Raw genomic sequence first — 72,089 nt, forward strand, 5'->3', positions numbered from 1 at the left:
TCCTTATATTCTTCCCACCTCAGGTAGAGGACTCGGACCCCAGCCCACCCTTGTTGGGAAGAATGCTGGGAGGAGTGCTTGGTCAGGTGGGGGACAGGTCCACATTCAGGCAGGAGCAGACTGAAAGCTGCGGCAGTGGTGACTACAACGGGATGGCTCCATGTGCCTCTCCATCACTGAGCATCTACTGATGGGTGGTATAGAAAGGTGAAGCTGCGGTGTTGGTTTTTCTGCAATTCAAAGGGGAAGGGCGTTTTCCAGAAAAGTCTCACAAAATTTATTTCACTCTCTCTATTACGACTGTAGCTGGACACAGATTTTGATGAAGAGAAGAGGTTGCTGCAAGGTAGTCCCTGGAAGTGGAAAGGCTTGGCAAGCTTCTCAGGCTCTCCAAAATAATGCGTTAACTTTTTCATTGATTTGAGAAAAAAATTGAGGGAGTTAAGTGCATTCCCAGAGCAAATTGAACCTATATTTCTTCATAGATACATGAGTCAGAGCATCTGAATGTGTATTGCCCAATATAGTAATTGTGTTCCATCAAAAGATGGATGCTGGAATATAACAGCACGCTTTCCAAAGTTTTATTTTAATAATTTGGTCAGAGCAATTACCAAAAGGAGTCCTTTCCATATATCTGTGAAAGCTGAAAGATGGAGAAATGCTGTTTCAACAGAAATGGCAGTGAGCCTCATGTTATGACTTGCTGAGCTCCTCAGTAACAAAGAACAAAGCCAGGTGGTGGGGAGACCTGTGAAACTTTGGCTATTTTATCCAATCTGTACTCATTAATGTGCATTTTCCAGCCACCCCGAAACTGGGTGGTGGGGTCCATCCCTGGCTCCCGAGCAGAAGTTGTTGCCTCCCTTGATGACTAGTCTCTTTCCTCTTAGGAGAACTGTGGTCTCCTCGAGAAGGGGAGCGCTGCTTCTGTCGCGTGCTTTGTAGAATCACAGAATGTCCTGAGTTGAAAGGGACCCACAAAGATCATTGAGTCCAGCTCCTGTTCCTGCATATGGCAACCCCACAGTTCACACCGTGTGTTTGAGGGCATTGTCCAGTCTCTTCTTGAACACTGTCAGGCTTGGAGCCGTGACATCTCCCTGGGGAGCCTGTTCCAGTGCTCCACCACCCTCTGGGGGAAGAACCTTTTCCTCATGTGCAACCTAAACCTCCCCTGGCACATCTTCCTGACATTCCCTCTGGTTCTGTCACTAAAGAGAAGAAAGCAGCAGTCCCAGTAGTCGCGGGGGTGGGTTGCCGGGTGTGGGGAACGAGGACCCCCGGGGGCCCTGAGAAACCGCTGCCGCGCTGCCGCCTTCGCCACCGCCAGGGGGCGCCGCGCCCTCTTGGATGACGGGAGCCGGGGGGCTCGGCGAGGGCTCGGTCCTCATTGGCTGGCGCGGGCCGGGCTGGGCGCGGGGCGCCGCTTCTTAACGGGCGGCGCGGGGCGACAGGAGCGTTGTGCCGGGCGGGGCTGCTAAGAGCTGGGCTACCGCGAGCCGGGCTGCTGCGCGACATGAGCGAGGTGAGCGGCCATTGGGATCAGGCGGCCCGTGGGATGAGGCGGGTTCTCGGGGAGCGCCAGCGGGGGCTTTGGCGGCGAGGGGGAAGAAGCCGCTGCAGCCCCTCGTAGAGCGGCTGGGGCGTGGGGCAGCACTTGGCTTTGGACGTAACCGTCACCTTCTGATGAGCAGAGTGGGCTGGAGTGGGCTGCGTGCTTTCCTGGCGGGAAAGCGGTGAGGCTCTGCTGTTCCTCCTAGCAGAGCTGATGGACCCGAGAGGTGTCTCTTTGCTGGGTGGTGAGTTTGGAATAGGCAGCTTCTGTTAAACCCTGCCTTCTGCTAAAGAGATCTCTAAAGGTGTGTATGTGCCTTCAAGGCAATATTTTACCGTTTGAAGTACCATGTGCACCAGTGGTGAGTCATTCATTTAAAACCCTAATAATTTAAAGATGTATTTAATGCTTTTGTATGCAGATTTAGTAAGTTGAGTGAAAGTTATCTGCTGGAGCTCATGGAAAAAATTACCCTGTTTGTAGTTGGATGCTGATGTGAACTTTATAAATAGTGTCCTGGGAAGTACTGAAATTAAAGAAAAAAATGTAAACAGTGCCAAACATGTAAAGATCACTTGTACCCTTATAAATAAATAAGCTGAAAATTCTCAGTTGTGGTCTTTTGCAGTGGAAAAGTGTCTGGAGCAGACTAGTGTTTTTGTTATGAGAAGTGTCACCAGGCAGGGTGAGTACTTGGCCATGTAGTCAGTCAAGTGCTGTGCAGGTTCAGCTGGTGTTCTCTAGTGGAACTGTTTCTTTGGGAAGCAGTAGAGATACCTGATAACTATGCCTTACCCAGCATCTGTTTTGGAGGCTGTTTCCTGTTAGAAAAGACACATTGCTTCATTAACAAATGTGCATTCTCTTCTTAGCAGCAAAATTAAGAGCGACACCAAGTAAGATTTTACTAATTTTTCCATAGGTGTTACACTCTGCTGTACCTTTAGATGGATGAGGTGTAAACCTGAGACAGACTAATGTAGTAGCAAGGTCTCTGGCTCAGGGATTTATAAGGAGAAGCTTACATCCTGGCTTGCAGGTCAGGCTAAATGGGGAAAGCAGAGGAAATCCTCATGGTGCTTTTCTGCTCTTTGTGGAGACCAGGCAGTCCAGGTGTAATGTGCCAAACTCTTCCTGACTTTTCCTTGGTTGCTGCCTGTATTTGTATCAACTGGACAGAATTCATGCAGTGTAGGTTTTTTGCAGACACTGTCCCTTTGCCACCCAGGCTAGCTGAAGTGTTCTGTGAGATGCCACAACTATATTCTAATTCTTAAAGATAGCATTTGGGGAAAAATCTTCTGGTGAGGAGGAACAATTGAGTGATACCGCTGTACTTAACTGTAACTCTACAAGGCACTCTGTCTTTATAGCCCTGTGCTTGGTTATATTGGCACAGTAAATCAGCCCTTCATAGTTAGATTGCTTGACTTTTGGATTTTAAAAGTCCTGATAAACATGAAGATCATCCCGCGTACCAGCAGATGGGTTCTCTATTCATAACACGTTTCCTTGTACCTTCACAGAACATTATTTCTAGCAAATCCTCAGAGCTGGAAATTCTCTTTCACTGATGCAGCACTGAGCCCTGTATGTGTGACACTTAGTGCTGCTCTCAATGTCTTCAGCACTATTGTCATTCAACTGACAGCACTGGAGAGTTTATCACTCAGAGCTCTAATGAAGAAAAGTTTCCTTGCTGTTACTTGCCTTTCAGCTATTAATCAATAGATGATTCTTTTTCCAAAAGGCAGATGAAAGCAACTGGACCACTCCAAACCACCTCACTGCAAAAGACTCGTGTTAAAGAATGAGTCAAAAAATATAATAGAATGCAAGCTCCTCAGACATGTGTTTGTATTTGGATTGGGATGGAGTCTTGGTGGATTTCACTTTTAATGCTGTAAATGAAAAAGGCTCATCTAGAGACATTAAAATATTATCCTAAATAGAATGGTGTTAGGAGGGTATGAAGGTTTTTACTTTATTTTAACGATTGTCAGGATTCAAGTGGAGCCTATGTGGTTGCAGAAATTTCTGAAGACAGCTTTCATATCCTTCAAGATATTTGTCGAGACTTTACATGGATTCTTATTTTACTACTTCAGGCAAAGTTAACTTATTCCCTGCTATATGAGAAGTGATTACCAGTCTCCTGGTGAGGAAAGCTGAACAGGAAGCATCCGTTAATCTGACTATAGTTTTTTCTGTTTTCTAGCAGCTAACTTATTTTTCAGGAAGGATAAAGAACTTTTTTACAGAAAAAAGCCTATGATGTTTCCTCTGCAATATTTGTCTGAAAATGTATTTAAGATGCTCTGTCTGCTGGGCAAAGGTCTGGCCCTGTAACTAGTTACAGGGAACTTGAGGTGTAAGAGTTTACCTTGTAACATTGCAAAATGTGGTTAATGCTTCTTGCTACTTGGTTTTAGAGGCAGATAGATCACTTAGCTGTACAGGGAGCTTCTCAGGAACGTTACTGTATACTGAAATACATTTTTAGATGTTGAAGTAGCTTTGAAAGTCTGTCCTCAGATAACCAAGGAGCCTGTTGTTTAGGTCTGTAGGTGTTTTCCTTTCTTTTTAATGAGTCTAGAGAGAAGAACCATGCTGACAGCTGCTGTCAGTGAGCACCCATGAGATACAGCTCTTTCATTAAAGATCTTTGGTCATGTAGAATGAACTGGAGGAAGTAATCCTGTGTAATGAGCTCATAGGCTAATGCCAAATCTCTTTTCACAGCCAGAAGTTTTACCAGTGAGCCTCTAGACCTGCAGCTGGCATAAATGTGATTCACCACAGGGAATCCTGTCATCTTATCTGTTGTCTCACATGTTGCAGATGATGTCTGGTCATGGTGACAGTATTCCTCTGGTACAAAGGTTCACGAGAAGCATTCATCATACAAACATTTTTCCTACAGTCACTGCCACTCTTGCCTCCTGTGTTGAATGATTCTGGCTGTCGTAAGGAATAAGGTCTGGACTTGAGAAGGTGCACACTTAAACATTATGGTGTTACAGACCTGGATGCTGTTCCAGTGGCTCAGGGATGAAGTGCCTGTGTAAGGAGTTGGAGTTTAAAACAGCATTAGCAGGGATTACCTTGTCAGATGCATTTATTTCTGTTTGATGTTAAAGGGTTAGTGGTATTGCTGTGGTAGGGGAGGAGTTCAGCTTTAATGTGCTATTCAGATGTCTAACTTTGGGAAAACCATTCAGGAAAACTGCCTAATCAGCCCACATTCCTGTGGTGCCTGTGACTTAAGGGAAGAACTTGTATTTTAAGAGCCTTATGCAACGTGAGTGAAGTGCCATACTGATTGCCAAGGTGCTGATGTGCACCACTTAAGGCAGGGTTTGAGCTAGCAGCTTTATATATTTGAGGAACAGCCAAGCTATCAGGCAGTAGCGAGAGTATTCTAGATTTCTTTTTGAAACAAGCTTCAGGCAACTAGGCACACAATTCATAAGGTAGATGAAAAGATCTGTTAAGGCTTTGATTCTGTAGGGTGCTTAGGTGTCTTAGTTGGGGTGGTTAAGAGCTAGGGACTTGGTATCTGCACCAATGTGTCGTGTGTGTGTGAGTTTTTTTGTATGTGGCTTTGAATACAAAGAACCCCAGATCTTTTCTTCTTCCTTGAGCTACAGCAGGCTATTTCTCTTTGCCTTATGGTACTTCTGAGCTTTTTGAATCCTGTAGCAACTGTTCTGTAGCGTCTACCTTCAAAAAGATCAGGAAGGGGGCTTGTGTTACCTGTAATAGGGATGTGCAGGACATTGATAGGGGTGAGCTGCAGACAACTCTCCTCTGCAGCCTGAAGTACCGAATCTCTGTTTTGGAGCTCAGATCATCTTCAGTAGGAGGTACTTGGGCAGCCAAGGCAGCAAAGATGGAAAGGTGATATGGCCTAACACTGGGCTAAAAGACTACTTTTTCTGAAATTTGAGATTCACCAGTCATTGGGATGTGTGTGAAACACTAACCACCAAGGCAGACTCTGCCGTTGCTGTTTTCAAAACTGGTAATAACACATGGCCTGGTGGTTTGGGCATACCTGCAAGCTGACAGAAGAACAGAGGGTGTCTGCTTCCCTCCAGGTTAAGGGAGAACCTGGAACATATCTCTATCACTCTGGACAGGTGTGGTCACCAGGAGGTTGTTAGAGATGGACATGATCAAGTGTGACATGTTAGGCATATGTGGAGGCTTCTGCCTTATACTCCAGCTGCTTCAGATAGTTATATGGGAAAACTGGAATTCTTGTGTGTTACTCTCTGAGTTCAGTTGAATCTGTTCCACTGAAGTGGTATTTAGAGTCTTAGAACCAGATATATTTATATATTGAAGTGAGGATTATACACCAATAATCCTGATAACACTAAAACAAAGAGCTGGTGTTTGAAGTGGGGAAAATGTGCTATTTTTGTTTAAGGGAGCTCCTGTTCTCTTGTGTCACACTTACAGTCCTGAGGGTTGTCTAAGCCAGACAGCTGTCTTAGAGGAGCCCTTCTGGGGGTGTTTTTCAGATACTGCCATGACTCCCAGCTGTTAACTATTGGTCTCACTGAGGTTATACCCAGAATGGGTACGAAACTGTATAGATCCAAAAAGTGCAGCAAGAACATGGCAGGGTGGAGGAGGAAATTCTGCAGCTATTATAGGACGGGGGTGGGACTGAGAAGGCACATGAACATGAGCTTTTAATTTTAACTCACATCTATTTATTAGATGAGTGGTAAATTGCTTCTTGAAAGAGGCAGAAGAAAGGAGAACAATAAGTTTTAGATCTGTCACTTTGCCTACTCCTTCCATCAGTGTGGTTTCAGTGGGATCAAGCATCTTTTAAAATAGCACTCAGAAGTCATGTTGGAAATTGATCTCAATTTGGTGAAACTGTCAGACATCCTGTTTAGAAAGAAGTATGCTGGTTTTCTTGGAATGTGTTGAATGCCAACAGATTCAAACAACATAACACTTCAATAAAGGACAGTTAAATTTAATAGTGTGCTTCAGGTACTGTGTTTCCCTATAAAAGAGGGAAAAGCTGCATTTGTAAAACAGTAAACTCCAACCTTCATGCTGCAATACTTGATAACAGAATATCATTTCAGGTTGCAGAGGCCTATTAGTTTCTAGTCCAATATCCCTAAGTTTCTAATGGATCAGCAAGGTTAGAAGAGTCATCTTCCAGCAATTTCTATGTAACTAGATCATGCTCATGATGAAATATGGTGTATAGTAGCAGTTAACTTCAACAGGAACAGTGGTGGTCTTTTCATTGCAGGTTGTTGAGTGCTTGTTTATTGACTTAAATGAAATATTTGATTTCCAGGCCTCTATTTGCTCTTGTCTGTCTTGTGTGCTGCTGTTGTTTGGGGTGTTTGTTTTGTGTTTTTTTTTTTTTTTTTGGGATGACTAGGAAAATGTCAGTGTTTACATGTTTTACCTCTTGTCTGTAACTTTACTTCTAACAGAATGGCTAGACACTGAGTATGTAAATCACGAGACACCTCCTCTTGGCTGAGGAGGACTGGGAGAAGAGGTTTGCGTGCATCAGAAGAAAGCAATGCCTTTCTTCATCCTGTCAGTTGCAAAAGAACCTTAAATTCACTGAACTGTGTAACACTTTCTTCTATGCAAGGCATAGTATCCTCTAATACAGATGAAAAACACACGTTCTCCCTCTAAGAAAAGGTATTCTGTTTCTTTCTTCGGTTCTTTGGACATTGGGTTTCTAAGTAAAAGAAGATAGGGTAGATAAGGAGAAACGAGGTCAAATCATAACTTGCAAATAATGTTTCTCCTTCTTCTACTTTAATTAAGAAAAAATAGTTTTTATTTATCTTATGGAAAGAGATGGAAGAGACAAATCATATAGACTATCTTAGTAGGAAAATCAATGGCAATCTTGATGGGATAAGCTCAGGTCAAGCAACTGCAGAAGAGTTGCAGTTATGAAATTTATTTTGAATGACAGGATTTGAAGTAATTTATCCCCACTCTCCATGTCTGCTTCCTCTGAGACCAGGCTACTCTCCTTATAGGTAAGCTTGGCAAGTGTCACATAGGCCAGGTCTTTGGCTGGTGCTGTCTCATGTGATTAATTCCTACCAAGTGGGATATAGCCTTATTTATGCACTAACATGAAAATTGGAGGAAGAAGCACAATTTTAGCCAGAAAATAAATTAAAATTATCTGCTTACATGCCCTGAATATTAGTTACAGCTGAACTGTCTTTCCTCTTAAATGAAAAAGTATTCTTTTACAAACACTGAATGTTCTTACATTATCACTTTAATATTTAGTGTGTGAAATGTGATGTGAACCAGTGGTGCAGCTGATACTGTGAGTACTGTAACTGTAGACAGAATATTTGAGATCTCCTCTATTTAAACTGAAAGTAAGGGGGGAAGAAGGGGAAAAAAAATGTAAAAGGGGGTGTCCTTCTGCCTGTCTTTGGAGATTGTAAAGATTCCTGGACTGAGACAGCAAGTCGATGAGGAGGCTGGCGGCACTGGGTGTGAGGGCTTCAGGTTTTCTAAGGTGTGGAGAGACAGGGCTCTAACTACAGCAAAATATATGCAAGTGTGCATTTAGTGTTTTTAACACGGTCTTATCGTCAAAATGCCTGGCAGAAAGGTCTGAGCTGTTCTGTCATCAGCACTATTTGCTGCTTTTTGGCCGGCAGGTTTGATTCTAATGGTACTGTGGATAGTGGCTGCTAGATAGTGCCAGCAGGACTAGAAAGCTGCAGTAGTAGAACTAGAGAAACCTGAATCAAATGTTCAGGTTATAATGGCATAAACTTGGAAGGGACATGTACTGCTGTGCTCTTGAGCACAGAAAGATTGTGCTAGGTAACAGTGCAACATGAGTTTCCTAAAAGTGAGGGTGAAGAGCGGAGACTCATAGGGATCCTGGCTAGTTGTACACACTGGTGCAGAGATATTTGGAGGAATTTTAGGTGCATGTTTTCTGGGAATGATGGAGCACAGTTAAGAAATGCCCAAGCTATCACTGACTAGGGCTGTTCCTGGAAAAAGGACAATTCCATGTTATGCTAAAGCTTGTTAATCTTGAGAAGAGTTAGCAGGCTTTTCTTGAGTGAATCAGTGAGACAGCTGGAACAATCCTGTGAAGTCAGCATCTCCACTAGGAACTAGTAGAATTGCATGTGAAGCAGTTTTTCACAGGAAGTGCATTAGTTTTGTAGGGGGTGGAGGACAGCTTTCAAGGAAATTGGGTATCTTCACAGGTTCAAAAAAATCACTGGGTAGGGTGCTGGAAAGCAGACAGTACCATTGCTAATGCTCGGGCATGTTTTGCCATCTCCATGTGTCCTCTGTGACCTACCAAATAAGCCTTCCTATCCAGCAGGTACCACTGGTTTGTACACCTGGCTGTCAATTTGCCTTGTTGGTGACTTATTCTCTATGAATCTAACAGCAGACCGATTACGAGGCATTGGAATAGCAGTTGAAAGCATTCTGACCATAGGAGAAGATAAGTGATCTTGATAACCTTATCCTTGAAATTTAACTCCTAAATTGGTGCAAGTGTGCAGATGAGGCAAACATTAATAGATCTGAGGACATCTTTGATTTCTTGAGGATTTTAGTAATATTGGACCTTTTCCTATTGACACTCAGTACATGAAGGAAGACCAGTTATTTGTGAGGATGTTTTTGTAAGTATCATAACACTTTCCCACAATAAGTTTGGCTTTGGTGGCTGATTGGTGTTTCTGATCCAAACATTCAACTGATCCTTCCCTGATGGGTGCCACTACACACATACTGCTGTACCTTTGTCTCTTCTAAGAAGCTGTGTGTGTTTCAGCAAAGCCCTCAGTGGGCAGTAGGGAGAACTTTGGTTGAACGAATGGAAGAGTGCCCTTTTCTACTATGGGAAGAGGAAACTGAGCTTTGGATATCTGCGATGAACTTCTCTCTAAAAAAGAGCAAACAAGCAAAGTGCAGACATCATCAGATGCAACACAATCTGGTGAAGGAGAGAAGCCTGCCTGAGATGAACCAGAATCTAATGCCCAATAAATGTGAAAACACATTTGAAAATGCTGAAGTCCAGCACTGGGTTGGGCAGTAGGGGAGGTGTAAAGAGACAGAAAAATAATTCTCAAAAATCACAAGTATGTCTTCCATTTGAATTCTAGGACATTTCATTCTCTAGCTTGAATGTTTCATGTAATAGGATGCTTGCTGTCTCACTCTTTCAAATCCCCCAGGATGAAATAATTTTTGTTTTAAAATACTGAATACTCTAGATGTTTACTCTTTTAAGCACATAATTTTAACACCAATTGAAATACTGCAAAGAATACCTTTTGTTCAGATTTGAGATACTATGTTGTGTCTGGGAAGGAAACCTGAGTAATGCTGAAATCTGGTTCCTTGAATTTCAAACATGCATTAGTAAAATGTGATGTAAAGGGAGACAGAAGGTAGAAACTGCTGCAAATTAGGATCCTTAACTTCCTAGGAAGGAGGAGGAGGAAGAGCACACTAGGCAAGTGGGGATGGCTAGGCAGGCATTTTTCTGCAGGTGACATGGTAGAAAAATAAGACATGGCTTCATAGCTGCTTCATACGTATCAGTACTCCACTCAGATCTGACAGATATATGCTCACCACTGGAAAAGAGAGCAAACACATTGTTGGCTTGGCACACTTTAAAATGCATGTGCCAGCACACATGTGCTGAAGTTTAAGCAGGACAGTCAAATGCCTAAGGCAGACCAACTTCATGCCAATTTTAGTTTGCTAGTCAGACTTGGCTAGCTGTCACTTCTTTCCTTCAGCATATTTTACAAGCTATTGGATAGCACTAACATCCAAACCAAGTTGAAAGAACCTCTCAAGTAAGGCTGCAGGAGACCTTGTTGTTTCACAGGGCTTTTGTTCTGAGGGCTGCCTGGTGTTCCTTGCTTGGACTAGAAGCTTGGTACATTTCAATACTGGAACTGAACTTACAGGATGGACCTGCAGTTGCAGAAACATTGGTAGCAAAGGATCTAGAATTAATGGAACAAACAACAAAAGGTGCAAATTATCTGAATTCTAGCAATATCTTTTAAGGTCATGTGGTGTAAGCCTTTAATAGATGTTTTTGTCTGGCTGCAGTGTGTCAGGCAGCACACAGCTGGATCTAAGTGAATGATTTTATCTGCTTCTGCAGGTAACTTCTAAGGAACCTATTTTCTGAGTAGTCATGGGATGGATACATTAGAATATTAACAAAATGCGTGACTCTTCTGGAGCAGCTCATTAGTGTCCTTTTTAATGGCATTGCATGATAGCTTGCTATGTTCATGTGTGCAAAAGGTGAAAGTGCCTGGTTGGGTAACATTTTTCTTTCACTTCATATACAAGGCACAAAGTGCAGGATGAATCCTGATACATAGTGGGAACCTGAAGGCAGAAGTAATGACTGACTACTTGGAGTGAAGAAACTTGCAAGTTTTTATTGAGCTTGAATTGGAAAATACTGTTCTGTGGAGGGAGAGTGGCTTGCTGAATCTGCCTGACCACCTATCCCCTGGATTTATTCCATGGCTAGAGCACTGCAGGAACTGTAGAACATTTAGTCTTAGGGCAAGTAATCTGCTGGGTCTGTCTTGGGACCTGGGAACTACCTGCAGCTGCTGAGTGCAAGTTGCTTTCTTATTTTCTCTGTTGCTAGTAACAATGAAGCTGATAGCAGCATCAATTTCACTGAGCCACTGCAGGGCCCTGGGAGCTTCTGATTTACAGAAATCCCTAATTTTGGCCAGCTCTTGGACAGAGTTAGTGACCTGGCTTTTGTTCTGCTTGCTATGTGTGTGTATTTGATTGCTGTCTCTGATTCCTGGCAATCAAGGTGACCTTGTGCATCACCCTGTGTGTTTTCCTTTTTAGTATGGCTGGGTTGTTTCCAGTTGCTTAGCTGCTTAGACTCATAGTGCCAAGACAGCTTTGCTCTGAACTGCATCACACATTGAACAAAGCAGCTCCCGCAAATCTCAGCAGGTCAGTAATGATACAGGTTTGAATAATGTGGGACAAATTCTTTGTCAGGTGAGGCCCTGTTTTGAGGCAGCTTCAGCAGCCAATTCAGGGTTCCCCTCGCATGAATCTCCTTATGGCACAGAGCCAGAGATAACAGGTTTGCGTCATCTCTCTATGCAGCCCCTGGGCAGGGTGCGTTGCCAAGGCTGCAGAATGTTCTCAGTCCAGTGATTCCCCTGCTACTGGAGTAGCCCTAAAGTTACTGTCATAACTTCGGATGGCTCTGGGGCTGCTTGGAGTTGCTCTCAGTGACCAAATTGCCTGCCTGGGGGTTTGAGGAGTAGAGTTAGTGAGGCATAAACATCCTCGATGTTGTCTTGAAAATCAGAAGACTTTGCCCTAGGGTAAAGGCAGAAAGTTCCTTTGCATGGCAGCTTGAAACTGCCATAATTAATACCTTTTAAAACCTGGCTGGCCAGTAGCTAGTCCAGTCTAAGACTGTAATAACATCTGTTTACCTCTGAATATATAGGAAATAGGAATAAGTGAGAACAATATTTTTTAATTGTACAAATGGAAGTAAAGAAAAAAGCCAGAATTTTTCAGTCTGGGAAGAAGCAGCCTGTTTTAATAATAACCAATATGATCAGATATGAAGCAATTTGTCAGTGCAGACTTTTGCCATTAATAACCCAAGCTGTCCCTTGAAGACAGCCTCTAACTCAATTACAGCTGAGTTTGTAGCTCAGCAAATTAAATTACCCTGAACTTCAGAAGGATTTGGAAGAATCAAATATGAAGTCAATATTTGTTACAAAACCACCATCCATAATCAGTTATATTGTGGCTCGGCAAGGACCTGACCCATTAATTTGCTTAGGGTGCTCTTCCTATCTGGGTATGCTAATATTAAAGGATACCCGATAGACCATCTGAATCCAAATGCTGTTCCCAGATCCCAAATGTTCTGATTTGCTCCTAATCAGATGCCACAGTCAGTTGCCATCAGCTGTCTGTTTTGTCTGTGCAGATGGCTAAGGCTTTTAATTTAGGCTGCAGAGATGTACCTATGTTGCTCCATGATTTGCTCTGTTGCAGAATAAAGATTGCTAGAAGGTAATGCAAGCTCAGAGGGAGGTAACAGCATGCTATATTTTGTGATATGAAGCACTGACTTGCTCAGATTTTCAGTTCCCAGAACTAGTTGCAGTGCCTTCTCCCCAGGGTACTCTGCCTATTCTGTTGCCCTGGTACAACTGTTTGTGGATCAGAGATGTCAACTACATTACTGAAATGATCAGCAGAAACAATTAAACTATGTATTTTTTTAGCAGGATCATTTAAATGATTGTTTTCAACACTTCTCTGATTTATTTTTAACTTGAATGATTTTAGTGCTCCTGTTTTCTGTGTGACCTTGCAAACAATTATATCCAAACAAGTGATGTGCATTGGTGACGGAAGGTGTGACTAGATTGGGCTAGACTGGGACGTGGGAGCTCTTAAGGCAGATTTCCTGCCCAAAATGTCCTTTCTGGCACTGTAGTGCCAGGTCTGGTGCTACCAATAGATAAGAAATAATAGGAGAAAAAAAGACCACCTTAAGCTCAGTCATTTTTCATTTATGCCATCTAGCTCAATCAATTTTTATGTAATTGAAATATTCCTCATGGGTCACCTTGATGTTTCTTATCCATTTCCAGTGTAATTAGGACATGGGCTATATCACCCATGTGCAAATCAGAGCTGAGGTAATTTTTAGGCAAGTGGTGTAAGAAGGCATATTCTGTAGTTGATTTTACCGTTTTTGCTCTTTGCTAAACAAAGCATAACATAACATGCAGTTTAGAGAAATTCCACAATACAGCACTGAGTTTCCTACTCATGTGAGTAATTCTGGTGAATTGAAGGCAACTACTTGTCCACATATGGGCTACCCCTGTAAATAAGCCTTGCAGGAGCAAATCCTCCATTTCCTGGGGAAAGAAAGAGGGATTATTTCTCATGGTTGGCATGGTAATTAACAGGATTTGGAAAATACATTCTTGCAGCTGCTTTCAAAATTAACTTCAAAGATTCCGTTAATCCGTGCCTTGGAAAAAAATTGTGATTACAATGTCTTCGGAGAAATATCAGCTTAATAATGTTTTAATTCAAAATATGCTAATAACCTAGATATTAAACAAGCTACTGTTTGTGATAATTATGTTTATTACATTTGGTGTTGGTGTAAATATTCTGTTTAGAACACTATATTGGATTAAAATACAAAATCAGCATGTTCTTACTGTGCTGATTTACAAACTAGAGACTGGCATTGGCAAAAAGTGAGACACAGTGAAAGGTTGTCTCTGTGATATTAGAATATTTAAAAAAACAGTATTGTGAGTTCCTGTATCCCAGACAGTGATTTTTCTCTACCTGTTTTCATCAGGTGGCTCTTTATTTAACCTGAAAGTGTTCTGGGTGCTGAAGCTCTGTCTGTGTACACGCAAAGTGCCTGTTCTGAGGACTTATCTCAAGCCAAAAGCTCTGTCTGGACAAAAGTAAACAAATCAAACCTCTTGAAACTGAGGCAAATGTCCTGACTCTTCTAACACCCCTGTGATTAAGGCAACTCTGCCCATTAGGTGGAGTACGCATTTTTGCATAAATGTGAATAAAATGCATGTTTTACAGGGATAATCCCCACATTGCAAACAAAATCACACAGGATCAGGGACTCTAACCCTATCTTTCAAGTACTGTGATAAGTCCCAGCTTCAAGGTTACTCCTTCAGTTCTCATTGCTTTTTCTGTGCCTGGCTGTCGAGTGGATCGACATGAGGGCTGGGGCTTTCCACCACCATGCCTCCATGTGCTCTCTCATAGGAGTTGTGGGTTCACTCTGAGTAAATGGTACCTAAACCTATGTACCTTCCTCCCTGGGCAAATGCAGCAATCAGTATATCAGCAGTCAACCTGGTAAACTGTCTGCTTTTCACACAGGTTGCAGCTTGTATGGACAGGCATACCTTGAATATAGTGCTTTCCTTCTGTATTTGAAAGTAATATTTGAGACTTAATTGCACCAGTGTAAATGACTGCCAAAGACGTAAGGATATGAATGCTGAGGTCCAGGTTTCATCCTTTATAGAAAGATGAAAGGAAATTGTGAAGAGATTGTCTTGCCCAAATCATTGCAACAGCAAGAGCCAAGCACTGGTCCACAGTGTTTAGAAGGAATATAATCTGTAGTTACCCATGGCTGTGTTGTTAATTTCTGACAAATTTACTGTGGTTTCTTGCGTGACAATATGCATGTGTTTGCATGCTCATGTGCCTTCAGTGACTGCAGAAATCATAGAACACCAGTGCTGATCACTGTGCCAACTTTTAGCCACTGCAGTCTGAATGCTGTTGGTTCATCTCAGCCCACCTGTGGAGCTTTAATTAAAATAGGTATAGGACAGTCTTAGTAAAATTAAGGACAATTGAGAGCTAGTCAAGTAGAACATTGCTTGACCCATGAAGTCAATTACAGAAATCATCAGTGCCAAGAATTAGGTTTTGACAGCCAGTGTTGAAAGATGGCTTCTGGCACTCTTGCTCTGGCAATATGATGCTGCCCTGGCAATGCATGACAGCCAGAAAACTGGCTGTGGAAAACTCCCTTTGTAAAAGAGCATGCAGAGAAGGTGCCAGAGTGTGAGAGTAGAGGCCATATTTTAAGGAACTGAGATCTTAGGGTGAGAGCAGCCAGGGAAAAGCAGTAGTGTCCAGAAAGCCACTTCTATCAGAAATGTAAATTATCATTGGTCATAACCAGGAATGGACTGCTTTATAGTGAAGTATATGTTGTTAAAGTTTTTCCTTTCTGTCAGGTGTCCAGAATCTATATGTGATTTCTTACAAGGATGTATAAGGCAGAAGTAACAGATATGTTGTCAGATTTACCAGCATTGAAACAAAATATTGGCTAGGTGTCCTGTACTCAAAGCAGTTACGTTAAATGTAGGTTTTGAATAATACTTTCCTTTCATAAATATTCAGAACCATGTCTATAAAAATGTGGGAAGAAAGAGGAAGAGCTTGGTAAAGACGCATGAATAGATCAGTGAGAAAAGCTTACTTATGCAGCTTCTACTGCGATTTTCATAACCATATTAAAACTTCTCTGAAATTCTTCACTTCTGTCTGCAGATGTTCTTTAGGTGACTAGCTGTTACTGATGTGAATGAACCTGTATGTCACAGAATTGGTTTGGGATTTACCATCTGTCTGTATTGCAGACCAGTTCTGAGAAGACTTATAGGAGGAGAGAACGAGTGAAATGGCAGAATTTGTGCATGGTTCTCCAGTGGTACATCTTTTCTCCCTTCTGTTCGTCTTGGTGTTTTTCAATTTATAATTCAAAAAAAACCATAGTGCTAAAATCCCAGTCCCTTAATTTAGAGGCCAGGTAGCCCTGGGCAGCTTCAGTAAACAGATCTTTTTGTCACAGCAGCATCATTTTTCCTGATCTTAACTTTTAATCTTAAATATGTTAATGTCTTTTGTTCTTATTACCATGTATACTGTGTTGTGGTTAAGAGTAATGTTTTTCACATCTAAAGGTGTGAAATACAGAATGCTATAGTTTCAAGTCTCTTATGACATTAGAGAGAGCTTGTCAAACAGTGAAACAGAAATTTCTAGTAAAGAAGAGTTTGACCTAATTAACCACATTGAAGTCCCAAATTCTACAAACTGTACCCATTCATTCCAGGTCATAGCTGTTTGGTTCTTGCCCTTACTTAAATTTTGGGTATTTGTCTAGTTTCTGACATACAGCTTGTGTTCTTCACTGGAGCGTGAAAGAAAAGCAATCGCAAAATTCCCTTTGATTTCAGTCAGCTCAGGATATCACCTCATCACATAATTATTTTCAAGTAGTGTGTACACAGAGTATTGATCTACCAGCAGTAGCTGATGTCTCCCTCAGTACCCACTGTTTATAAATTTAACATCTTTTTAAAAAAATAGCATTTTTATATTTAGTGTTACAAAGCATAGAAAACTCAGGGTTTTTAGAACCAGGGGAGCTGAATATAATATGCCTGGACAAGAAGGTTTATAGAAAAGGAGGCTATGTGAATTATGTGGGTCCCATATTTGTTAGGGTCCTCTGTTCTGTGTTTTTAATCCAGATTTCTCTAATTAATTTAGTGTGTAGGAAGGTGCATTCTTGTGTAATGCCTTCAAAAGTCTACCTAGGAGAAATCAAAAAAATGTACTATGAACTTTCAGGCAGTAATGGTTATACACCAAGAATGCTTTGATATTTACTTGTGCCTATAGTCTAATGAACCTCAACTGAGTCATATTTCAGTAATCTAAAATTCTCAGTATGTTCAAAGATCAGCTAACACTAAGTAAGTGTAACTCTGTAAGAGTTTTTCTTACCTTGTTCCTTGGTATAGTCAACCTTAATTGTCCTGATTTGAGGAACAGTACAGGAACTATTTTGTTCTGAGAAACAGCAGGTAGAAATTGCTCTATCTCCTGATCATTCTGCTGTTAACTGGTAAACTTTCCTGACTTGGAAAACATGAAAAGTCATTAAGCAGATAGTTGCAGTGATGCAGTGACATTTTTATTTGAAGGAAGGTTATAAACTTGATAAATTTGTAAATATTTTGGTACTTTTTTCATTTTTAGGCTAAAGCAGATGAACTCTAAAGTAGGTTCTAAAAAACTGAGGTGCTTATAAAATAGTTTTGATTCAATTTATATCTCTTTCAGATAAAATCTTGTACAGAGAACAGATGGTAGTGCAGAATAAGGGCTTGCTTGGCACACAGCAGGCTGACCCACAGCCATTTTTGTGCTGTATTGTACAAACATGTATTTGCTTCTGTCTACACACATGTAATGTCTTTTGTTAGGGATGGACCTGGTAGCAAAAAAAAAAAAAACTGAAAAGCTTAGGATATGCATAGACATCACTGCTGCTCCTCTAGTCAAGGAGTACAGAATATTCTAATAACATTTAATGTTTCAATGACTGTTTTTTGTCCTGAGTCAAGTCTACACTGACTCTTTCTGCTATTCACTTCACAAAAACTTTCTGCTGTTTCTAATCTCTGAATTCTATCCTTGGATGTTTTTTTGGGTTTTTGATGTAGAAGGAATGTTCTTCTGAAAATCTGCACCTGCTGCTTTACTGGGTTACAGCCTGCTGTACATTCTTTTCCTGCACTGGGATGAAATGGCAGAATAATGTTGTTATTGTAAGGGCTCATTTGTCAAAAGTTTCTGGTGGTTTCATGTCCCTGATCTTGGGCTTTCTGTGGCTCATGGAAAAAACAAATAACCCTTCTGGCCCCAAGGATTCTATAATCAACACCTGGTTACAATCCCTAATGCTGAGGTGCTAATTGGAAGTGTAACTGAAAAGATCAGGCTATTTCAAAACAAGAACAGAATGTAAGATTAAAAGCAAAAGTTATACTTGGAGGTACAGGAGGGGCTAGAGGAAAGAGTAGAAAAGCTGCTGCAGTAATTTCACATTCTTGAAAAGCCCTCTGGGCTGTACATTCACTTCTGGCCTTAGTTTGTACACCTAGGAGATTAATTTAGTACAGTTTTTCATACTACACTAGCTAGCTGCTGTGTATAGCACTGAGAATTTAATAGGAAAGAAAACCTGTTTTGTTTTCTTACTGGGGTTTTTGGGCATATGGCAGTAGTCCTTTTTCCTTCCTCTTCTGACAAGTTGGGAGTGACTTTGATTTTGGAGAAATTTTTAATGATGTGCCTTTGTTCTGTAAAACCACAGAGTTAAAAATTAATATAGCTCTGAGCAGTCATAAACTGTTTCCTCCTACGCAACATAGCAACAGAACTGTTTATCCTGTTCTACTGTATAGTCATTATGGTTTTGCGCTTGAAATAAATAACTTACGCTTTTTCTATAGATAAACAACGTTTAATCCAATTCCTTAATTGTATTTTTTTAAACGTGTTCATTAGAGCATAAGCAAAACAGCGCTGGGTGCGCGGGGGATTCACTCTACCCAACACGCACACTCTTAAGAAGTGTGTTTAAATACAGTAAGGTATTACATATTCATAATGACCCCAGGAACGCCTATACATATTCATGACCTTTCCCGCTTTTTATTAAAATGAGTTTCATATAACCATCTACATATTCCCCTCCTTGACCCTCCCCTGTTGCGCCTGCACAATGTCACTTGGTGAATTTGAGGAAGGGTCTTTAGGGGTCTTTGGATGAAGGCTCCTTCAGCTTCGTCACAGTGGACTTTTTACCTTTTGCTCATTATGAAGAACTGGCTGGAACCCAAGCTACCAAACCGACTGAAACCGGACTGGTGCCCCCTTTTTGCTGTAAATCTTGGCTATCTTGTCTCCTCAAGGTTGCAGCTGGTGCTGTAAAACTTCTTATCTCAGCATTTAATGAAGTCCTGCTTTTTTTAGCACATTTGGTTACATATAGCTCTAAAATAGTTGCTTAACCCTTAAAATATTAGTTCCCTCTATCAATATAACTTCCTAAACAAGTTTCATAATTAATTTTTTTTTATACGTAGAATTTAACCACCTTTTTCCCTTTTTCAAGTTCAGAGTCCGTGCCTCATTTGGTTATACCTTTAAACATTAAATATCTTAGCACGAATCACAACTGCATTTTTCACACGCTCATGTTCATTTTGGCTCTGTTTCTCCTTTGTCTAGTGGAAAGTTTATTCAGTGCTTCTGTCCTAGTGCTTGCCTTAGAAAATGCTGGGGAATTTTAGAAACAATTTTTGAATGAAGGAAGCTGGCTACCAGTTGCAGGAAACAGAAGTTACATTGCTTTTATTTTTTAAATATCATCAACTTGGATTTTCTGTTTAAAACCAAAACTCAGAAATTAATATTGTTTTTCTTGTATTTCATCATTTTTAATTTGATCTGTTGTGTGTGAGGACAATATCTGTTATACCAACTTCTGGGGGGCTTTCATCCATTGCTTCTTGAAAATACCATTAGTAACTTCTCGTGTTTAGTCCTCTTGTACTCCAAAAGGCATTAAAAATCTAAGCTTTGTTTTGCAGCCTTGGGTAACATCACGAAAGGTGATGAAAGAAGCAAGAAACTCCAGCTGCTAATAATACCAGCGTCTTGAAAATGTTTTAAAAAATAGGTCCGTGGAATGTGTTGAAATAAAAGGTGGATCATCACATTGTATTTGGCTTTTCCATAAGCTTCAATGCCTTGTTAATGAGCCACTCATTTCTACTTTCAAATTCATTGCACTCATTTGGAAGACAACACAATGCTTATAGATCAAAATATGTGTGTAACTGAAGGGAAGGCTATCAGAAGCTTGTTTGGCAGACTTTCAGGCTTTGTACATGTCCAGTGGTCACCAAAAAAATTAATGGCTGTAGAATACTTAGACTGATTTCAGACTTAAAGAAAAACCTTGACCTCATAAATAGAAAAACACTCATTAACTAAAGCCAAGTTTTTATTCATTTTCTTTGACAACTTTCCCCTTTCCCTGAGGGGAAATCCAGAGACATGAAATAAATGTGTGGATCCATATTCAAGCATTCCATCAATAGCAGACTGAACCTGACAGGTATAGCCCAGGGAGGAAAGAGAAGCTTTCATAAAGGCTAAGTAGCATAGCCTGAAACACTCAAGAAAGAACACAATTTGAAAAAAGCATTTAAAAATAAACAGGGACAAAAAAGCAGTATAGTTACCATTTTACAGATGGGGAAAATCCTGAATTTTTTGGAGGAGGAAGGGGGGTCCCAGTAAATTAATACTGAAGTCTAGTTTCAGATATGGGTTGAAACTGAATTAAGAAAGTATTAACTAAATTTTAAATTAATGGCATGACGGTTAATATCTTCAGCAAAACTGGTGGTTGGGTGGATTTATTGATGTCTGGATGTTGGTAACTTAAGCTTTTGTGAAAGATACTTATCCCTTTAGAATACCATTCTTTGGTATAGGCAAAGTCTTCTCTCCTGTCTTAGGTTTTGAGGCTCCAGGGAGAAACAAATATTTCCATGTTATGAGGAGACTGTAGCTGTGGTTATAGACTCAGTTGTTTTCTCTAGGGATGCTCTGTCTCATTGCATGGAGTGAGATGAAGCAGAGCAGTAGAACAGAGATACACACTGAAGTCTGCTACAGGGAAGATGAGAAACTCTACCACTGGCATGTGGATACATGACAGACCATATGTAGCTTTTTGTGTTCTCTGGAGGGCTTCAAAGAACTTTCTTTCCTCCTCTGGCTTCTGAAGTAAGGTTTTGTATTTGTCTTATTAGCCTCATATACCTTGAAAATACAATCACTGTGGGAGAAGGACAGACACTAGAGCAATAGAGAAGGCTTTAATTAGATCTTCTAGAGTAAACGCCTGAAGATAAGTATGCCTGTATGAATTTTCAGAAGACAATCAATATGACTGTCCCTATATTGGCACAAACCATTTGGTTTGCAGTGTTATTGCAGCTGTTAGCTTTCCTGATGCATGAGGATGTGCTACTTCTGATATCTGAGTGCAGTTGGATTTGTTACTGAATTTAATACTCATTTTATACATGTACTACCCCAGAGGATGGATTATTTAATCTGTTTCAGTAATAGAAGCACAAATTTCTTATGCAATATTATGCTAGATTTACTGTACTAGTTTGCTAAGGTACCTTAATTCCACCTGTGAGATGCTTCCTCTGGGGGATGTTGCATAATTTTCACAGAGTGACCATTTCTAAGCTAGAAAGTCATGTAGTAGTGTAACCACACTAAAATATTCACAATGGTAGAGCTATGTTTGGACTGCAGTGGTGTTTGCTACATGTCACTTTAAAAGTGACTTAAACCAGTTTTTCACGGAAAGTCAAGAGGCTATTCCTTGGGCACAGTGAAGTGGGAATTTTCATCTCTACTTGTGGATGAATCTTCTGGCCAAAGTTGAGTCAGAAGAACCATGGAAGTGGAGGCACAGCAGGAATTTGAGGAGTTATCCTGCTGTAGTTCCTACTTTTGTACTGCTGGACACTTGGATTACATTACCTCATTACTAAATGTACTAATTTTATGCAGCTGCAAACATAGTTATGCAGCTGTACCCAGATGGTACTATGTGTTCCTTTTCTGACTGGTAGGGTTTCAAAACAACATTGCATGAGAGAATGACTATCCAAGGTATTGAGGAGAAAACAGACTGTAACTGCTGGTAATTCCAAGGGAGGAAAAAAGCACATTCAAGTTTGTACTAACCACTTTTTTTTTCTTCCCCTTCCCAGAGACAAGGGTCTGGAGCTACAAATGGAAAAGACAAGACATCTGGTGAGAATGGTAAGGCTAGATGACTTTGAAGGAGAATATTGAGTTGAATTGAGCCAAAATCATTTTACTGTAATGACAGATGTCAGGAGTTGCAACCACCCTGGTTTCATATCTTACCTTTTGAATGTGTTTTGAAAACTGGAAGGGAATTCAGTGGAATTGTATCCTTTATTTTAGTATGTTCAAAGTATCTACTGAAGTAGAGACCCAACTCTGAGCTTATACTAGGTAAATCAAAGGACTCTATAGAAGTCAGTGCAGATACAAATGAGACCAGAGCAAGATAGTGTTAGGTATGTACAAAAATGACACAAGAGGCAAGGTTAAATATTATGAGCAGCACTACAGAAATGAGGAAGATAAACAAAAGTAACTAATTACAAAGGACTTGCTTATAAACATAGTTTGTGGCATCAGATCCCACCTAATTTTAGGCCTATATCTGAGATACCAAAGTTAGAAGCCACTTGCATGGAGCTAATTTGAGTGTTGCTAGGGGTAGGCTATGGATGGAGCTGCTCACATAGCAGGACCATGTGGCAAATAATCTTCCAACTCTGACACTCTACATAGGCCAGTGAATTTGGACTCATGCTCCACTGCTCTAAGGGGTGAGTCATTTATTTTTTTGACTCTAACAAAGAGGCCAGCAGGAGCTGATTTCTGCCCCTTAGGTTGTACAAACAATTCTAATTGGGAAGTGTTGTGTTTTTTTTTTTTCTGAAAGTCAAACTGAATTTTCAGTGAAATAAGCAATAGTTTTTTAGATGAAATCTCAGTTTATTTCCTGTAGGAGGCAAAAATGCTTTACACACAAATGATCCTTTGATTCAAATCCAGTTACTGTCAAACATTTTCCAAAGGAAAAGATTTTGGTCAGCTTTAATTATATACCCAGTTGAATATAAGGCAGTGTCAGTTTGTAGACATTCATGAACAAGACAAGGATTAAACTATATAAATATGTGGTCTGCTTCTGCTTGATCATCCAATTATAATTGAAATATATTCTGGTAGTTCATACTATCTGCTGAAAAACGGGAAGAACATAAGTCACTTCTCTGAAAAGCCAAGGGTTTTCCAAGATGAGATATTAATATTTGAGCAGTTATTTTAGATAAGCATTTTGGTCTTTGTGTTGGTCTGAACAGAATTTTTGAGCCCTTTGAAGCAACATATCCTGAAACATTAAGAACCTTCATACTTAGTTTTCCTAATACAGAGAGGTGACTTTCCCATAAGGGCTGTTTGCATAATGTTACAGTAAATGAAATCCGTAGATGATGTTCCCAATATTATAAAATACAAATTAGTGTGGGGAAGAAAAGAGAAATATTGTCTTGTTACAGTGTCTTGAATTAGTGAGAACAAACATACTTCGACAGCAAAGCCATTTGTATTCTCAAGTTAACAGGAAAGGAAAGCAAGCAAAATTATGTCAGCCATTTGGGCAGCATGGGAAGCATGTTTTTCTCTTTACTGTTTGAGTACGTTATGAACTGAGCTCATTTGCCTTGAATTTCTTCACGAATAAAACTGTCCTTTTGTCAAATTTAGCTTAGATTTACTGATCCTGCAGCCTTTTAAAAGCCAAATCCTTTTATTCTCAAAGGGAATTTTCAGTGAGAAAAGGCTGCATCATTAATTTACAATTTTATATGATTTAGTGGTAGCATAGTTTTTAGGTATAATATAAACAGGCAGATGTGCAGTTAATCTTAGACAAATAGATATCAATTATTTTTTGTAATGAAATTATAACAAAAAACCTGTCAACTACATAAAATAGAGGAGCAGCAGGGGAGATGGAATAGAGTCCTCTGATCTCCCCAGTCCATATGCTTGCATGAAAATAAAGCAGAATCATAACTTTGAACTTGAGATTAAATTTTAAATCAAAGAAGCAGAAATATATAGCTCTTTGTCCTTATTAGCTCTGTGTAGTTAGAACTCAAGCACAAGTTATTTTTTCCTCTGAAAACTGGGGTGTGCTGTAAGCCTACATATACAATGTAGGTCCTCCTTTACATGTTTTTTGGCCCAAAAGCCTGCAACGTTGTTGCTGTAACCAGCTGCCTCTTCATATGTCTGTTTCCCTGTCAAAAGGGAACTTTACCTCCTGTTTAAAAGGGGGATGGGAGATAAACCAAAACCCCTTTCATTTTCTTGTAGAAAAATAAAAAGTTATGCTATGAAAATATCTGCACATGCAAACTAGTCTGGTCACTGTCTTTGCTCTTGACTGCAAGATCAGGAAAAGCTGCTAAAACTAGCCCTAATAACAAATAAAGATGCTCAGCTCTTTTCAGGAGTTTTGATCCACATAGTGGAGACACTGCTATGGGTCAAGTTTTCTTTGTGCGTTGCTTGTAGAAAATGAATGCTGGGTCCATCTCTAGGCTAGCTCAAAATTGGAGAAAAGAAAACTAATGACCATCGTAATCAGTATTCTCCTTTTTTGAAGACGTGTGGCATTGCTGTCACTGTAAAGCATTCAGGAAAATTAAATCTCTGAAGATTCATTTTATAGTAGCAATGCTTTTTGTAATGCTTATGAATGTGTGTTCTTGTTTGACCTTTGTTAGATAACAACATTGTATCCTTATTTGTATTTACTTCTTACCACCACAGCAGTGGGCTCTCTCAGCTTAGTCTCCCTTCCAGTGGAGGATTCTATCACAAAAAAATACAGGCTTAGTCCCAGTTTCTACTGAACTGCCATTGCCTTTTTCTAGCAGCTGTGCTTATTGTCTCAGGGGGATAAGCAATGGAAAAGACTGAGCTTCAGAAAAGCCAGTATATTGGAACAGTGATATGCCACAGTACAAAAGTTTGTGATAATGCGAGAAGAAAATCCCATACACAAACTGTACTGGTTGTCATGTTGACAAATGGACTGTTGTACCTACATGGGACCTTCATTCATCAGCAGTTATCTTTCCTCGTCTGCCTTTTGGAATAATCTTCTGGATTCCTAGGTGATAAGGTGTGGGGGCAAAGCTCCCTCTTCTCTTTCAGAGCACTGATTACTAGCAGATAGGATTCCTCTCCACTCTGTTTTGTCTAATATATGCCACCATACCTTCTTACATATATATATTTTTTCCCCAGCAACAAGCCTGGTAGTTCTTGAAGCTGTGTCAGCATTATAAGTACTGAATAAACACTCATCTTGGAGTAACTTTTACTTGCACTGAGAGTTTTGCTGTTAACCTTCAAGACCTCACTGGATGGGCAAGCCCTAGATGACGTTTGTCTGTCTTCACCTTTTAAACAAGTTGTCCTTTGTCCTTTTACAGGTTATGATCAAAATCAGATGGTGACTCATGTCTTCCTATGGAAAAGTGACTATTGCCTTACGATGTATTTGCATAGTACATCAGTGGCTGGTGAAATCAATGGAATAGCTCCTGATAGCTTCAGTGGGCAGTGTATCATGCCAAGTAGCTTTTCCATCCAAAACATACTGTATTGTGGTCAGCAAAGTCTATGGAATTTAATTTTGTTGTCAGAGTGGGAAGAAAAAAATATTATTGGGAGTAAATTACACAAACTAATTTTCCTGGGTGAAAACTGGTTGAAGGACTATTTCTAAAGGAACACCACATTAGTACTTAGCAGTGATACTATGCATACAGATGCACTTGCATAAAAGCAACTTCTTGAATATAGCCATATAACTGTGGCTGCTATAACCTCACTGAGTCCTGAAGGACCTCAATCTATCTGAAAGCTAAGACATATTTAGTTGTGCATGTTATTATGGACTTGTAAACTTTATTATATAATGCTGTTCTCTATGGTAGAATATCCAAAGGGAAGACAATATTACTATTCCCATGCACTCCCTCCTGTGTGAATCTGACTTGGGCTAATACAGTCAGTATGGGATAAGAAGCTATAATTTCCTTTTTGAACACCTGGTTTGATTAATCTGGTCTATTGTGTGCAAATGCATCTTAAATGAAAACAGGATTTCCCTACTTTTCTTGCCACCCTGGCAATGTCACAAAGTTTCTTTCTAGGCTAACACTTGTCACTTCTCATTCTGTTTCACCTTACCCTGTATTTTTTTTGCTATGTAATTTGTAAGCTGGTAAGATGCAATCTAATCTTTACAACCTAGCGCAACTGGCAGGGAAATAATTATATCAGGGCCAATTATTTCTGTCTACAAGTTTAGAATCATGTCTTCCTATTAATAGATCTCTCACTTTCTTCTGCTATACATAAGCCATTTTATTATTAATTGTTATTTCTTAATCATTTTCTTGAAGTATCAGATTTATCATTCAGCAATATGAATATTTATAAAAACAATGTTTTTATTTGATGAATTCTATAACTTCCTTTGTCTAAGTGAAATGAAAATGAGTAGGTTTTGCATGAACCTAAATGTTATAGTGAAATAGGCTTACACAATCATGGCAAGATGGTCAGTTGTACTGAAAAGTGAATCCCTTCATTTCAGTTTTCACTTACTCCCAAGCACTGGAATTGTCAGTGCATGTTCTCTACTTTGGGGTGTCAGAAAACTAAAAATGAATAAAAGCTCTGCATTTTCTCCTCTCCATGCAGTGCACCATGGAATGCTTCTACGTAAGGATAATGAAGCAGTGGAGTTCATAAATTATCTTTTACATCAAAAATGGAGTATATAAACTCAAATCTAAATGCTTCTAGAAAACATTTACAACAATGGTAAAGAATTATGAAACAATTGTGTGTGGTAAAATAGGGATCTCTCTGGTAAGCTATCCTATGCATCTCGCAGTGTAATAAACCATGCATTTATCTGCTTCATCTACTCAAGGAATTTGGGAAACTTTGCACTTTATATACTGCACTCAGCAATAAAGGATCTTGCTAGGTCTGACAGAGTGAATAATCATCTTCATAGTTATTTATGCAGAGTACTTTGCTTAATACAGGTTTAATTCCTGGCTAGAGGCCAGAATCATTATTGTAGTATGGTCTAATATAAATATCTGTTTAAGAACTCGAAATTAATTTTCCACTAATATTCTCAAATGACTATGTAAAAATGTACTGGTTTTGGGAGCAGCCCTACAAATAAACTTAATTGTGGAAAAAAGATTTAGAAAAGGGAGGGAATATATGAGGCTAATTTGTGTAAATATTCAAAGGATCTCATGGAACATGGCTTGCTCCATCTGCCCAGGTCTAAGGTCACTTTCTTTACAGGGAAAGACAGTGGCTGAGCTGTAGCACTGCAATACCTTATGCATTTTGCCTTTCCCAGATTTCCTGGACTGTAATGCGGTCTCTCCTCCACTTCTTTCAACTTATGTCCAGAGCCAAATTATCTCCTATCTCAATCAACATAGATGATAATAGTGAGGATTTAGGAAGTGAGATGAGAATTGTTTGGTGTACCTCACCCTCCATCTCTTAAAATAGGAAGTCTGTGTCTCAGCAACATTCCTAGATGTATTTGCAACCATCAAATAATGTAACACCTTCATAAGACCTAAATAAGTGTTTGAACCTTCAGCATAATTACATAAATTGTACTTGATTATGTACAGATTGCTCAGGCTCAGAGGAAGGTGTAAAAATCCTGTGTGAACTCAACACCATGATCTGTAGCTGAGAGTGTTTCAGATGGAAGTTGGGACAAAAAGTTAAGTAAACAGTTCTAAACTAATCCCATCTCAAGGCAGAGCTATGCATGGTGAAAAACACTGCAGGCAATCTTATCTACTTTGTTTGATTTTTTTTTTTTTTTTTTTGTGTGCTTTCTTGGGGATGGGTACACATAAAGCTTCCCTAGAACCAAACTAAATATGTCTTGGGTCCTCTCCTGACCTGTATATCTTTTGCCTAGACTGGTCTGTTTATCTCTTCAGACAGCCAACATCTTGGCTAAAGACAGATTGAACCTTTAATAACAGGACTCTGATTGTTCACAGATCTTCCCTAGAGAGGATACTGAAATGAAGAGAGGGGAATTATACAACAACTTCATCTCCTCTCCTAGGTGAATTTCCATTTCTTAAGTCCAGGCATAAGTCCATCCTCTCAGAGGAATACTGTGTGCTTATTTGGGGCAATGATGACAATGACAGATTGTTGCTAGACAGATATCAAAAACTGTTGATACAAATGTTTTGTGAACAAACTTTTAAAGCAATGTTTTAAAGTGTGAGATAAAGTAGACATTTTCTGTACTGAAGCTTCACCTACCCTCACATGTCTGTACACGTGCAGTGGCCATCTGGTTTCATGGAGAGGATCCTCTAATGGAGTTTAAAGTAACAAATATACCTAACTTAAATTTACATAACACTTGTAAGAGGGCAGATACTGTTCTTATTCTTCTGCTACCTGACAAGTTGGGTCTGACACTGTGCATTACTGCTGCACTTCATCTTGTAATGAGCTTTCATTTTTAAATGTTTAGGCAGAACTATCTTAAAAAATAATTCTGCTGAAAGTTTCATCAATTAGCAGAGCCAACAGTACTCATATAGTCTGGCTTATGTCCTGTCTTTGGAATCCCCTGCAAGATTTCATGTTGTTTATCATTTATAAATACTCTTATGACTACCAAATAAGTCCATCTACTAACACAAAAGATTCAGCATATGCACAAAAAAGGTGTCTGGGTGTATGCTCATATATAGTCTCATGTAGCTTTTTCTTGCATGTTGTTTTGGGATTTTTCTTTTCTTCCCTGAAACTGCACTGGAGAGGAAAAGAATGGTTTCCTGTCTCATGGAGTACCAGGAGAACAAATTGAACGCAGAAGTCTCAGGGAAAAGCAAAGCAGGACAGCACAACCATAGAATGATTTCAGCTTTTTAAACTCACTCTTTAAGCACTTGAAAATATGAAATTATTTCAAACTAAACTTTTTTTTCCTGCCTGCAGAAAAGGTCCTAGATAGCTTTAAGATGTGAAAACCCCTGACATTTAATACTTCTGCTACAAATGAATCTGTCTAGGTACTTATATGGTCCTCACCACCATAGTAACAGAGTGACTTCCAAGAATTTAAAAGTAGAGGTAACAATAACAAATTTTGCCCCAGTCCATCTCTTTCCAGTTTGCTACAAGAATAACTTGATTAATTTGAGATCTTTGTTTTGTACACAGTGCCTCCATACAACTTTGGAAACTTGTATGCCTCCTTACATGTGATGTTCTGAGTGCACCTCAAAAATCCTGTTGCATTTCTAAGAATGTGAGAAATAAACACATGTATATAAGTATATATACTTACACATGGTCACTCATACATTCTGCTCCTTTGCAGGAGGTAGAAATAAGTAGAGCTGCAGCATTTCTGCAATATTGAGATTAGAAACATCCCAAGGAAATAATAGTGAACTATGCTCACTTGTAACCTGGTTACAGTAGTCAATAGTTTTAGTAGATAAGAGGATCACAGTCCTGTTGAGTTAGATGGTGTACACTGCCCCTCTCACTGCTCCCAGTTTTTGTCCTTTCAATGTTACTTGGATCCAGATTCTGACAGCACTGGGATCCTGGCACTTGGGAAGTGCCTAATGCTGTGAATGTCTGAGCACCTGAAAGCACCTGAAAGGTGGTAAAGCCCTAATCCTTTCTGAGAAGCTGATCTATAAAGATCAGACTACTCATTGGGGCGGGGGGGGTGGGTAAAGAGTCATGAAGAAAAAATAATAAAGCTTTGATGCTGGTGGTTTTGCTTTTTAGATGACTCATAAATATGCTGGAGTTTCCATCAAGTGCTAATGAGGGAAGGCAGAACTGAAATTATGCCTTTAACAAGTGCCATACTTCTTTTGGAAATCAGTCTGTAATTATCAGTGTGCTACCTGAGTGGGCACCAGGGAGCATGAGACTTCTTCCCATGACTGGCAGGTAGCTGGCATGCACTGGCTTGATTCCACAAATGGGTACTCATTTGAAACCATGCTGTCCTCAATACTCCAGTAAGAGGAACACTTAGTTCTGCTTTGCTGCTGGTGGGAACTCAAATGAAGGACACAGGTCAAGCCAGTCCCTAGATAACCCTAGTAAAACCAATTATGTCACTATATCATCAAGGATGGTTTGGGGCTGCACCAAGACTGGAGTAAATGGCATATGTAAGTAAGCATATTTGCACTGGAAGTCCATGAGTTGCAAATTTCTCTCTAGATGATTAAAAGGCTACAAGAGGCAGATGTAGCTCAGCAGCGTGTTGTGTGGGGGGTGGTTTTTTTTTCTCTTTTTTTTTTGTTTGTTTGTTGTGTTGTTGTTTTTTTTTTCCAAATTAGTGGGAGTGAAAAATAAAAGAGGAACACAATCAATGCACAACAGTGGTTACCAGGATTTACTTTTGCAGAAACCTCACTCTTCATTTTGACTGTATATACTGACTTCATACGATAGGTTTTTTTTTTTGTTCTGTTGTTTTTTCAAGATTTAGTTTTGTAAATTAAATGAAAATGTTTTTCCACTGTAGAGTTCCTTGTCAGTTAGCCACTCAGTAGACAATTAATTTTTTTCTGAAGGTTTTTAAGATTTTAATTTATAGTACACAGCTGTCTTAATGCACTTGGCTTGATGCTCTAAAATTAGCTTGTAATTTGGTGTTATCAGGCTCCTTTATGTAAGCAGGCACCAGAATTTAGAACAGCAGGAGTGTTACAGACATGATTAAAATTTGGTCTGTAGTTGAACTAGTGACCAGAAGAAAGAGCAGTTGACTGCAAAAAGGAATTAGAACATGAACCAGCACAACGCTGCACCTTCAGTCTTGGTGCTCAGAGTGGCACTTAGATAAAGTGCCTAAGTTGCCCATACAATGCAAGAGAAGGATGTCTCAAAGTGGGACTTCAGCTTATGAGTATCTTGGGTTCCTATTCTGAACAGGAGCTGTTAGGATTTACAATAGTAAACTCCATCTTTTTCTCTAGGTTAAGGGTAGAATTCTTCTTGCCTGGCTGTACTGGTGTACCTGTGTGTGAGAGACCTAAAGCTTCATCTGTTGTCAGAGAGAAGAGAGAAACATTCTTTTGTGACATGACGCTTATCAGAACGAGCTTCTTGAGAGAACCTGGTGTTTAGAGAACGTGATCTGATTTAGGTATAAAATGACTTCTGATTTGCTCAGTTCTATCAAGGCAGAGGAATTTGTGGGTAATGCTAAAGTAAAAGTCCTGTGGAGCCTGTATATCTCTGGAGTTCAGTGGGTGCTCATCAGGGTTTTTCAGAATGTCAGTTTTGGATATGGGCATTTAATTTTGCTTTAATCTCAAGCAACTCCACCCTTATTTAGATCTTGACTGATCCTGGTCACATCATGTCTGCTCTTCCAGCCATTCTCTCTATGGAAGTTTGGATATGAAAACATCCAAATATTTCCTGGCTTGAGGTCTTTCTTAGTTAGGATACTGGATCTGATGAAAGCATTTGCTTTGGTCAAACACACTTGGTTCATTTTATTTCCCCAGACCACAGTGTGTTACAAATAGGAAGGACTGAGAAAATACATATTTTTTTCCAAGGAGAAATTCTCAAGAAAAGCAGAAACTTGGATAACACTGAATATAGAAAAGGCATTTCAACAGTCACAGTGGAAAATAGGGCAGGGTGCTCTGGCAGCTCCTGGGAGATATTGTTGGCAGTCCAGAGACTGGAACTCAGCTCTCAGCTTTTCTCTAGGGTCTCACAGTAACATTATTTAATCGTTCATGATGAGTGAGTACTCTAACTGTATTTTGAGTATCTCATCTTTCATTCTAATTTATACTTAAACACCCCTGAGACTGCTGGTTGAGTCTAGGTGGGGAAAGCGTTAATTATTTGTTAGGTTTTAGTGAAACACTGGCACTCCACAGTGACCAATTTACCAGCTCCTCTAAAAGCTGCCAATAAAAAATGGACATGTACAAATGTATTCATTAGCACAAACTAATTAAAATCCAGGCTAACAGCCAGGAAAACAATACATTAATGTAGGATGTTGGAATTCGTTATGCATCTGTACTAATCCAACAACAACTGTCCTGGCTCTGCAGTTTCTAATCTAAGTTACAGATTTCGTACTGATAGCCAGAAAGCTAAGAGTTAGCCTTTTGGATTGCTAATGGCCTTTTTAGTCTAAGTCATTTCTACTGTCATAGGTTCTCCAGAAGTGCTTCTTTCTTAGAATGTGCTGCAACAACCCTGTCTTTCAAACACAACGTGCAGGGCAGAGCCCATCACCTGCACATCCTTAGTTTTATTGCACAGTGGTGGTGCATTACCTTGCAATACATTGTGGCTTTGCTATTCTGCAGTTTGAAGCTTAGATTAGCCTTGATCGGTCCTTTCCTCTGTTTTTCAAGGTTTTGTTTCTGTTCATTCTGCCTGCTTCATATAGGCAGTGTTTTCTCCAGCTAAACAATGCTGAGTGACTTTTTTTTTCCCCAAATAACTTTCTATTTAGGTGTTCATAAAATACTTTCTTATTAAAATTGGTAGCACCTTCAAGAGTTTGGGCCTGAGATCCCTATAGACACTGCAATGAGTTTATGACCCAAGTTTCTGATAAGTAGCAAGAATCAGCTCTGGAGAAAATTCTGGGCTGGATTCTCCAGTTTGTGGCAGATGTGGTACAGCTAAACAGAAGGGTAGGAGAGGAGATAAATAAAGCTTGAATATATATTTATTCTTCTGGCCTTAGAATGATTTCACTGAGCTGAATGTAGGTTACCAGGCCTGGTACTTTTGAGAAAAAACATGGATGCACATGTAAAACCAGACCTTTGATCATGTTTTGGCCTCATCTTTCGGTATGATGGGAGTGCATATACCCTATCCTTGCTTATACAGATGTCCATACAACACAGATGAGAATCAGATACACCTCAAATAACCAGGGGACAGAACCTACATAGGAAAGGATCACTAGACAAAGCTGAGACAGCTGGATTCAAGCTTGTTTGGCATCCTGAAGCAGCTACCTCTTGGTCTAGCAGTCAGCAGACTAATTACTAGCAGACAGTGCAATGCACAAGTGTGTTATGATCTCATCTAATGATTTTGTTCATAAAGCAGACAGCTGTAGCTTTTGCTACCAAAAATTTCTTGGTGACCTTTGCAATGAATCTATTTGTAACTAAACTCTGTGTATATGTTGTGAGGTCTGCCTCTGAGAGGCAAAGATGTATCATGCTGCCTAGAAGAAGCTGGCAAAAAACATTCCTGGCTTCTTTTAGCTAAGAAGGTAAGAAGACAGATGGACGATGTGTGGTTTTGGACCTTTTTATCAATGTGTGATAGATGTTGTCAGTGGAGGACACAGATACAGGCTTTGCGAATCAGTCATTCTATCCATCAACACCACTACGTCTCATCTCAGACAAACTTAAGCCTTTGGCTTAAGTTCCTTTCTCTGTCAAATTCAAGAGAAAGAAACAGCTCTGCTAGACTCCAGTGGAAAGAAATCTGGAGATAAAGAATCCATGAACAATACTGCATGTACTTAGCACACTGGGTTGTATGCCCAATGGGACTAGGTGCAAGATTTGAAGCTGTTTTGCCTGTGTCCAGGAGTTTTGATGGACCTAGTATACACTCACTGTTGGATCTCTTTGAAACTGTGGCCCTATGCTAGAGAAAAGTGTCATAATTGTTGTTTAAGTCCTTATAGTTTTTAAATAAGGGACCACATAAATAAAAAACAAGAGACTGAGTCATAAGATGGAGTCCTCTGGAGGTCTTTCAGCTAAAAACCATTCAGTTACGGAAGAACATCAAAAAGAAACAAATTTTTGGCTATTCACAGAATCACAGAATTGTCTAGGTTGGAAAAGACCTCAGAGATCATCAAGTCCAACCCTTGGTCCAACTTCAGCCCATTTACTAGATCATGGCACCAAGAGCCATGTCCAATCTCAGTTTAAAAATCTCCAGGGACGGTGAGTCCACCACCTCCCTGGGCAGGCCATTCCGATGCCTGATCACTGTCTCTGTAAAGAACTTCTTCCTAATATCCAGCCTAAACTTCCCCTGGGAGAGTTTAAGCCCATGTCCCCTTGTCCTATTGCTAACTGCCTGGGAGAAGAGACCAGTTCCCACCTGGCTATAACTTCCCTTCAGGTAGTTATAGAGAGCGATGAGGTCACCTCTAAGCCTCCTCTTCTCCAGACTGAACAACCCCAGCTCCCTCAGCCTCTCCCCATAGGTCATGTGCTCAAGTCCCTTCACCAGTCTTGTTGCTCTTCTCTGGACCCGCTCCAGCACCTCAATATCTTTCCTGGACTGAGGGGCCCAGAACTGAACACAATACTCCAGGTGTGGCCTCACCAATGCAGAGTACAGGGGAAGGATCACTTCCCTTGTCCTGCTGACCACGCTATTTTTGATACAGGCCAGGATACCATTGGCCTTCTTGGCCACCTGGGCACACTGTTGGCTCATGTTGAGCTTCCTGTCAATCAGTACCCCCAGGTCCCTTTCTGCCTGGCTGCTCTCCAGCCACTCTGTGCCCAGCCTGTAGCGCTGCAGGGGGTTGTTGTGGCCAAAGTGCAGGACCCGGCACTTGGCCTTGTTGAACTTCATCCCATTGGAATCAGCCCTTTTTTCCAGTCTATCCAGATCTCTTTGCAGAGCCCTCCTGCCTTCCAGCAGGTCGACGCTGCCCCCCAACTTGGTGTCATCAGCAAATTTGCTGATGATGGTCTCAATCCCCTCATCTAAATCATCAATAAAGATGTTAAACAGGACTGGACTCAACACTGACCCCTGGGGGACACCACTAGTGACTGGCCGCCAGCTAGATGCAGCCCCATTCACCAGTACTCTCTGGGCCCGGCCCTCCAGCCAGTTCTTAACCCAGCAGAGAGTGCACTTGTCCAAGCCACGGGCTACCAGCTTTTGAAGGAGTATATTACGGGAGACAGTGTCAAAGGCTTTGCTGAAGTCTAGATAGACCACGTCTACAGCTTTCCCCTCATCCACTAGGTGGGTCACCTGATCATAAAAGGAGATCAGGTTGGTCAGACAGGACCTGCCCCTCCTAAACCTATGCTGGCTGGGTCTGATCCCTGGTCCATCCTGGAGGTGCTGTCTGATTGCATTCAGGATGATCTGCTCCATCACCCTGCCAGGCACCGAGGTCAGGCTGACAGGCCTGTAGTTGCCAGGGTCAGTTTTGCAGCCCTTTTTGTGGATTGGGGTAACGTTTGCCAGTTTCCAATCATTTGGGACCTCCCCAGTGAGCCAAGACTGTTGGAAGATGATGGAGAGCAGCTTGGCGAGCTCTTCTGCTAGCTCCCTCATCACCCTAGGATGGATCCCGTCTGGTCCCATAGACTTATGAGGATCCAGACGGCTCAGTAAGCCACCAACTCCCATGCCACAGGCAGACCTTGTGAACAACACAATCTAGAGGCTGTTCTCAGATGCAGCAGAATTAGTGTAGACTTTTAGTCTTTATTCATCATCTTAAGAAGATTAATCCTGCTAATATCAGCATTTTCTCTTCTACATGGTGGACTGGCTGAGGAGTTGAATTAAAATACTTAATTTCTTACTTTTATTAGTTCCTTTTATTATAGTAGAAGATGCTGCACACAAAAACTCAGTGAAGAAAGCAACATCAAGGGACTAGTGCTGCTTTGTAGTTTCTCCCCTGTATATCTATTTGTGTGAGCATGTTAACTCCCACTCCATTTGTTTCTGAGCTTCAGGTTTTAGTGAACATAAATGTAAGCACATCCACAAGTACCATTATTTTTGGAGTGGATACTATGCAAGATCACGAAGAAATTATTGTTTTCCTCTCCAAAGTATAAATACATCCAAATTTACTTGAAACTTGGCATGGAGAGGTTTTATGACTACCTTAAATCTAACTCTATTTTCAAGCTTCACACAAGTCTTAGGACACCACATTAATTTTCTATGCTTGTAAGTAGTTTTATCCAGGATTATATAGTACCATAACGCATATTTAGGGGCAGATTTCTTGATTGAACTTGCAGAATAGAAACTAGCATCTAACTAATCTGAGATAGAGAGCAGCTGCTTCTGTTCTGCTGTGTCTTTGTTGTTGTTTTTGTTTTGTTTTGCTTTGCTTTTTGAGGTTCCTGGCTTAGCAGCAGGAGGCTGACTACAGCTTCCACTTTGGTTCATCACAATTTAACGTTTTAGTATAATTGCTGAGATAGTGATTGATCCAGCCTAGAGATGCCAGCTTTCTCTTCCAGTGTCAGGGATGCCTTTTGTTGTTGTAAGTGATGTTGTCTGGATGTGACAAAACAGTTGATAAGTATGACCAAGCATGCTAGAAAACAAAAAATAAGCAATGTAGACTTTCAGTTCAGGCAGTTCAAAAAAAGGTGTTCTGTCCCCCCAGTGTCTTTCTTCAGAGGAATATCTGATTGATTTGGTTTAAAAATAATAATAATAAAAAAGTTCTGGTTATTGCTGGTCATAAGAGGTTGCACAGGTTGAGGTAAGCAGCAGAGAACAGACTCAGATTCTCAGCTGGTGCAAATTGCCATAGCTATTCTGGCAGTGATTTCTGTCGTTTTATGCAAGACCCAAGAGACATTCATTATACTGAAGCCTTTAACAGTCATCATCTTGAATAAGTAGATAGTTTTCTGGTAGATAGTGATGCCCCTTATTCTCACAGGCAATGAGTGTTTGCCACGAGAGTGGGGTGATGCATGTGATGCAGTGGGATGCTCTGGGGTGATTCCAAGGTATCAGAGTGATTCCTGGTCTTTCAGGCAGGCTAGGCTGCTAAGATGGGTCAAGATAGATATTTCTTATTTTCTTCTTACCTTTATAAAAACTGAAGTTTTATTTTCATCTTTTATACAGTTTATTCCCTGGCTTACTTTCTTATTGTCTCCTTCATGCTATGTTTCTCTCTTATTCCTCTCTTCCTCTTTCTGTCTCCCCCACCCCCATCCCTGAGAATTTCATGTCTCTTCAGCACAGCTAGATCAAATGCTACTTCTTCCTCTAACTGCCCAATTTTCTCTTCTTATTTTCCCAGGCAAAGTTTCTGGTCTGGGTCTTTAGTAAAGAATACACATTTGCCAAAAGATGGTTACTAAATAATGCTGTAATTTGGAGTCATGTTTGACCCTTTCCCAAAGTCTCTCATTTCTCTCCAGTCTCACAAAACATTTACTGTTTTCCAGGCTAGATTTAAGCAAGAGCCAGGTGAATAGGCAGTAAAGAAACACTGGAAAAAGAGTACTACATTTAAGAGACAGAGCAGTCTTTAAAATAGTGGGATTGGAAACAAGACTTTTAAGTGTTCCCTCCACCTTATTAGCTTGGGAAGGAAGGACAGAGTATATATTTGGTTTCCTGAGAAAAGAGAGAAGAAAAATATTTAATTTGTTCTGTTTATATTCAGGTCTAAAATTTGACCAGTGAAGAAAATGCGGTGGGTTTTAGTGCAACTGGGATGTGCTATATACTGTGCATTTTGCACATGCCAACACTGGTCGCGTCAGGGATTTAAGTCCTAACTTAAAGTCCTCATTCCACCAACCCAGCTTGTGTTTTCTGATGCAGAGAAAATGCATGAAATTCCTAGTCCTTCTTCTATTAATAGATGTTAACTTTGTAAGCTCATGGGGCTTGTAATACTCAGAAACAGGGGAAGGAAAAATGAATCTATATAGGTTAGAAAATATGGGCTGCAGTAATGATCTGAGGTTGGTCAGCCATGTGTGTTAGGTAAGATGCTGCTTCTGGTTGGCTTTAATGACAATTTGATACATCTGTAAATCCAAACAGAACTTAAAGTGTCTGTCAAAGCTTAAATTCACACAGGGGAAAATGTTTTTTAGAGAAGTTTTAAATGAGTAGCAGAGTTAAGTGCCAGAGAAATGCTCAAAACCAGAATGGATAAGGCAGAACTTTGGTTAATTTTTGTCTTCCATGTAATCACTTTAAGCAACTCAACTGTTTTCTATATTTTCTTTCCTCTCTGTGGTTAAAACTCCAATAAATTATTGGTAACTCTCAAAACACCAGCATAGGAATATTCACACTCTTTTTGACCCCATTTAAAGATTTTTTTTTTTCCAACTATCCACAACTTTTATTTTTATTTAATTTAGTTTGCATTCTTTTACTCATATCATATACACTTATTTTGTTTATTACAATCTGGATTGGTGGCAAGGCCAATTAACAGAGCTGCAGAATGCTGCTGGTTAAAATCTCCCTTTCAAGTTGTACACAGCCTTGCCAAAATCCAGTTGCTTAGGCTGAAATTTGTCATGTTGATTGCTTGCATCAAGCAGAATTATTGTGGAAGGGTTCAGCAAAGTCATTCCAGTTGTTTCAAAAAATGAGGCTTGAACAAAATGCTAGCATGTCTAGCAATTAAAAGCAATTTCTCATGGCCTTTTTTTTTTTGACTGTTTTGAACCTTTGTCATTTTGAAGAGAAATGTAAGGTTTGCCATCTGGAATGTGACTTTCCTATCTTCAAAATTGGCCAAGTTATAAATATTTAGAAAGACAAGTCTTATGTTTGCATGAGTTCAGTGAAGCAGTTAATTACTTTTAATGAAAACTCAATATCACTGAGCCAAATACTAGGCACTAAAACAATTAAACCGAGGCTGTCTTTACAAGACTCAAGGAAATTATAGTTTCCCTTAATTGCTGCTACATGCTTCTGTAAACCACATTTTGACTAGGAACTGAAACTAAGAACATGGTGGTGCCCCTTCTGTGTTCCCAAAACATCATACAGTTGCTTAGGAGGTAGTGTGCCTCCTTCTTGGAACCAGATAGTCACAGAAGCTGGACGAGGGAAGTCAAAGATAGAATTACGGAGTTCAGTACGTCTATCAGGAAACTAGGACCCCAAAGTCTTACGGAAGGTTTGATTCTTTTGAATGAAAATTGGGACTGAAAGGGAGGAATATGGATTGGGATTTGAGAACTGGAAGAGGGCCAGGAGCCAACTAGTGTGGGAAGGGGCTGGGGTGGAGTTCTGACATTAGGGGATGCCCTGGTACAGTTCTGGGGACTAGGACTAGCCCAGTAAAGAAACAGCATTGTTGAGGTGTGCTGGGAACCACGATGAAGATCTAGGCTGGGGAAGATTTGGGTCTAGTTCTGGGTTAATACTGATGAGGTGGAACAGAAATAGCCACCACATCTGAAGATATCAGTGAGCAATGAAGTTCATAAACATGCAGCCCATGCCTTCCATTGTCTCATTGTTCCTTTCCTGTCAGCTGTATGAAACCCATCTGCAAAATATGCAACTCATCCCATTTCCTGCTCATTCAAATAGGAGACAACAGCCTACCACCATGATCAGTTACTTCATTAAAACAAGAGGTCTACATGATGGTTCTAACAGTTCCAAGCAGTCACTCTGAGGAACCATGTGGGTGTCCATATGTTGTAGCAGAATACAAATTTTTTTCTTAAAATCTAGGAAGCCAAACATGCTCCCAAGACTATGAAAGTTGCAAAGTCAAGAATTTTACGGGATTAAAGTTGTCTATGCTAAAAATGACTGAATTAGTTGCCTGTTGGTAGTTTGTCTTTTACTAACTTTTTCATGCTCAGCTTTGAAACCTTAATATTCTTTTAAAATAGCTTTATGTGTGCAATAAACATACAACTGAAGCAAGAAGAAAACCTTTATTCTTTGGCCTCAGTTAGGTTTTTTCCATGTCAATTAGACTATCTGGCACTGGGTTTAATAACTGTCTAATTGAAATTGCAGTGCTTAACTAAATCAATGCCCACCCTTCCTGATACAATTGTTTTTAAATAGCAGTTGTTAAAAGGTACCACGTGAAAACTTAGTGAGGTAAAATCAAAGACAGAAAGAATAGGAACTCTTTTCTTCCAGACAACTTCACATCAATAAGGGCTTTTGTTTTAAAATAGTTTTTGCGTTTTTTGTTTAAAACATTTTATATTTAAAAGCAAACCACTCTAACGCCTTCTGAGTTTCAGGGAGACTTTGTCAGTCTGCAAGGATACAAAACCTTTGCTATAAACCTATAGCAAAGAATATCTTTTGGAACCTTGCTGAGGTTTACTGTGCTAGCACTTCCTAAGTCATTGTCTGGAAGTTGTATGGGTTTTTCTTTGTAATTGTGCTTGAAATAAAGGATCAACACCTACCTGCAATTTTTTATTAAAAAATAACAATAATTAAAAAAACATGACCAACAAAAAGAACCCCAAACCAAAAAAAAACCAAACAAGGCAAACAACAACAACAACAAAAAAACAAACCTACAAAACAAAAAAACAACCACTGAATGAACAAGTGTAGTGACCACCTGCTGAAATCCCTGCAGAGCTTAATGCTATTTCTTTCTGTTTCACTGTAAGTCTTCCCAGCACAAGGCAGAGAACTATAGGGACACAAAGCCAGTCACAGACATATAGGGGAACATGCTGCATATGGATCATTGTTTCCTCACTCCCCTATTCCTCCATCTGAAGGCCATGTACATTGTAATGGTGAATGGGGCTGCACTATGGGTACTTTAGTGAGGGTGAACCCTGCTAGGCGGGATTGCCCAGCAAGAGGAGGTGCTTCTGGACCAAGATGGGTGTGAGAAAAGGAAGGACAGTCCCTTCTGGAGAAGGAGGAGACAGGAAATGCTCCAGGTGACGAAAGTCATTTTTTACAGCTGTGAGGGCTGGAATCTGCTTCATAGTCGCTACTTTCATTTGCAGCTCAGAAATGGGCTGCACTTCAAGCGTGTACAACCTTCCTTTGTGTCCTCAGTGTACTGTGTGGGTTTGTTAAGTGCACCATCTGTCATGATAATGAAGACCATTTTCACTTCCCTGCTCCATAACCTCCTGATACAGATAAAGAGCTAGGAATATGGATCTACCTTCTTTTCACTAAGACTTTATTGGAAAGCCATGCTTGCTTTTACCAACATTAGAAAAAAAAAAAAAGTGTGGTTAATCAATACATAGGCTATTAAAAGGTGGATGCTCCTTCTTCTTGCTACACACCTGAGAATAAGCCCACTGCAACCCAGCCTTAATGATCTACACCTTAGATATTTGTCAGAACATATAACTACTGCATTCTTATGGGAGAAAAACCCCTCCATCCTTTATCTGAAATAGCATCAAGTTCAAGAGAGGATGTTGCTGAGTCAGTGCCTGGGACCTAGGAGGTTTGGAATTTTATTTTTGTTATGAGATGAGGAGAAGTAAAAATTAAGTTAAAGCAGGGTTTGAAGTACTGTTTAGTGCCTTTGGTGCCTGACCTTGCTTATTAATCTCTGCTACTTTGAAAAGGCATGGAAAATCACATTACCCTGTACTATCAGTCCTCACCCAATAAATATAGACACTGAAGTCAGGGATGAGAAATCACACAGAGCTTTGGTATTGACATGTTAGAATTCCAGGCTTGAGCCTCACAATACAGTAACCGTCTATAAGTAACGAATAAGCTGCTGAGAAGGACACCTTGCCCTTCTGGATTCATTCCCACTTTGGTAGACACTATATCCATCGTCATTTTTTACTCCCTTATGCCAAACACTAAATTTTCCTATGTGTCAATAAAGTCTTTCCTATTACTTTGTGAGAGGAAATTTGTAGAAGCGCAGAGCCATGCTCACGTTCTGTCTCAGAACCAATAGTCATATTAACCTTACTATCAGTTTCTACAGTAGGAGAGGGGAAAGAAAAAAAGGTTACAATGAGGATGTATAGGGGGCTTGTATTTCTTCCATTAAGGAATAATGAAGCAGTAACTTGTGTGCTTTGGTATTTAAAGGACATGTGCATTTACTTGTCCTATAAAATCAGAATTCTCTATTGAGTGCTCACCGACTAAGATTTCCGTGCCAAAGCTCTGCCTCCTCCTTGCCAACAGGTGCTGTGCAGGACCCAGGGAGGAATGAGAAGGGATTCATGTTGGGAAACTGCACCAGGAGGTGGTCACTATTGTTTTCTGTGCATTTTATGCAGACAATAGTCTCATGTCAGTGTGGGCTTTCCTTCACTTGGAGCAGCAATGAGAAGCATGGCTAGCAATACCTTTTAAAAGGTACTTGTCTTCTCCAGCAGACCCAATAAATCTCACTCACCTATTTTATTTCTTCTCCATTATGTACTCTCAGTCCTGCAGTCAAGTAATGGCTGCCTTTGACATATGCTAGGTGCAACAAGCTTCCTTTGAGCATTTCCACTCTTCATCAGAATGGCAGCAGCCGTCACCTGCCTCATTACTAGCTAAATAGCAGAGCAGAGCTTTAGTGTTTGCAGTAGCTTGCAAATTCAATTTACAGTTCTCACAGCAACTGTCATTTGCCTGCTTGTTCATATGAAGCATTTGATATTGCTTGTCGTAGTGTTAACTGTAATCCCTTATTAGGGAAATGTAAGAAGTCTTACTGATGTACACTTAAAAAAAAAAAAGGCTTTTGAGTATGAAATAGTCTCTCCATACCATACAGACATACATATATGCACAAAAAATCACTATCCTTGAAATAAATTGAAAGGACAACAAGAGGTCCTAATACAGATTTTGTTTGTTCAGCTATATATCTATAAAAAGAGAAATGTGTGCAGACTGTTCAGTCAGCTCCTGAGGGAACAAGAGAGGATCCAGATCAGCTGCACAACTGGCAGCTTCACTGGCAATCTCAGCAGAGAGAACAAATGTTCATTTTGACCCCGTGTGGAAGGCGAGCTCTTCTCTCCTTGCTAGCAATGGGATGGAAGCACACAGATGGAGTATTCTAAGAAGGTATGCCTCTCTTTTGTTTTCTTCCTTCTCAAAGCAAATAACATTTCTCAGCTTCTACAGTTTCAGTGTAGCACCTTTCATAAGGGCTAAATAATTTATTTGATGAGAAAGAATTTCACATGAAATAGCAGATAAGTGTGTTCATATGAAATTCTACAATGTGTAGTTCAGGCACCCCTCAGGCTCAAGGAGTGTTATTCATTTGATTAAGGATCAATATCTACATCTGAACTAGTCACCTTGAGCTCCCTTTATAGCTAATAGAGAACTAGCCAATATAGGTAGGTGATTCAAGGGTGAGATTCATGCTACCCAAAAACATCTCTCTAAAAGTAGGTCAGATGAATTGCACCCTTGCAGTTCCTATCTTTCTCCATTAGTTTCTTTCTAAAGTGAGCTGCTGATGAGGTCTGATGTAAACACCTGCAAGATTTTTTTTTTTTTTCCAGTTGGACTTGATGATTTTAAAGATCTTCTCTGGCTGAAATGATTCTATGATTCCAAGTTAGGTTAAGTGAATTTTTCTCAGGAACTGGACACAGCTTTTTAGCTAGAATCCAATTTGTAAATGTTTGGCCCAATGAGTTCTGTATAACATTTAACATGGTTTTCCAAATGGCTGTTGGGCAAGACAGCCCAGAATACACTGGCAACACCCTCAAGTGTATAATTCCTCCTCATCCTCTTTCAGAGCCATATTGCCACAGGATTTGTCTCTTCCTTACTTCTGTTTCAGTGCTATCATGCATTCTCCTGAGAAGGCCCTCTCTTCATAAGAAAATTAAGCAAACCAACCTGTGGGGGAAATAAACATAAAATGTGGATTTTTGTGTTCAATGGAGACAAGGTAAATTCAAATTAATGATTCTGTTTGGGTAATAGCCCAAGCAAAAGAAAACAGTGGAAATTTCCTAGAACTCTTCTACAACAGAATTTCTTTGCTTTTTGGTGGAAAACTTCAGCTGGGTAAGTGTTTTCAGGAGTCAGAGACACTAAAATTCTGTACTTTTTGTGACAGAACATCACTATACAGAACATTAATTGAGATTATGGGCCAGACTGTGTCAATCCAGCTTTATATCTGGTTGCACTTGTAGATGTTGCAGCAGCCAATTGATGCAGGAGCATGTAGGATCTACTTGCAGCTCAGGTGTCATGGTAAATAGATGTCTATCAGAGTACGCTGGTCTTTCTTCAGACTGTGACTGAACTACCTTGGAGCTGCTCCAGAAGCTGAGGGTTTATATCCATCGCATCTCTGGGGATCTACTGGTGGGATGCATTTGATTTTATGGAGGAGTGACAAACGTTCTTTTGCCAAATACACAAACGCAACTACTTTTACATTTACACAGTACTAAAATAACATTTGGCCCTTTGAAGGCAAAGACAAGGCTGATGTGGCTCCCGATGAAAATGAATTTGACACCCCTGTCCTAGACTGTTCAGCTCAGTCTGTGGGTTGGGTCAGGTGCTCCATGACAATTTTGTTCTGTTTCTGAAGGACTCCAGTTGCCTCCCTGGGCATCTTTAACCTTACAGGCTTCTCTTCTATCTGCAAGACTTTGAGAACAACCCAATTGCCTCCACAAGCACTTCAAGCTGGCATGTAGTGCAAGATGTTAAAAACCCATGACACATACCTGTATTAAAGCGATGGCTTTTTCATGGTGGGATTGTGCCCAAGTAATTATCCTGTTACCCTCACCCAACAGTGCCCATGTTCATGTAAATAAAAGTTGCAGTTTTTGGACAAAATTTAAGTTGTTTGTTTTTTGCATTTAATATATGCAGTAAAGTAGATGTTTCTTACAGATAATCTTCCTTAAAAAGTGTTTTTTGATATTGTGTGATAAGGCATTGAAGATACTGAAATTACTCCTTTGCTTAAGAGCATAATGTTGAATGGCAAAGCTCAGTTCCTATACCTGATACTGTCCACTGCTGAGTGTGTGGTTACATACTTTGTAATTAAAATCTAGTGATGGATTTTAGAAGAGGAGAATATCTTCTCATTGTGACTTTCCAAGCTCTCATATAACAGTTTTTATTAAAGTTACTGTGAAAACTTAAAATAGCACTCTCATTAATTGTTAACAGAAATCTACTGGTATACAGTGATGCCTAGAAACTGCTCTTATTTTCCACTCTGAAGATGTGCTGGGCAAAAATTTTGCTCTTCATTTTCTTCATTTTGTGTGTGAAGAGAAAGACCTTCTGACTCCATACTGCAGTTCTTTTGATTGACTCCTCTCCTTTTTCTGATTGACAGTTTTTCCTCTATAACCTATGCCATCTTCCTCAGCTCATCTCACTTTGCCAGTACATGAATTTGAACCTCTTTTTCTGCTACTTCTCTGTGGCATATTGTGATCACTGCTATTTCTCTTAGCTTATTCCCTAGCTACCCTTATAAACTGTAAAGAGGGGTGTTGAGCCGGGAGGGGGAAGCAGGGAAGCATTCCTAGAAGATGAAACCATTATGCAACACAAGGGAGGCAGGATCACATTGGAAGACAAACATTCCTCTTTCGCATTTTCCTTGCAAGGGCTCTCAGGTACTATTGGTCACCACATTATTAATGGCAAGTGCCAACTCATTTTGATTCAGTTCCCTAGCGGTCTAGAGCTACAAAGTGTTTTGAAGTGCTGGAGGCTACATCTCTATTAGAAAATTAAATGAGTTAAAGCCTTTTCTCTGACTTTGATGCAAAGTGGTGCAGCATGGCTTGCATCAATAGGGCAAAACTCTATTTCCCTCAAAATCCCAGGGTGTTCTTATCCACCCTGCCTGCAAAGTAGGGTCCTGTCCAGGCCGTGTGGCCACTGTAGCCAGGCAGGAACAGTCCCAGCCATGACACTGGCTGTGCGGAGTGTTATATGCTCTAGAGAAGCTGCGGATGATGACTGAGCCACAGTGGTAGCGTGCTGGAGTAGCTGTAGCTGAGGAGACAGCCTTGAGGAAGTTCTCCTGTTGTTATTTTAAACTTTATTGCTGAATACACTTTTGTAGAGGTCATGGTACTGAGGGGTGGAGGACGGGTGGGAGAATTAATTGTTCTGTATTTGTAACCACGTTAGGGTTCCTAGCTAGGACTTGGAGTGCCTGAATGCTACCATAATAGGAAAGTAACTGATCATATATTAATCAAGCAGTTGACTAGCGAGGCAAGAAGGCAGCTTGCTTCACGCACTGTTAAAATGCATCTCTTTCCACAGCCAAACAGCAAAGCTGTTTAAAGACGCAGTGTTTACTGAGGAAGTGGGAAGTGGAAATTACACAGGAAATTAAAAACACATCATAACGATTCCCATTTAAAACTTGGCTGGGATATTGAGGATCACATGCATGCAGTTGCAAAAAGAAACTCCCATAACTTTGGACTTAATTTTTGAGGAAAATCATGGCTCCCTCTCCTGGAGGAGAGGACTTAGGGTTAATTGCATTATCTGTGCTGGTGGGGCATCCTTCTGCAGTGACAGAGTGACTTGACTGTGCCAGGACTTGATCCCCAGCACTACTTCATTTTAGTTCCTAGAGGCTCCTATTGCATCTACCAGTCAGTGTAGTGCTCCTCAGGTGCAGATGCAGCTTTATCTAGTAAGAGATGAGATTATTCAGCTAAGATGGCCATTATAGTTTGCCATGTTCCTAGTTAAACTTCCACAATGTTTGATCTCCACGTGGGGTTGTTAATTATGGCTGCTAGTTTCATGCCCAGAATACCTTGTAGATCCCCATTAAGACTTACATACCTATCTATGCATCAGTTATGCATTTGTAAACCATTTTAAAAATCTGTGATACATTAATTATTTTGAAGATGAGGAATGGTTGCTTGCATAATATTAGCATTTAAAGAAAAAACAAGATTTATCTGTTTATTAATTGTTGAGCAAAATGAATTCATCTGCAGTGAAAAATTAGTTGAAAATACAATTTTTGTAAACTGAATTTTATTACTATTCCTTTCTGTTTCTTTATGTTACCCCAATATACATAATTCTGTGCTACTTCGTTTATCTTACGGTAGAAATAGTATTGCTGCTCTCCAACATTATTACATTACAACTTGGAAATAAAAAACAAAAAAGATTAATCAGACACTTCAAAAGCCTCATGCTGAAATAACATTTTTAAAATAATGAAAGAACGACCACTGTTTTCTACAGCAAAACTAATTTTTTGAAGTCAAGATAACAACACTGTATTACAAAAGTAAAGGCCAATTTGAAGAAGAAAAGATTCTTGTTGCCTAATGATGTCGTCTTCTTTATACCAAATTGTAATTTATAGTTGAATCGAAGGATGTTAATTCTTCTGTGGCTTACTTTAAGTGATAATAAGGGGCCAGTTGGTGTGGTTCAGATAAAAATAGCTGTTACATTTAATCTGCTCACTAATGATAATGTTTATTTCCCTTCACACTGTGCTTTTGAAGTCACAGGAGGCTGCTGAGCTCCAGGGTTTTCTCTTCAGTTTCAGAGATGGTTGCTGTGCACACATTACACTTCTTCAGCACCTGCTGCCTTCAAATAATTGGCCATGGAAAATGAACAGCCTTGTGTAAATTCATAACGTCCCCCACCATTGAGTGCCTACCTACTGACAGTCAAAGAGAACTGGCAGCCTGTGACTTTGGAAGGTGGCCCTTGAATATCTGAATACTTTATGGAGTGAAGAGACAAGAACAAATGTAGTGGTGCAGTCCTTGTCACAAGATGAGTATCTCACCCTGCAGCATTTTTTATGAGCAGGAAGAAAAATCATTGTGTTATTCCTAAGATAATGAGAGAAAGTTTCTGTCCTTAAAAATGAAGTAGCTGAACATCTGAATTGGATTATCTATATAACAGTCAGATAGTGATACCCCATGGTGCAGGAATTGATAGGAAGGAGAAGAAAACAGAATTTCTGTCTTGCACAGTCCTATGGTTGCTGCTCAGAGGATTGAAGGGATTGTGCCTCTTGTGGCTGAGGACATCATGGAGCCACAAGACTGTCACACTGAGGTAATTCCACAGAGGCCTGATACTGCGCTAGCATTAGGCCAGCGTGTTAGTAATGCAAGTAATTACAAGTCTTCCAGAGATTTAGGTCTTTTGCAAATGACTACCAAACTGGAGATTAGCCAGTAATATCACAAGAACCAAAGGCTTTAAATTAGTGCATCCACCTGGGAAAGTTAGACTAAAATTTCATAGAGCTTTTTGTTGTGACATCAGGAATGTACATGTAAAAAAAGTAATCTCTGAGATTTTTGTGCCTAGACAGTAGCTCAGGAGGCAAACAGAGCTAACAGAAAGGCAAATAATATCCTGATGCAGAAAGGTCATTCTAGACAATGTGAATATTGCATCATGCCAGCAATGTCATGGAATCTGTCCCTCAAAATGCATGCGTACTGTGCTAATGAGCTTTCATCAGCCCACTGTGCTATAACAGGCTCCTCATATAAATAATTCTCTTTGGATCACCCCATCGCTGGAGGGGTACTGAGGCAAAGACCTCACAGCAGCCTGTCTCCCCAAACCACAACTGCAAGCTGTGTACCGTAAGCTAGTCAGGTCACCAAACTGGTGCAATGCTCAAGGCTCTGGGAGATGTTTCTTCCTGACACCACAGAGCACAGCAAACTGCAGCTGCTGAGCTGATGATCTCAGAAAGGTCTCTACTAAACATTTCATTCAGCAAAAGAAAAGGCTAGGAAATAAATAAAAGGAGGCAAGGTCAGATTAAGTCTCTCTGCCGCATGCCAGTACTGGTTCCTTTCTTCTCTTGGGCTTGGGCAATGTCCACTCCCTCAACACTGCCATGTTTTTGGCTGCCTTGTGAAATGACACTCTCCTGGGGAGCAGCAGGGTGACCAAAACAAAAACTCAGAGCCAGCCTGCTGGGTAATGTGGTCCTGGCAACTGACTGTAGAGTTTTTGTTGTTGAGAAGTAGACTGTCTTCATTCTACAGCAGAAGGTCAGTTATGGTGTTATTTTTCCTCAGCTTGCACAGAAGGAAAAGGATAGATTGAATCACCTAGAGGAAAATGAGATCCTGTCTTTCACTTCCTCACCACTCAACAGAAGGGGAAGAATGGTCACATCAACTCTTGGCTTTCAAAACCGGTACTTGTAAGGAGTTAAATCTGGCCTCCATACACCTAAGAATTCACATGTTTTGTCTAGCTGGCTGGTTGCTTTGTGGAGCCTAGTCAGATAAAATGACTCTTCCCATCAGAGAAAGATAATGATCCATATGAATGTCAACATCTGTGAGATTCCTGCCCATTTTGGTCCTTGTTAATTAGGGACTGTTCTGCCTCATTGAACAGACTGGTGTAATAGCTTGGGATCAGAGCAGCATAAAGATTGTCACAGCGTGAATGATCTTTTGAGCAGCAGGAGGTAATGATCCTGCCCGAGGCAAAATTCTGTTTCCGGCGTGTTATGGGGCACTGTGATTCTGTCCCATGCTTCATTTAGTCTTTTTCCAAATACTGCAGTTTAGCCCCTGAAAAATGCAGTATTTTTATGAGTATATTCCATCCTCAATATAGTCCCATAATTCCTGCTGGATGTGGACCAGGTGAGCAGGGGCAGAAGATGGCACTTAAAACATGAAATGCCAGTTACAGGCTCCTGCCCATGCAATTTTCATTCTGAACGTTTTTCAAGAAGGTGACAAATAATTCATCCGGAGGATGAAGAAATTCTGAGAATAAAAATTGCGTTTGCTTTTCTCCCAAGTCCACCCCATCAGCTTTTGCACTTCCACAAACACTTTTAGAAAAGACTAGTCTGTTTAGCCTGTGCTCAAAGGTCACAAATGATTGCTTTTGGCTCATGTGCAATAAGCAGTGTTTTCTTTTTCCAGTGTTGTCACAATTCATTTTACTTTATAGCCGAAAAGTAAATGAAAGAAATAGCTGAAGGCGTATTTGCGAATAATTACACTTGCTCTATATTTCTTGAGAGTTTGTGGGATAGATTCGTGTGTAAGATTTGATTGTTTTCCTTGTTACAGGCAGCTTCATTATCCATCCAGTGTGTGCAATGGATTGTAAGGCACTGTAGCAGATTACAGAGACAGCATTACAATGTTTCATCTGGAAATGGAATAAATAGATCTTTTTCAATTGCAAGGATATGAAATGAGCTTTCAGGATGTTAGGTTTGAAAAACAGCTAATTAGATGGTGTTTCAGGCTTTCCTGCTGGGATGTCTATTGCATGTACTGAAGTAATATCTACACCCTGCAAGTTGTCTCAGTCTTCAGTCCTGCAAAGTAGTCTGTAGAGCCAGACTGGTGCTGGGACCACAGGGTGCTCCTTATGATGGTGGGACTCATCAAGCAGTTAATGTTGTGCTCCAAGGAGTTTGTTCCACTACAACTCAGATGTGCCTGAATTGACACATGGCCAGAGTCAGTCCACATTAAACACACGATTTTGAAAAACTCATCAGATACTAGACTTGTGTTATGTCCAACCATGGCTGTTGGTGTGGGATTGTTCTGTTCACTCGTCCTGTTGGTTGGTGGTCAGAACGCAGCAGGGACCACGTACTGTCTCCCTCGGATTGTCATGGCATGTTCAGAAAAAGAGTGGGAGTCACTGTCTAGGAGAGGGAATTTGGACAAAGTGTGAAGAAATCTTTCAGGGAAAGCTTTGAAATAGCTGAATGTAGAAGGAACAGCTAGGTTTCTTGGCTTTTTTTTGTTTGTTTGTTTGGTTGGTTGGTTGGGGTTTTTTTGTTGTTGCTAATGAAACCAAATCCCTTCAGAAAGCAGAAAGTGCAGGCTGGTGCTTATGAACCCTTTTTGATTTCTGAATTCCTCAAAATCACAAGTAGCTTGTGAACTGAAGTCTACTGACAACAGTCTTGCTCCTCCTAGTTTCCTCATGTGAGCCTGTAGTAGTCCAGGGATTCTTGGATATTCATGTGGAAGAAATCTGTCTAGAAAATGTAGATATCAACAAAAGTGTGTGTGTGTCTGAGGATGAGGAGGGAATCCAGATCTACCTTTATTGCTACATAAAAGTAGCTTAGAAAAAGCTGGCTTGTTATCAGACAGTACAGTTTCTCCCACCAGTAGGAATGAAAAAAGCAAGTCCAAGAGTAAAGCCTGTGCAAGTACTTATCTCTGTGCTGCTCTGACCTACTGAGAGTGAAAATTTCCCGGGTTTTTGAATTGCTTCTGTGCTTGTGATCCCTTATGAAAGGAAATCTAGATGTGGGAGACAACGAGTGAAAGAGGAACATTTCTGGAGGCTTGATTTCAATTCTCTGCATGAGTTCCTACATTTGAGCATTCACACTCAATAACCTGCATATATAAGATACATGAACAACTACTGACAGGTAAAAGCCAGTGTGGCAAGGGTGCAAAAGGGTTTTCGGTCACTCATATTAGTGCAGTGAGATCAGCTCTAGTCTGTGAAGGTCCTGAGCACAGGCTGGGTTTTCACTGAAAATAAGTCGATCAATTCTTAATTCATAGAATGGTGGGGGTTGAAATTGACCTTAAAGACCACCTATTTCCAGCCCCCTACTGTGAGGATGTAGAACTCATGCGGTGAACTCTTGCTAACCACTACAACAGAAACAGTATAGTTAGCAGGGTGTGATATATTTGAAATCATTAGGCTACTTTTAGTAAAGCAACTCAAGGTAAAAGCTAAAATCTTTTTCCCATACCATAGAAAAAGCTGAAGAAAGCACACCGCTTAATTCTCTCTACAGATTGACAATCCATCTGTTAAAGTATCTGTGTTGTGACAGCCATCAACATAAAATGCTTTGGGGAGAACTCCAAGAAAATCCACTCCCAAAATGCAGGAAATACCTCATCCAGCTCTTTTCAGTTTAACAAAGAACTTAAAACTCTTTAAGCAAATATGTCTGTGTGTTTCTATATATATATTCATATATATTCTCTATATATTAAAATACAGACATACCATGCATGTATATAGAAAGAGAAAGGGAAAGATGGGCACAGGGAGAAAGAAAACACAAGTCTGTCATATACATTATATATAGATGATATACATGTTGTTTTATAATGTACATTATACATATATGTATAATCATTATCCATACGTTTCTATAGCATCTGTAAGCTAACAATGAATTTCTTCTTTAACTTTATAAATTTCTTGGTTCTTTTGAACACTTCTAATTTCTTAATCTACCAGTCTAAGTCATGGCTGAAAACTCTTCGTCCTACCATTTCTCCTTAGTGATGGGCAAAAGAGAAATACAGAAAGAGTTCATAAGGAATTTTGGTTTGGATTTCAACAAGAATGGGTCAAAAATTTAAAGGAAGTCAGACAGATCTTAAGATATTATTATACATAAATCGTAGGTAAATTATTGTAGTTCTTCAGGTGTGGTAAATTATTGTAACATAATCAATTTAAAGGCAGTGATGATGATTTACATCACACAAAGATTGACTGGCCTAGAAATTTCAGAGGAAAATTGTACTAAATGCTGTGTTTTCTTAAGTCTATAAAATCTTAATGTAAGATTGCTGAGTCACTACTGCAAGTTAACAAACTGCTAAGATTTGGCTCTGTAGGAAATGAGTTGTACAAGCCAAATTTCACCAAAAGGTATGAAACCAATTGTGTCTACCATTCCATCTGTCCAGGTTTCCATATTAACATTTCCAAGGGACAATAATTTATATATTGAAAATCTAAAAATGATGCATAAACTCCACTTTTGTTTTCTACTGTTAAGACTGATGCCTGCGTGTAGTGAATGGTTAGGGAGGATCCTAACTCTAAGAATGTTGCAACAAAAATGAAAATCATTGAGCAAAGAGAAGACATTAGTTTCATCAATTTCAAAGCTGATTAAATGTTTATTACATTGCTAGTATAAACATCTTGATAAAATATTTCTCTACAAGAAATAAGAGTATTTCTCCGTAAGTGATACTATTTAGAATAAGTTAAGAGGACCCTATTAGTAGAGGAGACATTCTGGTATATAGACAAATAAAACAGTTTTCATTTTCTTATTAATGATATCACAAAGCAGTTGCTGTTAGAGCTAGCTGATCAGGCTATTGATATTTTTCACTCAAAAATTTCAAATGAAAGGTCTATATTTACATGTTCTATCTGAAAATTTTTCATTTTTTATGGGATGATTTGAAGCCCTTTTTTGGTTTGTTTCCATATAAAATGTTATTTCTTGTCTTACTTTCCTCTAACACAACAATACCAAATCAAAGCCAACCCCCTAAAATACCAACAAAATGGTACTAAGTCATTGCGGAGATGATAAGTCCTCTTTAAATCTGAAAAACATCTCCATTTCTCTGCTGTGTACACAGCAATGTGGAGAAGATGGTATCTGGCAACAGGAAAATTTTCACAAAACATTATTGTCTTATTAGTTTAGGAACTGGTACAGCAATTTCTGTTTCTTGAACAAGCCACTCTAAGTTTCAGTTTATAACATGGCTTTAATAGAAGAGTTCAGGTTTCTCCTTGACTGTGTCAACAATTTGTGAACATAAGGTAATCACTTCTGACCTTCACTTCCTTTTCCCCATGAAATATAAGGCAATAATTGTACTTCTGTACTTAAGTGGTTATGTTACTGGAACAGTTGCACAAACTGTGCAGGTTCTTGGATTTAATGGCTGTGGAAGTGTGATGGGATATTAGTATGACTTGTTTTTTTCCATAAAATCTTCATTTTGATAACCTAACTTTTCGTTATACCATATAATCAAAGTCTCAGTAACCTCTCAAGCTATTCTTCCTCTCCAGACTTTCTTTTTACAGTTTCATCTCTCTTCTAAAATGTTCTTCTAAGTAAAATAAAATATTAAGTGGACTTTTATTTTATGTTAAAAAATCTGCATTTATTCAGTTATTATAGTTAAGATCAGTGTGGAATATGTTTAGAGTGGATTCTGGTCATGGAAAATGGACACAAAAAATGAATTCTGAATAAGAACAAGAAGTAAGGGCAAGAAATACTGCAAGACATGCTAAAATCATGAAATGCTATCCCAGTTTTCTAGTGGGAAGGAGAGATAGAGGACAGTATAAGTTTCTTTTCATTTTAATAATACATTGAAAGTGTTTTCCTTGATTTACATTAACAGTACTTGAGGATTAGCATCCAGGAGTTATTAATCTCAATGATAAAAAGCAAAGGGGTTCAAAATGGGTGAATTTCCACAACTGTTTTAAGTAGATCTGTCTGCAGACTCCTAGCATGATGTTCACTGCAGGACTGGGTTACAAAACCTAAATAAGTGAGTTTAGCAAACAAGTTTATAGAGAAGAGAAGCTCAATTATATGATGAGGGCATTGGAGTGAATGTGCGTTCTTGCATTGTTAGTCCAGGCAGATCAGGGTTATCTTCAAAGTGAGGGCAGGAGTTTTCCCAGAGCTGTACTTTTGACACATAGGTGAATAAAGCAAAATTCAACAAAGTCAATTGGCTTGTGCACGTGGAGGCAAAATGCAGTAGAACGAAGAGCTGAGGACTGGGAATAAAGGAAGACAAAGAGCCAAGGATCAAGGCTGAAAGGCAACAACAGAACCCAGAGAGAAGTGAGGGAAGCAGCACAGTGGCAGAGATTGAACATAAATGATTCAAAGGGGAAGAGCAATAGGTGTTGAAAGGGATGAGACAGGAAACAAGTGATGAAAATTTACCTTGGTATAATCTCTTATGTAATGCAGAAGGTGTGGTAGGAACAGGGTGTCAATCCCTACTTTAAAATATTGTTAAGGTACATTTGTTTTAGAGTAAACATGTGGATATAAGTAACTTCTACCTGCAGGGTGACAGAGTCCCTCTGCCCCTCACCATTACTCCCTGCACAGGAGAGGACTTGCTCAGATGTCAAGGTGATGCTTGATGACCTCTGAGCACCATTTGAATGTCACTCCTCACTGCTAAGCTACAAACGGGCTGCCACAGACTCTCTTACTGGGAGAGGGTGGGCAATTTGATCAGCTGTCTTTACCAAAACTGGTCCCAGTTTTTTTCCTGAACATGCTCCTGTTTTTTTTCTGAATATGCTTCCCATTGCAGCTGTGTCTCTGAAGGAGAGAGGGCAGAGTTTTTCACCAGTGCTGTCTAGTGATTATCACTGCTTGAAAAACTGTTGATGTTTTGTTTTGTTTTGTTTTCTTTGAGCAGATGGGCAGAAGAAGGTTCAAGAAGAATTTGACATAGACATGGACGCGCCAGAGACAGAGCGGGCAGCTGTGGCAATACAGTCCCAGTTCAGAAAATTCCAGAAGAAAAAAGCGGGGTCCCAGTCTTAGTAGCTACCTCACAGCTTAAAACATAGTAATCCCAAAATGATTTATCAAGAAAATCAGAAATAACACAAAGATGCATGTACAGAAAATATCAGTATTTAAAACCCCATTGGCAGATAACAAACCGTGAGCTTGTGTGTGACTTTGTCCCAGATGGTTTGCGCATGTTATCCTCTGTAACTCACCATTTTACTTGATGTTGTAATAAAAAGTTAGGGTAAAGTAATTAAAGTGTCTGCCTTCATCTGTCTTTTCATATTAGTCCAGCAACCACAGCATTACAAATGAACCCAGCCCAGATGCCTGTTTTCGCGTAAAGCTTGGAGACATAACAGCACCGTATGCTACAAGGGTTTTGTTGAGGGATGAGAGCACATGTCTCAGGCCTGCTTACCTCATTTGGAGAATTCCAGCTGCCAGCCAAATGTGACAATAAAATTGCTTTCTCACAATGAGCTGGAAGTAAAAAGTTGCTGGCAGAAGCTGGCATGAAGGAAAGAGGTATAGGAAGCAGTGAGCAGTTTATTTTTGTTTCGCAATTATGCCAATAAGGTGGTTTAAGTGGGAAAATTGTCCCCATCATTCATCTTTGCTTGATAATGTTCAGAATTACCCAGCTTGGACTACAGTGACTGGTATTGAAAAAAAAAAAAGCAAACCATCAGACACAAAATGCAAAACGCAATTCCAAACACCACCCCCCCACTTTTTTTGTTTGTTTGTGAAAACAGAAACTGACTCTCTAAACTCTCTTTTTGATACAGCTTGTCAGTATCTATATAATCAGTAACTATTTCTATACCACCTCTCTTCATATTATTTTCAGTATTTGATGGGTAAATCATAATAGACTCCCTGTCTCCATTTGCACTGCTCTGTTTTCAACTCTATATGAGCCCCTTACTTTACCACTGTATTAGTCCAGTTTTTTATTAACAAAAAGCAACCACAACAATGTCTGTTTTAAATTGGGAAGTATTTCTATTTTCTCCCTGCTGTAAAAGAGTAACAGACCAGTCTCAGGTTGGATCTAAGTAAGGATCTTGCCTGGCTTTAAACCCGATTGGGAATTGGCTGCTAATGTCATGTATATAGAAAGGTTCAGAAAAGGTTTAAACAAGTACTTTGTACTCAGAAAATAGTGCACTGTTTCTCTCTATTTAGGAATTTCACAAATAAACCCCAAATAACACTGTTGCTTTGCTGAAGATGTGGTTTATGGAGGTCACAGATTCCCTACTTGTCTTTCACAGAGACTGCTCACCATATAATAATCACCTTAACATAATAATTTAAAAATTGTAATGGGTTTGGATTGTGTTGATGCCATTTTGTTTAGATGAACATATATCTGTAATAAAGCACTGCATTTGCGTTCTGCATTATGTCATTTGAAATAGCATGAGCTCTGTAATGGCTGCTTAATTGAATAAAAACTATGGGTAAGGACTAGGCTTTTATATTTGATTTGACGTTCCTTGGACTTAAATTTCCTACACAACAGGAATAATCATATGGTTGGGACACAGAGAAAATGATTACTTTATTGAAACACAGCAACAAGGGCTGTGGGTAAATGAATTATGGGTCTTTCAGCAGCAAGGTTATTTTGTAATATGAAGTTCAGAGCGCATCTTACAAATACAGTCTTAATTTACCGTAAAACATAAGGAGGAAATAGTGAACTGGAATGAAATCTGGATTAATTGTGGCTGCCCCTGTCAGACAATTTCCTTTTTATGAAAATGTGTTCGCATCACAAATTTGGTTCATGTTCCCGAGAGAAGAGAGTTTTCTTGCTTCTGAATCTTGCTTTACATTGATCTTTTGTTCATATCTAAGGTGGCAGTTTTTAATTTCCCTTCTTACCACTAACTCATACTTTTCAAAGACCTATCTGGATATTTGCTGAGGTGAAGAAAGGAGTTTGATTCAACCAGAAACTTCATTAAAATGGGCCAGAGAGAACATTCCAACATTCCAGAGACTACATAGGTCTTTTAACTTCTAGACACTCACTGAACTTGGTAGTTCACTGGCGCTACCTAACTGGGAGAAATCAAGTCATGAAAAGCAAAATTTAAATGAGGATGATATCTGTACTGATAAACCAAAGGTTCCCACAGGTGAAATAAAAGATTATTCAGAGCAATAGATTTTGCAGGAAACAGAGTTATCACTCCCACCACATACACCCACATCTTCCCCAGATACTTCCATACTGCTTCTGCTCCAAATTACTGTCAGATTGTCCCAAAAGAGAATAACGTACAGCTGAATGATCGGAACAATTGTCTGAGCCTTATAAATCCTTTGTTCATGTTGCTGCCTGGACTGTAAAATAACCTGTAGAAGTGAACAGCAAAGGAGACTATTACAGCAAAGAAACACTGTCAGAAAGCACAAGAATGCTCAAACGAGGAAAAGAGCATTCTATCAAGTTCTATCAAGAACAAAATGCTATCAAGTTAAACACAGAAAGGCGAGCCACAGCCAACCTGTGGCTTGCTGAAGGTAAATGAAACTTTCTTCAAACATTCCTCAGACTGGTAGCCTAGTGGAGCATCGTGGGGATGTGGGGAATTAGAGGTCTTGCAGAAAGTTAAAATGAATCTTGCATTAACGCTCAGAGCAGAGGCTCCCACAACAGAGATCGTTTTTAGAATACATCAGCCTAAGGAATTAATCCACAGACTGAAGGGCAAGTAGAACAGAGTTTGGAATAACCTGGAAAAATTAGTAATAACACATTGCCAGGACCGGATGAGATTCAACCACATCTTGCAGAGGGGGTCAGATACACAGCAGTTACCTTGTTCAACCCATTGCTCATGCTGGCCTCAATTCCAGGGCAACAGGCAGTAGTAAATTCATAACAGATTTTAGAAAGGGCTCTAGGAGGGTTCAGAGATTTATAAAGACTGTCTCCTTTAGGTAGCTCAAGAGAAACTATGATATGACATAATACAACTTTGATAGAACTCTCGTGAATGTGTCTTAGAGATCTTAAGCCATCTGGGAGCAAATGGTCAGGTCCTCTTGCAGAAAAACAACTGGTTAAGGGACTGGACCTGCAAATCGGAGCCAGCGCAGCGAGAGCCAGAGCCGGCGAGGTTCAGTCGACTACGAGGTTTAGCCGAGATTAGAAAGCCCAGAGGGAAACGCACAGGGACAGCGTGACCCCCGGCGGTCCTGATCCCCAAGAAGCCCCGGTAGCCATTGCGAGAGAGGGGCTGACGTGGCGGGGGGCGTTCCCACGGTGACGGCGACCACACCTCCTCCCCTTGCCTTAAAAAAACCTTTGGGAGGGTAGCAACGAGTCGCTGCCCACCAGGTGCAGAGAGGAGCAGCCTGTTGCTGCTGGAGGAGGGAGGCCAGCACTCTACTTGTGTGAGGTGTGAGCAGGTGCAAGATCTGCTCGACATGGTTGTGAAGCTTAAGGAGGAGGTTGAGACGCTGAGGTCCATCAGGGAGTGCGAAAGGGAGATCGACTGGTGGAGTAACACCCTGACGGGCCGGTTGGAAAGGCCCCAGGGAGGTACCCCCGAAAAGGAAATGGACCTCCTGCCCTCCCGGACAGAGGCGGAGGTCCTGAGACAGCCCCACCCTTGTCGCTGTCGGGCAGAGGTAAATGACCTAAAAGAAGATGAGGGTTGGAAGCTTATTCCAGTTTGGCATCACGGGCAGCCCCCCTCCCTGCCTGATTTGCCTCCCCAGGTGCCCCTCCGTAATAGGTTTGAGGCCCTGGATCTTGAAGAAGAAGTAGGTGAGGAGGTGGTGCCAAGCCTGCCTACAAGATCACATAGGAAGAGGCGGTTGACTACACAACTGAAGACTACCTCTGATAAGAAAGATAGAAGGGTGATTGTAATAGGAAATTCCGTTCTGAAAGGAACAGAGGGCCCAATATGCAGGGTTGACCCTCATCTTAGGGAAGTCTGTAGTCTACCTGGAGCCCGGATCAAGGATATTGCTAGAGAGCTCCCCAGACTGGTGCACCCGACAGACTACTACCGCTGCTGGTCTTCCAGACAGATGGGGAGGAAGCTGCTTCCCGTAGTCTGAGGGGAATGAAGAATGACTTCAAGGTCTTGGGAAGGATGGTGAAAGATTCAGGGGCTCAAGTGATCTTCTCTTCACCCCTTCCCTCTTCAAGTGATGATGTGGGGTGGAATGGGAAAATTCAATCTCTAAATGGTTGGCTCCAAGACTGGTGCTACAGGCAGGGCTTTGGTTTTTTTGATAATGGCTGGTTTTATAGGACTCCAGTCCGGACAGTGTTATGCGGGAAAGGCTTATCTCGCAGAGGCAAAAGGATGCTGGGGCAGGAATTAGCTGGGCTCATTTGGAGAGCTTTAAACTAGGCTCAAAGGGGGATGGGGTTGTAGTTGGGCTTGCCCCAGTGGGGCAGCATTCTAAAACAAATGAGGACTGCGTGGCCTCCTGTGCCCCTAGGGAGAAATTGGTGTGCTCTGCTCGCTCCCTGAAATGCCTGTACACCAATGTGCGCAGCATGGGGAATAAGCAGGAGGAGTTAGAATCCTATGTTCGGTCGGGAGATTATGATCTGGTGGCAATTACAGAAACGTGGTGGGACAGTTCACATGACTGGAATGTGGTCATGGATGGCTACGCCCTTTTCAGGAAAGACAGGCCAGCCAGGCGTGGTGGTGGAGTTGCTCTCTATGTGAGAGAGCAACTGCAATGTACTAAATTCTGCCCAGGAGCGGTTGAGGAACGAGTCGAGAGTGTATGGGTCAGGATCAAGGGACAGGCTGGCAGGGGTGATACTGTTGTAGGTGTCTATTACAGGCCACCAGATCAGACTGAGGAAGTTGATGAGGCCTTCTATGCGCAGCTGAGAGTGGCCTCACAGTCACAGGCCCTGGTTGTTGTGGGTGATTTTAACTTCCCTGATGTTTGCTGGAAGGACCATTCAGCCAGCCAGCCACAGTCCAGGAGGTTCCTACAGTGCATTGATGATAACTTCCTCATGCAGATGATGGAGGAGCCCACCAGGAGAGGTGCACTGCTGGATCTCATCCTCACTAACAAAGAGGGTCTGGTCGAAGCAGTAAAGGTTGAGGGCTGCCTGGGTTGCAGTGACCACGAGATGGTGGAGTTCAGCATCTCGTGTGGCAGGAACAGAATAGCAAGTAGAATTGCAACCCTGGACTTCGGCAGGACTAATTTCGGCCTTTTCAAGCAATTGCTGGGGGAAATCCCATGGGCAAGACTGCTTGAAGGAAAAGTGGCCCAAGAGAGCTGGATTGCATTCAGACATTGCTTCTTCCACGCTCAGGATCAGAGCATCCCCACACATAGGAAGTCGAGGAAGGGAGCCAGAAGGCCTGCGTGGTTGAATAGGGATCTGTTGGGTATGCTCAAGCAGAAGAGGTGAGTTTACAGGTCATGGAAGCAGGGGTTGGCCACTTGGGAGGAATATAAGGCTGCTGTTAGAGGGTGTAGGAAGGCAGCTAGGGTAGCCAAGGCCTCCTTACAGCTGGCGAGAGGGGTCAAGGACAGCAAGAAGAACTTTTTCAAATACATAGCAGATAAAACTAATACCAGAGGCAATGTAGGCCCACTGATGAATGAGGTGGGTGCCCTGGTGGCAGAAGACACAGAGAAGGCAGAATTACTGAATGCCTTCTTTGTCTCTGTCTACTCTGCTGGAGGCTGTCCTGGGGAACCCTGTACCCCTGAGACCCCGGATGAAGCCAGGTCAATGGAGGAGTTTGCTTTAGTCGATGAGGACTGGGTTAGGGAACAATTAAATAGTCTGGACATCCATAAATCCATGGGTCCAGATGGGATGCATCCGCGGGTGCTGAGGGAGCTGGCTGAAGTCATTGCTAGACCGCTCTCCATCATTTTTGCCAAGTCTTGGGAAACGGGAGAGGTGCCCGAGGATTGGAGGAAAGCAAATGTCACTCCAGTCTTCAAAAAGGGCAAGAAGGAGGACCCGGGTAATTATAGACCGGTCAGCCTCACCTCTGTCCCTGGGAAAGTAATGGAACAGCTTATCCTTGGTGTCATCTCAAGGCACATCAGGGATAAGAGGGTCATTAGGGGCAGTCAGCATGGCTTTACCAAGGGTAAGTCATGCTTGACCAACCTCATAGCCTTTTATGAGAATGTAACAAGGTGGATGGATGATGGCAGAGCGGTGGATGTGGTCTACCTTGACTTCAGTAAAGCCTTTGACACAGTCCCTCACAGCATCCTCACAGCTAAATTGAGGAGGTGTGGTCTAGAAATAGAGTAGTGAGGTGGGTTGCAAACTGGCTTAAAGAGAGAAGCCAGAGAGTGGTGGTCAATGGTGCGGAGTCCAGTTGGAGGCCAGTATCTAGTGGAGTGCCTCAGGGGTCAGTAGTGGGGCCAATATTATTCAATATATTCATTAATGATTTAGATGAGGGAATTGAGTGTACTATCAGCAAGTTTGCTGATGACACTAAGCTGGGAGGAGTGGCTGACACGCCAGAAGGCTGTGCTGCCATCCAGCGGGACCTGGACAGGCTGGAGAGTTGGACGGGGGATAACCTGATGGAATTTAACAAGGGAAAGTGTAGAGTCCTGCATCTGGGCAGGAACAATCCCAAGTTCCAGTATAGGTTGGGGAATGACCTGTTAGAGAGCAGTGTAGGGGAAAGGGACCTGGGGGTCCTGGTGGACAACAGGATGACCATGAGCCAGCACTGTGCCCTTGTGTCCAGGAAGGCCAATGGCATCCTTGGGTGTATTACAAGGGGGGTGGTCAGTAGATCGAGAGAGGTCCTCCTTCCCCTCTACTCCGCCCTGGTGAGACCCCATCTGGAATATTGTGTCCAGTTCTGGGTCCCTCAGTTCAAGAAGGACAGGGAACTGCTGGAGAGGGTCCAGCGTGGGGCAACAAAGATGATTAAGGGAGTGGAGCATCTCCCTTATGAAGAAAGGCTGAGGGAGCTGGGGCTCTTTAGTTTGGAGAAGAGGAGACTGAGGGGTGACCTTATTAATGTTTATAAATATATAAAGGGTGAGTGCCATGAGGATGGAGTCAGGCTCTTCTCAGTGGCAAACAATGATAGGACAAGGAGTAATGGGATCAAGCTGGAACACAAGAGGTTCCACTTAAATTTGAGAAAGAACTTCTTCTCAGTGAGGGTGCCAGAGCACTGGAACAGGCTACCCAGGGAGGTTGTGGAGTCTCCTTCCCTGGAGACATTCAAAGCCCGCCTGGACACATTCCTGTGCGACCTCACCTAGGCGTTCCTGCTCCAGCAGGGGGATTGGACTAGATGATCTTTTGAGGTCCCTTCCAATCCCAAACATACTGTGATACTGTGAAAGGTGGGATGGCATGTCCAGTTCTCACAGGAGTGGGGTGTCACCAGTGGGACTGCAGTAACATCTATGTTCTGCGGCATTCTTAAAAATCACCTGAAAAGAGGAATGATGAAAAGTGAGATGAGAAATTCCTATATTGGTGCTTTCTTCACAAAAAATCCCATTATTTGCTCCTCAGTTTTACAAGGAGGTTCCCTGAGACTCACAAGGAGGGGAAGGCCATGTCAGGACCATGAGGTCACCAACAACCCTGACTGCCCCCTGATGACCCCCAGAGGTCCCCCCACCTTAACCATGGTCAGGACACCATGTAAATCCCCTGGGGCTCTGCAACCCTGCCCAGGGCCCCAGACCGCCCATCAGTTCCCCGGGACCATCAACTCCTGCCCCAGTGATGCTGCTGCAGGACCAGCCTCCTGCTCCCCACAGCCCTGTCCTGCCCAGCCATGGTCCCACCAAGCTTGGGCCCACCATGTCCTGGCCTTGGCCCATCCCAAGGTGGGTGTCTGATGCCTGGTTCTGGAGTTGCCCTGGTGCTTCCTGGCTGCCCTGCCCCTGGCTGGAGCTCCCACAGTCCTGGCCCCAGGGGCCTGCCAGCCTCACTGTGCCCTGCAGTTTCCCTGTCTACATTAGCGGTCTGTCCATCTTCATACCGCAGTATCCCTTCTAGGGAGAAGAGAGGGATGTAGCTAGCTTTTGGTTGTATGTATTAAGGTCAGAGGCCCCATGGAAGCAAGTGACATTTCCCTCCCCTGGCTTATTTGCCTTCAGTCATCCAAGCTGCAACACAATACAGCTCAAATCTGTCCTTTGAGACCAAGAAATTGTTGGGATTCCCCAGGCAGGTCCAGGGTGGGTGCAGCAGGGTCCCCACGGGATTCCTTGCAGCAGGACATGCCCACCAGGCTGCTCTTTGAAATGGGCATTAGCAACAGCAGCTGCGTCATCTGCTCCAGCCCTGGCACAACATCTCAGCTTGCAGCCTTCTTGAAATTGCTCCAAAGTATGTCGACTGAGCATAGCAGCCCAGATGTGTCTGTGAAAGCATCTGCTGGAGTATGCAATTGAAGTAGATAGGAATCCTCTGAGCAACAGAGAAGCACGGCTGGGAAGAGAAAATGCTGATTAAACTTACTGAGCCATCTGAAGGTGATTTCTCTTCAGCTCAGGCAGTTGACTGCTCATGTCCATCCTGTTGCAGGGCTCCCACCTCAAAGGAGCACAGGCTCTCCACTGTGAAACTGACCACTGCCAGGAGGCGTTAATGTAACCCAGTGAATCCTACCTGCCACCCAGTGCTTCACAAACACCAGTCCAGAACCCACTGGATCCCAAGGAACCATGCAGCAGAGTCGGGGCATGCGTATGCAAGACAGCAAGTGTTGCTGGAGGACATGGTCCCTGCTCACCCACAGCAGAAGACCAGATGGAGCATGTCATGGTTTCTTATACATTAAAAACCAAAGCTTGAGGAGGTGTTTGTAAGGGGTAGGACATGGTACTCTCCCCAAAGGTATAGATGTCCCTGATTTGGGACATGGCTGTGGTGCATGTCTCACCCTCAGTAGTGGTGCTCTTGTGTAGACATAACCAGAGGTCTCTGCATCTGAGAGGCACTTGAGGTGTCCTCCTATACCCCCAGTCATTACCTACCAGCTCTCATTTTAGACTTGGCAGCTGACTGTGGAAACTTCTAAAATAAAGTCCCAGCAGTTCAGCTGAATCTCCACTGAAAGCTGTTTGGGCTCAGTTGCTTAATGTTTTCTTCAGCCCCACAAGCTACCAGTTGACTTACAGCAAGGAGAAGCTTCTGAAGGTATGTCCTGACAGCAGTTTGCTGTGAGGCTGCAAGTGGTGCTTAGACTCCAGTGTCACCTCAGTGCCATAACTGTACAGCAATGTAGAAATGACTTTATATCCATTATTGACCATTTACCAGTTACCATAATTTTAACCTGATCTGAAATCTCTTTGAACATGGTTATCACAAGCCCCAGATCACTGGACAGGCCTGGCCCAGCCCATTATTTACTTGCAATACTAAGGGATATGACAAACCTCAGATTTTAGTTGTGGTTTAATCTAAATTAAATATTCTTTATTTCAATATCAGCTCTATACATATGTTCAAAGCCTCATGAGGAAAAAAGGGAGAGTGTATTATTGATGTGATTCAGTTAATATTTAGACATCTATGCCCTGTAAATATTCAAGCGAAGGTATCATTCCCAATCTGAAATCAGCAGAATTGACCTGTGTTGATTTATACTATCAAGATGATCTTCACAGTGAAAAGATCTAGGAACTCAGCCTAAAGAGAAAAGCCATGCCACTTTTAGTCCGTTAAAATCTAGTCACGAACAGGCTATTTAGCTCAACTCTCAAATTGTGGCAGTGCTTTTTTCTTTCTTTTTTTTTTTTTTAAATCCCTAAACTGTCCCTGGCAGATGGTCTCCTGCCTTTTAGTATCTCTACTGATGGTGAGTCTAAAACCTTCCTTGGCAGCTTGTTCCACGGCTGACCTTTTCTTAAAGCTATAAAGGTTGGTTTGTAGTTAACCTAAATCCTCCCTGCTGCCATTTCAGTTAATTTGTTCCAGACCAGCTACACCCAGTTTCCCTAACCTTATCTCATAGGTCTACTTTTCCAGCCTTTTTCATCATTTTGAACTCTGCCAATTTATCTATGCGCCTGAAATGTAATGCAGCCATCCAAATGAAATGTCACCAGTGCCAAATACAGCAGCATAATTATCTTGACTATTCTACAAGTGATGATCCCCTCACCACAATTTACATGGCTTTTGGCCTTTTTTTTGACAGCATTATTTTGTGGATTTATAATCAGAACATAATTTCCTGTGAATATCGAGCATCTGTGTGGTCTCTCTCTCTAGCCAGGATTTTCCCCTTCTTTTCTACATGAGACTATGTTGGCTGCAAAACACCTTTCTCAGTTTTATAGCCCCATTGCACCTCTGCAATATCAGGTTGAAACAGAAATCCAGGTAAATGTCCTTATTTGCAGTTCTTTGCCCGACAAATTGGACAGCCATTATGATTGGTTCAGACTTTTTTTGTGCTTTTTTTGTGTTACTAAATTCTTAGAGTCAGGTGCAAAGGCTTCAATCTTCTCTAAATCAACCCGTATTGGAAGCTCAGAAAAGGTTTCAATGACTCCTTATTTTATTCTCAAAAGTTATCTTGCCTTTACTTGTGATGACTAATTATTTGATAAGGAAAGTCTGAATATCCATATCTAAAAATAGATTTTGCAATAAGCCTGAGGACTCTCGCCCCTTCTCAGTGTATTGTGATTTAATGCTCTTTCACAAAGGCCAAAGTGATTCTATTACTGACATTCAGTAGTAGTTTCCACCATAAATATTCCCACTGAAGTCTTCAAGACTAATGTGACAGGAGGAGGGTGCATGAAGGGACACAAGTACACAAAATATAGTGGCTTTCTCTACTTAGCTAGCAGCTTTTGGCAAAATGATATTACTGTTTTTCTGTAACCATTGTCATTTCTTCTTGGGAGCTAAGTTGACATTTAATATAGTGAATGATCTAAAAAAATAACCACAAGATGATGACAATGATTAATAACAACAATAACTACAGGAAAGGGAAAACAGACACACCTGTAGAAGGCTGGCATCTCTCCCAAACGCATTCAAATAGTTCAGATCATGCACGCAAGCCACAGTGACACATCTCTTTGTGTGGCACAGGCAAACCTTTAATCCTTCTCCTGGTGTGGCCAAACTCAGTTGTTGTGGTGGCAGCAAAGTGGCTCCTCTTGGCCGCAGGGACCTTGCTGGTTGTGTCCCTGTTTTGCCCAGGGTTAGCAAAGTCGCACTTTCCCCATTTCTGCAGAGACGATGCAGTCAGACATGGGAAATGTGTCTGGTCCCCACTCAAAATAATGCCCAGGGAACTTGGTCCATCTACAAGTCCAAATAAAGCAATTTCTGAAGTATTTCCCATCCCACAGCACTGTGAGCAAGACAGTACAAAAGTATGGAAAAGATATAATGGCCAAACATTTTCTTATACTCTATGCACAGTCAATACTGCCGTGTTCCTACTGTTCAAATTAATCACGTTTACTGATTTATCTAAAAACAATGCCCGTGCTTGCACTTCTAAGTCTTCATAACACATCATGTGTCATGTGCTTCTACTGAAAATATTGTGTGGAAGTACAAAGTTCTCCTTTCTAGGAACAAATTTATCTCTTTGTTTTTAGTCTCAGATTAATGGTTAATTGCACAAAACTCAGCCCAGTCCTGCATAGCCTTGAGGTGGTTGTATCTTGTAGGGAAATTTGTTAGCTGACGGGAGCACACATTAGCCTGCCTGCATTGGCAGCTGGCTGACCTGAGCAGGCAAACCTCCTTGCCAAAACACCTGGCAGTTCAAAACCAAGCACCAGCGCTAGACCTTTTAGGTGATCAGTCACAGGACTGTGCAGTCATCACGCTACCCTAAAGCACAGAGCGGTCCAGGAATTTGGCATAGCTTCTCAGGACCAAGCAGGTGAGGAAGAGGATTAAATGGCGCAGGGGTGGAGGGTGGTAGCAAAGCATTGGAGGAGGGGTGAGCAAAGGAGTGCCACCAAGATAATCAGGGGGCTGGAACACCTCTCCTATGAGCACAGGCTGAGACAGCTGCGGTTGTTCAACCTGGAGAAGAGAAGGCTCCGGGGAGATCTTATTGTGGCCTTTCAGTGCTTAAAGGGGCCTTATAAGAAAGATGGGGACAGACTTTTCAGCAGAGCCTGTTGTGATAGGACAAGGGGTGGTGGTTTTAAACTAAAGGATGGAAGATTCAGGCCAGACATGAGGAAAAAATTTTTTACGATGAGGGTGGTGAAACACTGGCCCAGGTTGCCCAGAGAGGTGGTAGATGTCCCATCCCCGGAGACATTCCAGGCCAGGGTGGATGGGGCTCTGAGCAACCTGATCTAGTTGAAGATGTCCCTGCTCATGGCAGAGGGGTTGGACTAGATGACCTTTGAAGGTCCCTTCCAAGCCAAACTGTTCTGTGATTCAGTGATTCTAAGTTTCTATGAAGGTGATTGCCGTAGTGGAAAGGGTGTGGATGAGGGAAAGGTGAAGGGGATGTAAGTAATGACAGTGCATAAAGGAGGAGGCACAGAGTGTGGGTAGAGAATTACAGCAGGAAGAGTGGGTGGGTGGAGGGGGAATGGTGGCAGGGAAGGGAGGTGATTGCCTGATGCTGAAGAGCTGGAACATTTCATTTCCCACTCACTCTTGCGCTGATATAATCAATTACATAGATATTTCCCATTCAGTTACGTAAAACTAAGCAGTGTAGTGTTGTCTTTAGGGGATACCTGGGCAACATCGCAAGCGCTGAGGCATTGCAATGTGTTCAAGTTATGCAAGGCAATTGGCAGGCATTTAGTGATCACAGCTGTGCTGTGTAAATTCTGTCTTAGAGTTAAAAATAAAAATCTCAGTATTTGGTCAGTCATCCTGTAATTTGCCCTCTGGACTTTCCCCTGACATATGGTACCTACAGTCTCTGGAGAACACCAAAGCATCTCTTGCATCTAGGCCTTAAAAAGCAAATCGGGAGACATCATATTTGGAGAAATTAAAATAATTGTTCAGAGGCAAAGCAATTTTATTCTGCTAGAATTGTTCTGCCATCAATATTCCCCTGATCATAGAGGCTTTCGCTCTACAAAGGATAAGTTAAGGCAATCACTTGTTTTTATCTGGTAAATGAAAATGGATAAAATACAATTTGGAAGTAGGTAAACACAGAAGTCATTTTCCACTCAGCATTAGCTCGCATCTCAATGGACATTAGACCTGCGTTTATTGAAAGACAGGTTATTGCCTGGGACATTGGGATTTTAATAGAATGGAACACAAACTCCAGTTTATTGACATCTGCTGCATAGCAAAAAGATGGATGATTAGCTCCTCTATTACTGCTCTTTTTCAGTATTGCTGAGCGAATACATACCAGGGGAAAGTATGCATTATGCATCATACTCTATATACCTTTATACAAAAGAAGTAAATGGTTGTTTCATAGTTAAAGCACTCTATATTAATGCAAGTTTTTCTTGGCATCAGAGAGCTACCTACATTTTCTCTGTTCTTACATACGTACATGAATTAATGCCCATCATCTGAATTAAAAGTCCATGATCTTTATTCTGAGCTGCACATTGAAATCGTAATCCCGAAAGCTTTATAGTCAATCAGACTAATTTAAATAAATAATATTCAATAGTATTTATAGCTTATGGCTGCCAAAACTCCAAGGTTAGGACTAGCAACAAAGAAAAAATCGTAAAAGTAAAATGAGCAAAGGAAAACCTGACAGTGATAAGGGGAATTCTCTTGATGACATTTTTTTACCCACATAAGAAAAAGGCAATGCCTTTCTGAGAAAACAAACACAAAACAATAAACATCCTTCTTTTTTTCATCTGCATAGCAGATTCCTTCGGTGCCAACGCACAGTCAGAACTCTGGTTCAAACGTGCACCAGTGATGTGCAGCTGGTGCTCAGGAGAGCAGGCACTGGAGAACAACCCTGAGTGCACCAGCACGCCTTGCACTTTACTTCTGCCCTTGAATTTTATTTGCCTTGTGTACCATGTTGCTGCACAAGGAGCCTCGCAGGGTGAAGCAGGGGGCTGGGCTGCAGGATTGCAGCACAAGTGAGGATATGCCGTATAACAATGAAATAAAACTCTTGGATCTGCTTCCCCACTGCCAGTACTGAAAGTTATCACTTCAAGATTTATCACCCTGCCTGAGTGTCCCCTAAAACTGAGCCTACAAGCAGCCTGCTCTTGCAGGTGGATGCAGCCCACCTGTGGGCATGGGTGGGCAGCTTTGGTGGGATGTGTTGTGTCCCCATACAGTGCGTGTTCAGGGAATAAACTGCTTCATTCGGAAGGGAATTCATCAGAAAACCTTGTAGGTATGACCCACTGCCCTTTGCAATTCACATTGCTGCAGAGCAGCAGCCCTTCTCACTCCCTGCCTTGGAAATAGTTGGTAATATGTAGATGATGGATTTGAGACTTGCAAAACCTCACTGAAAAATGTATCTCACGAATATAAACATATATGGCCAAGGAAGACACATTTACACAGAAAGTTGATTTCTCAGCTGCTGTGAGACTTTGAGGGAGTGCCTTAGCTGTTGTGGCATGAACAGGCACGCACTTGTATTGCTTTTTCTTTGTCCTAGCAACCAGATTTCACTCCCTCTTGGTTTTCCTGCTGCTTCTTGCGGAAACATTCCCAGATGAATAGCTTTTCTGTTGCTACACTACAGATAAGGCTTGATTGGGTTGCTGGAGTCAACATTATTATTTTTATTACTTTTAGACAGTAGGCTGAGGCCTCTGATGCAAATCAAAAGGTTACTTTTGTTTATGTACTTTAAGTTATATTATTCCCTCTTGTGAATCCATTTTCATCTGCTCTGTCAGCAGTGGTGTTCTGTAGGTGAGATGATTAGTCAAGGCCAGTTAATTCCTTTTACTTGTCTCTTCTCAGATATAAAATAAGGTATTGATTTCCACTGAAAAACATCTTACCTGCTGGCATTTGAGAACACTTGTCTTAGTGACCCTATCAAGGTAAGTAGTATTATAAAGGTTATTTTCCAGTTTGAAAATTTCTGAAAAAGCAGCAGTCATTTTTGTTTTCTCCTTACAACATCGGTCAAATTAAAACAAAAGCAAGACTTGCCAAGCTTATGTAAAGCTGGATCACACTTCAGACTGTATTTTTGTGCATTACTAAGTTTACTGAAGTCTCAGGGGATGAAATTTGCAAAAGCAAGTACCATTTAAAGTCGTTGGCACTTATGCACTTTAATCTCTTGAGTGCTTTTGCAGATCTTTCATAGGCTGTGTAAATGTGCTATATTCAACTGCAGCAGTTCTGTGATGGATGAGGTTTCTGCCAAGCAAGAAGGTTTAGCAGTGCCTCACTTTGTAGTGCATTTCAGTGCTATTAACAAGGTCTCACTTAAAGCAAAATAAATCTGACTTAATTGGTACCAGTTTCCATTTATTAGCCATCCATTTATAAACATACCTGCAGTGACATCTGGTTGTTTTTTGATATGTCTGTTGAGTCAAAAATAAAACCAAACAAATTCTGTCTTGTTATGTATCTGTATCTAGTAGCAGTTGTGTGAGATTTTCTTGCAAGAAGCGTTTTCAGAAAGAACCAGTATTGCGGAACAGGTATTTTCCTCCCTCCTGTTTGAATTAATTTCAGACCTGCTCCATGTCTTGAAAGCTCAGAGTCTGTAATTCCAGGCAGATGCAACAGTATTGCTGAGGTGCAGCTCCTACAGACATCTCTCTGGGATTGCAAAGTGTGAGGTGAATGACAGGTGTCTGCATTCATAAGGGGACAAGCTCAGCAGCCTCTGTGGCGAGGGAACGCGTCCTTCTCAGCTTCTGCAACCACACGGAACACATCTGCTCGGTCGAGTCCAGTCTTAATGCTGTACTCTGGGGGAACAGGGCCTTTTCCTGGCTCTGAAATTCCCTTTTCCTGGAGGGCAAACAAAGCTGACCCATTGCCTATTTAGGTCCTTCAGTGGCTGCTGCAAGCTGCCTCCTGACAGCGCCTTGACAGTGTCCAGCCTCTTTCTTCAACGAGAAGCTCACCTTGGGCTGGTTCTATGGAAAGAGCTCCTGCCTGAGGCATAGAGGAGTTTACCCCATTTCCAGATGGAGTTGATCCAATCCATTACTCCGTCATTATTTATATAGCATCTACATTCACTACAGCAGTGCTTATGTTAGAAATGCTCATGTGATACCAGATGTAAATAGTTAATAGACTGGAAAGTCACAGTTAATGGAGACTTGGAAACACATCTAATAAATCCCTCCACAACAGAGGCCAGGCATTGGAGGCGGACTACTTGTGAACTAGTTTTCATCAAACTTGGAAGAAATGAGAAATTAGTAAACGATGCTGAAGACATCATTTTTAATGAGGGTATGAGGCTGTTATTATATAAGCCAGGATATTTATGACTTCACTTCATAGCAATTTAGAGATTTTCATTCTACAGTCAAAATCAGTTGGAAATTGTTAGTGAGAAGTCAATAATTTTTACAGAATCATTTTTCTTCTCACCTGAAAAGAAGGAAAAAGAGCTCATTGGTACACATTGACACTATGCTTCTCTGATTAACTTGGACCAAATATTTTTGAAAAATCTGTTTCTCGCCTACAGACAATCAACCAAATTAATTAAGAGAGATTTCTTTATAAATCCCCTGTTCAGTAGAATAACCATATTATTTTCCCACTTGGTGCAACATAAGAGGCTCTGTGGTCAGCTGAAGTTTTAGAGAAGTGTACTGCATCTCTGCTACCTACCTTGTTAAGAGCTACATTGCTAAAACAAGAAGCAAGTCTCAGTTTCTGGGTTTAAAAGTGTGAGAGGGTTTGTCTTTTTTTGCCTTTTTTTTCTTTTTATAAGCATAATTGCAGAGTCATGTAGAAAGCACTATTTCTCCTGGAAAAAATGAAGAGCCACCTTTTAAAACATTGTTGACATGTTGATGGATGATTGTCTTTGTACTGCAGTAATGGAACAGTTTAAGTAGTTGGGATCTTTTCTGTGCACTGGGCTATAACCCTTGTCTTTTGTCTTGGAACTGTTACACTTACTGAAGTCAGAGCGAGGAAAAAAACCGGGGTAATACCTTTTCTTAGCTATGGTATATAAGTTCAGACCTTACAAGATTATCTAGTTAAGTTAATTAACTAAACTGTCAGTCAGAGCATGGGTTATT

At 41.0% G+C, this 72,089-nt stretch overlaps 1 protein-coding gene across 1 annotated transcript; it reads left to right on the forward strand.

Moving 5' to 3' along the window:
• Window positions 1–1,398: 1,398 nt before the first annotated feature.
• Window positions 1,399–56,378, forward strand: PCP4 (Purkinje cell protein 4). The gene is made up of 3 exons (XM_065829391.2): window positions 1,399–1,528; window positions 21,865–21,916; window positions 54,805–56,378. The coding sequence occupies exons 1-3, from the start codon at window positions 1,520–1,522 to the stop codon at window positions 54,930–54,932; spliced, it is 189 nt and encodes a 62-aa protein (XP_065685463.1). The 5' UTR covers window positions 1,399–1,519; the 3' UTR covers window positions 54,933–56,378.
• The last annotated feature ends 15,711 nt before the right edge of the window (window positions 56,379–72,089 follow it).

Source organism: Patagioenas fasciata, chromosome 1 (assembly GCF_037038585.1).
Source record: "Patagioenas fasciata isolate bPatFas1 chromosome 1, bPatFas1.hap1, whole genome shotgun sequence".
Taxonomy (NCBI): Eukaryota; Metazoa; Chordata; class Aves; order Columbiformes; family Columbidae; genus Patagioenas; species Patagioenas fasciata.

Coding starts and splice junctions, on each gene's coding strand:
- PCP4 (XM_065829391.2), top strand. Junction 21,917..54,804: donor CAAGACATCTGGTGAGAATG/GTAAGGCTAGAT, acceptor TTCTTTGAGCAG/ATGGGCAGAAGAAGGTTCAA.